General features: G+C 44.7%; 2 protein-coding genes across 2 annotated transcripts; both read left to right on the top strand.

The window, feature by feature from the left end:
* The first annotated feature begins 429 nt into the window (after positions 1–429).
* Positions 430–17,574, top strand: phax (phosphorylated adaptor for RNA export). The gene is made up of 5 exons (XM_085986445.1): positions 430–609; positions 9,291–9,976; positions 13,421–13,541; positions 15,140–15,223; positions 17,001–17,574. The coding sequence occupies exons 1-5, from the start codon at positions 499–501 to the stop codon at positions 17,271–17,273; spliced, it is 1,275 nt and encodes a 424-aa protein (XP_085842571.1). The 5' UTR covers positions 430–498; the 3' UTR covers positions 17,274–17,574.
* A 213-nt stretch (positions 17,575–17,787) lies between these two features.
* LOC147124396 (sperm-associated microtubule inner protein 10-like) lies at positions 17,788–33,760 on the top strand. Its single transcript, XM_085986460.1, has 3 exons — positions 17,788–21,290; positions 30,783–30,891; positions 33,382–33,760. Exons 1-3 carry the CDS (start codon positions 21,244–21,246, stop codon positions 33,592–33,594), a joined length of 369 nt encoding a protein of 122 aa, XP_085842586.1. The 5' UTR covers positions 17,788–21,243; the 3' UTR covers positions 33,595–33,760.
* Positions 33,761–60,948: the final 27,188 nt, after the last annotated feature.

The following is a 60,948-nucleotide window of genomic DNA, read 5'->3' as shown; positions in this document are numbered from 1 at the left end:
AGCGTACCGGCGGACACCGCGTGCTCCATCTCCAGGGCCACTCGGGTGCGAACATGGCCGCGGAAGAGAGGCAGCAGTCGGGTCGAACGACCCCCTCGACCGCCCGCTGCCTGGACTAGTTAATGGCCACTTTGGCTAGGCCCAGGAGCAGTCCTATGAGGAGGTCCTCCGATCGGCCCGCTCCACTCTGCACTGGGTGACCAAAGATCAGGAGCGTGGGACTGAAGTGCAGCCAAAAATCCCTAAAAATAATGGAAGAGGGGCTTCAACCTCTCACATTCGATGTAAACATGGAACGCAGACTCCTCCAGACTGCAGAAAAGGCTGGGAGTCCGTGAACCGGCTTAAAACTTTATTGCACGGGACTGCACCGTGCAACACCCTTCCCTTTGGGTTGAGGGCGGGTAAAGGCAGCAGGTCGCGCCTCCTGTACTCAGAGCAAACAAAGGCAAGGTCCGTGACCCGGAAGTAGAGGCTGTTCCCCTCCCCCTCCAGCCGATGTTTGTTTCGGGGTCAGGCGTTGTTCTAGAGATGGCGGCTCCGCTGGAAGATGGCGAGGTGCTGGACTCCGAGTCGGACGCGGAGATGACAACCGGCGCCGAGCCGCAGGTAGTGGGGCCGACGAGTGCCTGGGGCCACCAATGGTCGGTGGAGTGTTTGCGGGGCACGGGCCCGTAGTCGGAGCGCGGCCTGAGGCGAGGCGAGGCGAACCTCCCGGTAAAGCCGCCGCTGGGTTTTCACCTGGAGACGGGGAAACCCCGGGGTAAGCGGCCTTCAGGAGTCAGCACCGCGCGCGGCGGCTCTCGCCTTGATGTCACATTGCGGGTGTTTAATGTCGACACGTTTGTTGGACCAAATGTCGTCCTTCTCCTCACCCACAACAAATGTTAAAGGCGGCGATCATTTGTGCTTTATTGGATTTCAGCAGTGAAATTACTGAATGAAAACAAAGTCCAAACATGATAGATAAACTGATTTTTATATTCTCGCTCGTTAAGTGGATGACTTATAGTGGGATATGATTCCTTTCTCGAGTGCTGTTCTGTGAGCCCAGATGTAATGCAGTACTGAGGGAGTGCTGCATTGTTGGATGTACTATCTTTTGGCAATGACATTAAACTGAGGGCCTCGGCAGCTTCTATCCAAACTCGCACCAAGTCCCGCTCCCCCATCACCCCTTGTGCTCACTGACCTACATTGGCTCCCAGTCCAGCAATGTCTTGATTTTAAAATTTGCATCCTTGTTTTCAAATCCCTCCATAGCCTCATCCCTCCCTATCTCAGTAACCTTCTCCAACCTTACAACCCTCTGAGATTTTCTGCACTTCTCCGATTCTGACCTCTTGCACATCCCTGATTTTTGTCACTCACTTCATTGCTGGCCATGCTTTTAGCTGCCTGGGCCCTAAGCTCTGGAATTCCCCCGTTAGTGGATTTCCCATGGTTACGGTTGCAACAAAAGAGTTGTTAGTTCTGCAACAGTAACCTCCATGTTTCAGGCCCAAGAGGTTTTAAACAACGAGCTTTAATATACTGACTAATATTGTTTTTATACAACTGTTCTACAGTATTACATTAATTGGCAAGCAATTAATACAACCTGTTTCCTTCACGAAGTCTTGTTAAAGTTGATCAGACTTGTAACCTTCATGGGTCACTGTTAAGACAAATGGACTTCTGACTGTCCTGCGAGTGCTCTAACATAGAAACATAGAAGATAGGAGCAGGAGTAGGCCATTCGGCCCCTCGCGCCTGTTCCGCCATTTAATGAGATCATGGCTGATCATCCAAATTCAGTACCCTGTCCCTGCTTTTTCCCCATAGCCCTTGATCCCGTTAGCCTTAAGAAATATATCTAACTCCTTCTTGAATATATTTAATGAATTGGTCTCAACTGCCTTCTGTGGTAGAGAATTCCACAGGTTCACCACTCTCTGGCTGAAGAAATTCCTCCTCATCTCTGTCCTAAATGGCTTACCCCTTATTCTTAGACTGTGACCCCTGGTTCTGGACTCCCCTGTCATCGGGAACATCCTTTCTGCATCTAGTCTGTCTAGTCCTGTTAGAATTTTATAAGTTTCAATGAGATCCCCTCTCATTCTTCTAAACTCTAGCGAGTATAAGCCTAATCGACCCAATCACTCCTCATGCATCATTCCTGCCATCCCAGGTATCAGTCTGGTGAATCTTCGCTGCACTCCCTCCATGGCAAGAACATCCTTCCTCAGATAAGGCAACCAAAACTGCACACAATACTCAAGGTGGGGTCTCGCCAAGGCCCTGTACAACCAGCAAGACACCCTTGCTCCTGTACTCGAATCCTCTCGCTATGAAGGCCAACATACCATTTGCCGCCTTAACCGCCTGCTGCACCTGTATGCTTACCTTCAGCGACTGGTGCACAAGGACACCCAGGACTCGTTGCACTTCCCCTTTTCCCAATCTATTGCCGTTCAGATAATCTGTCTTCCTGTTTTTGCCACCAAAGTGGATAACCTCGCATTTATCCACATTATACTGTATCTGCCATGCATCTGCCCAATCACCCAACCTGTACAAATCATACTGGAGTTTCTCTGCATCCTCCTCACAGCACACACGCCCACCCAGCTTTGTGTCGTCTGCAAACATTACATCTAGTTCCCTCATCTAGATCATTAATATATATTGTGACTAGCTGAGGTCCTAGCACCGATCCCTGCGGTACCCCACTAGTCACTGCCTGCCACTCGGAAAAAGACCCGTTTCTTCCATCTCTTTGCTTCCTGTTTGCCAACCAGTTCTCTATCCAAGTCAGTACCTTGCCCCCAATCCCATGTGCTTTAACTTTGCATGCCAATCTCTTATGCGGGACCTTATCGAAAATCTTCTGAAAGCCCAAATACACCACATCCACTGGTTCTCCCTTATCTATTCTACCAGTTACATCCTCTCAAAATTCCAGTAGATTAGTCAATCATGATTTACCTTTTGTAAATCCATGTTGACTTTGTCCGATCCTGTCACTGTTTTCCAAGTGCTCTGCTATTACATCTTTTATAATGGACTCTAGCATTTTCCCCACTACCGATGTCAGGCTTATCGGTCTATAATTCCCCGTTTTCTCCCTGCCACCTTTTTTTAAATAGTGGGGTTACATTAGCTACCCTCCAATCCATGGGAACTATTCCAGAGTCTAAAGAATTTTGGAAGATGACCAGCAATGCATCTACTATTTCTAGGGCCACTTCCTTAAGTACCCTAGGATGTAGATTATCAGGCCCTGGGGATTTATCAGCCTTCAATGCCGTCAATTTCCCTAACGCCATTTCCCTACAAATACTGATTTCATTCAATTCCTTCTTCTCATTAGACCCTATGTTCCTCGACATCTCTGGGAGGTTATTTGTGTCCTCCTTTGTGAAGACAGAACCAAAGTATGTATTTAATTGGTCTGCCATTTCTTTGTTCCCCATTATAAATTCCCCTGATTCTGACTGCAAGGGACCTACGTTTGACTTTACCAATCTTTTTCTCTTCACATATCTATAGAAGCTTTTACAGTCAGTTTTTATGTTCCCTGCAAGCTTACTCTCATTCTATTTTCTCCCTCTTAATTAATCCCTTTGTCCTCCTTTGCTGAATCCTAAACTGCTCCCAATCCTCAGGTTTGCTGCTTTTTCTGCCCAATTTATATGTCCTCACCTTCGATCTTATGCTATCCCTAATTTCCCTTGTTAGCCACGATTGAGTCACCTTTTTTGTTTTATTTTTATGCCAAACGGGGATGAACAAATTCTGTAGTTCATCCATGCAATCTTTAAATGTTTGCCATTGCCTATCCACCGTCAACCCTTTGAGTGACATTCCCCAATCAATCCTACCCGACTCGCGCCTCAGACCATCGTAGTTTCCTTTATTTAAATTCAGGACCCGAGTCTCTGAGTCAACTACTTCACTCTCCATCTTAATGAAGAATTCTATCATCTTATGATCGCTCCGACCCAATATTCCTTCCTGAATATTGAATACCCCTGGATGTTGAATTCCCAGCCTTGGTCACCCTGGAGCCATGTCTCTGTAATTCCAATTACATCATATCCGTTTGCATCTATTTGTGCAGCTAATTCATCTACCTTATTACGAATGCTCCTCGCATTCAGACACAAAGCCTTCAGGCTTGTTTTTTTAACACTCTTAGTCCTTTTAGAAGTATTATTTACTGTAGCCCTGTTTGATTTACACCCTTGATTTCTCGGCATTCCACTTTTGCTTTTCTCCTTCCTGTCTTTTGTTTCTATCCTTGCTTCCCTTTCCTTTGTCTCCCTGCACAGGTTCCCAACCCCCCTGCCATTTTAGTATAAACCCTCCCCAACAGCACTAGTAATCACTCCCCCTAGGACACCGGTCCCAGTCCCGCCCAGGTGCAAACCGTCAAGTTTGTACTGGTCCCACCTCCCCAGAATTTGAATTCCTTCCCCTTGCACCATTCCTCTAGCCACGTACTCATCTGAAATATCCTTCTATTTCTACTCTGACTAGCACATGGCACTGGTAGCAATCCTGAGATTACTATCTTTTGAGGTCCTATTATTTAATTTACCTCCTAACTCCCTATATTCAGCTTTTAGGACCTCATCCCGTTTTTTACCTATATCGTTGGTACCTATATGCACCATGACAACTGGTTGTCCACCCTCCCCCTCCAGAATGCCCTGCAGCCGCCCTGAGACATCCCTGACCCTTGCACCAGAGAGGTAACATACCATCCTGGAGTCTCTTTTGCGGCCGCAGAAACGCCTATCTTTTCCCCTTACAATAGAATCCCCTATCACTATAGTTCTTCCACTCTTTTTCCTCCCGTCCTGTGCAGCAGAACCATCCATGGTGCCAGGAAGTTGGCTGCTGCTGCCTTCCCCCGATAAGCCATCTCCCTCAACAATATCCAAAGTGGTATATCTGTTTGAAAGGGGGATGGCCACAGGGGACCCCTGCACTACCTGCCTGCGCCTACTACTCTGCCTGGTGGTCACCCATTCCCTTCCTGCCTGTGCAGCCTTTACCTGCGGTGTGACCAGCTCACTAAACGTGCTATCCACGATGTCCTCAGCATCGCGAATGCTCCAGTATGTATCCATTCACAGCTCCAGCACCGCAATGCAGTCTGGCAGTAGCAGTAGCTGCAGCTGGATACACTTCCCGCACACATGGTCGTCAGAGACACAGGAAGTGACCCTGATTTCCCATATAGCGCAGGAGGTGTATGCCACGGGGCCAAGCTGTCTTGCCATGACTTACCCTTTTAATTAAATTAAATTAAATCAAATCAATACCACTAATTACACTACAATTAAATGATATACTCGGGGGCCCTTGGTTACTAGCACTCCCCGATACACAACAGGGACCTTAGAAACTATAACCACAAAAATTAAGACCTTCTAAAATTTATAAACTATTAATCTTAACTGTCAAACTATAGAGTAGTATAAATACTCACCTGGCCGTACTCGCCCAATCAGCTACTTCCTCTTGTCCGCATCACTTTTTTAATTGTGACGTGGCTCCAGAATGCCGCCGCCGGTCTGTGAGATTGGTAAGCCTCTAAAGAAGCCTGCGAAAGTGAGTTTAAGTACTCGCTGTAACGCCGCTCTCTGCTCTTCCGACGCTGGCCTTTGAAAGAAAGCCCGTGAAAGTGAGTTTAAGTACTCACTGTGCCGCCGCTCTCTACTCCTCCCGACACTGGCCTCTGTGAGGGGAGAGGTCCTATTATTATTCGTCTACCTTGGGCTCCACCTACACACAATAGCATGCATAGGTGCATGTTTGTTGAGGCCACGTATTGAGGTGTTTACCTTGCTTCTAATCTTTTGGCCTTCATCTCTGTTCTATAAGCTTTGTTTATTATACTTTAAATGCGTAGGCCAAGTGCCCTTGCAGGCTTTCATAGTTCTGACTGCCGTAGCAGTATCTCTTGCTGTTGTATGTGGTCTCTTACCAACTGTCCGCCTATCCCGGTGCCTGATTCTCATGGTTCAGCTCATTTTGTTCACACAGAACTGGAAAGCTTCCCCTTTTCTCCACATTTGCTCTCTGGCTAAAATTGTAAAGTAAAGGATGCTGGGAAACATTGATCTTGTAAACCACTTTAAAATATTCTAACACCTCCCTAAACCTCTCCGCCTCTCTAACCCTTTAAGAGGCTCCTTAAAACCTAACACTTTGACCAAGCCTTTGGCCACCTGTCCTAATATCTCCTTGTGGTTTGTGCCAAATTTTGTTTAATAACGCTCCTGTGAAGCGCCTTGGAATGTTTTACTTGTTAAAGGCACTATATAAATACAAGTTGTTGCTGAGACTGCACAACAACAACAACTTGCATTTAAATAGTGCCTTTAAAGTAGTAAAACATCCCAAGGCGCTTCACAGGAGTATTAAAAGACACAAAATTTGACACCAAGCCACATAAGGAGAAATTAGGGCAGTTGACCAAAAGCTTGGTCAAAGAGGTAGGTTTTAAGGAGTGGCTTAAAGGAGGAAAGAGAGGTAGTGAGCCAGAGAAGTTTAGGCAGGGAATTCCAGAACTTGAGGCCTAGGCATCAGAAGGCACGGCCACCAATGGTTGAGCGATTATAATCAGGGATGCTCGAGGGCAGAATTAGAGGAGCGCAGATATCTCGGTGGGGGGGGGGGGGGGTGGTATTATGGGGCTGAAGGAGATTACAGAGATGGGGAGGGGCGGAGGGATTTGAAAACAAGGATGAGAATTTTGAAATCAAGGCGTTGCTTAACCGGGAGCCAGTGTAGGTCAGCGAGCACAGGGGTGATGGGTGAACGGGACTTGGTGTGAGTTAGGACACGGGTAGCCTAGTTTTGGATGACCTCAAGTTTATGTAGGGTAGAATGTGGGAGGCCCGCCAGGAGTGTGTTGTAATAGTCAAGTCTAGAGGTAACAAAGGCATGGATGGAGGTTTCCGCAGCGGATGAGCTGAGGCAGAGGCAGAGCTGAGCGATGTTACGGAGGTGGAAATAGGCGTTCTTAATTATGCTGCAGATACAGGAAACTTTCGATTTACTGGCACCTAAATAACCGGAAATCTCAGTTAACCGGCAAAATTCAGGAGTAGGTTCAGGTAACTTTTATTACTTGCCTTCCTCCATTTGTTGCTGTGCAAGGGTGTGGCTGCAGCTGTTGCTAAGCTACAGAGACGCTTGCAACTTGTGGCCATTGTTCTGAAGCTAAGCAACAGGGTTTGTTGCTTTATACGGCGCTCTCGGCTCCGTATCTTTTACTATAGCTTTCGGTTATCCGGAATTTTTGATGAACCGGCACCACGTCGGTCCCATCTGTGCCAGATATAAAAAAGTTTCCTTTATGTGGTCGGAACACATTTCAAGATCAGATATGACACCAAGGTTGCGAACAGTGTGGTTCAGCCTCAGACAGATGTTAGGAGAGAGATGGAGTCAGTGGCTGGGGAATGGAGTTTGTGGCGGGGACTGAAATCAATGGCTTTGGTCTTCCCAATATTTAGTTGGAGAAAATTTCTGCTCCTCCAGAACTGGATGTCGGACAAGCAGTCTGACAATTTAGAGAATGTGGAGGGGTTGAAGGAAGAGGTAGAGCTGGGTGTCGTCAGCGTACATGTGGAAACTGACGCTGTGTTTTCGGATGATGTCGCCAAGTGGCAACAGATGAGAAGTAGGAGGGGGCCAAGGATAGATCCTTGGGGGCACCAGAAGTAATGATGCGGGAGTGGAAAGAGAAGCTATTGCAGGTGATTCTCTGGCTACTGTTAGATAGATAAGAATGGAACCAGGCGAGTGCAGTCCCACCCAGCTGGACGACGATGGAGAGGCATTGGAGAAGGATGGAGTGGTCAACAGTGTCAAAGGCTGCAGACAAGTCAAGAAGGACGAGAGGGGATAGTTTACCTTTGTCACAGTCACAAAGGATGTCATTTGTGACTTTGAGAGCAGTTTTGGTACTGTGACAAGGGCGGAAACCTGATTGGAGGGATTCAAACCTGGAATTGCGAGAAAGATGGGCACGGATTTGAGAGGCGACAACACGTTCAAGGACTTTGGAGAGGAAAGGGAGATTGGAGATGAGGTCGTAGTTTGCAAGGACGGAGGGGATCAAGGGTTGGTTTTCTGAGGAGAGGTGATGACGGCAGATTTGAGGGAGAGGGGGACAGTACCTGAGAGAGAACCATTAACAATGTCAACTAACATGGGAGCTAGAAAAGGAAGTTGGGTGGTCAGCAGTTTGGTGGGAATAGGGTTGAGGGAGCAAGAAGTGGGTCTCATGAACAAAATGAGCGCGGAGAGATCATGAGGGGAGATCATGGAGAAACTGGAGAAAGATGTGAGTTCAGGACTAAGGTGGGGGGATCCTAAGAGGAAGTTTGGCCCAGTGGGCTAAGGGAAGGAAGGGAAGTGGCAGAGGCAGCTGAACGGATGGTCTCAATCTCAGAGACAAAGAAGTCCATGAGCTCCTCACACTTGTTGTCGGAGGTGAGGGTGGAGGAGACGGGAGAGGGGTTTAAGAAGACTTAGAAGTAGAGAATAGGAGCCAGGGTTTATCTTTGCATTCCAGAATTATTCTAGAATAGTGAGCAGTTTTGGCAGACAAGAGCAGGACCCGATAATGCTTTATGTGGTCCAGCCAGATCTGGCGGTGAGTGGCTAAACCAGTTGTCCACCATATCCGTTCAAGTCTGCGTCCCTTGGACTTAAGGGAGCGAAGATGAGGGCCGTGCCAGGGTTGGAGAACTTGTTACCCATCCAAATTCAGCTCGGTTACAGCTTTGGGCAAAAATATCAAGTCCAAATCCAGGCTTTTGAGAGGCTGAGAACTTCATGTAAAAACTTTAATAGTGGCATTAAAAGCCGCAAAGACAATTTAAAGGATAAATGTAATCTTGTGAATTAATGTATTTTAAAAAATTATTTAAATCTTTACTTTGGACATACAGATTTCAGTTACTGAAGAAAAAACTGGTGGACAAAAAGAAATTCAGTAAGCATTTTGAGCAATTTGTGGGAAACCAGCAGCTAGATCGCGCAATAAGAGTGGCAAGTTCCATAGGCAAAATGCATAATGAATGTGGATGTAGGAATTTATAAGTGGGGGGAATAAAGTTGGCACACAGTGTGGGGGAACAAACAGGACAAAAGGAAGTCAATTTGTGCAGACCGGAAGTGATCACTCCCATGCCTTCATTTCTTTATTTTCCAAAGCACTAATTATTATCATTAAACTGATTGTGATGTCCATACTTACTAATTGTATTATATTTCATTCACAGAGCCAGCAACCTGCTATTCCCAACTACTCTGCAACACCATTTAGCACACAAAATGATATTCGGGCTCATCCGTCTTCATTTGATTTGAGCAGTCGCTACCGAACGACAGCATCTGACAACTCGAGTGAAGATAGTGATCATGACTCTGATGAAGAGGAAAGACTCTTGTGGCGAAAAAAACGCCAGAAGTGTTCACACAGTGGGAACAATCTACCTTTAAAACTTCCAGTCATACCTTTTGGCCCAGTTGGAGGTGGTTTTACAGGGACTGGAAATTCTGTCAAAGGAGGAGGTCGCAAAGTTAACAATATTTGGGGCTGTGTGTTGCAGGAGCAGAATCAAGATGCTGTGGCAACAGAGCTGGGGATTCTGGGAATGGAGGGCAACATTGACATGACTTCTCGGCAGTCTGAGACTTATAATTATGCACTGGCAAAGAAGATGATGGAAAAGCAGCGTCAGGAGGAGGAGGAAGAAGAAATGACTAAATTAGAAGCAGAATTGGATGAATATGTACAGGACGGAAAGAGCAGCAAAAACCAGGAAGAGCGTAACCAGTGCAACCTCAAACGAAAAAGGTCCATCAGAAAGAGGCTGGGGGAAAGGCTTGAAATGGACTTTAAGGGCAAAAATGAGATTAAAGAAGATGATAGTCCAAATATGATTTCAGATGAAATAGCTCACAGGTTAGTGTGTGCTGTTTATGGTTATACTAAGTGCGGATTATCTGAAATATCACAAGTGAACATTACGCTGCCGTGGTAGTGGTAATGTGCCATTTGCAGTTTGAATCCTCTTCATGTGTGGCCCTTAGCAAACTTGCCTCTGCTCAGTGTGACTCTGAGCCTTTGTGGTGTACCCAGCTGCAAAATGGTCATCAAACTGGGATTCAGTGCTGCTCATTCTCCTTTTTTGCTCTGACAAAAGTTAAAGCGATGCTAAAAAAGATAGGGTATCCCAGCCTCCAAGCAGCAAGTGAAGTAGCCTATTAAAATGTAATTGGTCTTACTGTTTTATTTTTTTCCTTATGGGGAAATAACTGGCCTCCACATGTCAACTGTGCCACGATTGAAATTACAAACTGCCATGCTTCAGCACCTGGGGTGGAGAAAGTTTGACATTGCTGCTCTCGAGCCAGCTGGTGGGGGGCATTTGATGGTCCAGAGATAACTTCTTTACATTTTTCCTCCTTCTGCCCCACATGAATTGGATCAGAAATGTGATTGCATGCCTCTTCTGCCATAGTGCCAACACTCCCAACATACTCTGCCCTTCCTACTGTTGGTGGACTGGGGTGGACAAATGTAAGAAATCACACAACACCTACTGTTATACATGTTTTTATGCCCTCAAATTCCAGGGAATGGAATTATATGACTTTGTCAGTACAAACTAAGTGGTTTGGGCTTGACATCAACATAGGCAGCCATGCTGTTCAGGAACCTTTTCAATCTCTTTTAACTGTCTCATGTTGTCAGAGATGACTAGCTCTTTGGTAGTAATAACAAATTTAACCAGTATTTGGACACTCTCCTGCGTTCTATACTTCTGTGACCAGGAGTATGAGGTGTTTTGTGTGCCCAGTGTGATGCAGAGCCATTGTTATAAGTAGGTACCATCTCAAGTCTGTATTACAGCAGCTCCATTATACTTGTAAGTCAATAACTATGAGTAACCAGTGGTTTGCGGGGCATTATGCAGATGTGGTTTGTGTACAGTAATCACAGAAATCACAGAAACCCCACAGTGCAGATAGAGGCCATTTCGGCCCATCGAGCCTGCACCGACACATATCCCACCCGATCCCCGTAACCCCTACACCAACACATATCCCACCCTATCCCCGTAACCCCACGTATTTAATCCCCCTAACACTAAGGGTCAATTTATCACAGCCAATCATCCTAACCCGCACAACTTTGGACTGTGGGAGGAAACCGGAGCACCCGGAGAAAACCCACGCAAACATGGGGAGAATGTGCAAACTCCACACAGACAGTCACCCGAGGCCGGATTCGAACCCGGGTCCCTGGCGCTGTGAGGCAACAGTGCTAACCACTATGCCACTGTGCTTCATTTGGTGTTGCAAGTAATTAGAGGTTATTTTTTTAAAAACTATGATCAATCTTTCAAGCGGGATCTGTTGAGATTGCCACGCATTTAACTGAAATCTGAAACAGCTCATTGTTCTTGTTGTGCTGATCCTTCTCTTCCTTCCCACTAGTTCAACTAAATGACTCAATTAATGATGAAAGCATGGAGGTCAGCACCATTTCTGAGCAGATTGTTTAATTTTAGTGTTTATCTATACATTTTTGTAGTGTATTGTAGCCTTCATGATCACAAGATCTGTATGTTGGGAGCCGGCAACAACTAAAATGGCAAGAAATCAATTTAAAAGCAACTTCTTGGACTGAACCAAGTGCAATGGGGTGGGAAGAGTTCAACGGGTAAGAATCAAATAAAACATTGCATGAAATAACACCGATTCCTTGTGAAAAGAAAAAAAGTTGGGTTAATGCTTCAGCTGTTGAGCCTTCACAGAGCTCGAAGATGAACGAATCACTTCATGGGGCTAAACACAACCAAACGGCAGGGGAAGGAACAGCAGGGCGGAAGTCAAGTCAGCCTGTCGCAGAGGAGCAGTTAATACATTAACCACCAAAACCGTTTTGTGTGAATGAGACAATAAAAAAGCAAAAGAACAAAAAGTTGCGAAAATAGTTGAGTAAGGCCTGGGGATGATGCACACAAAATGGAGGTGAAGCAAACAGAGTAGAAAATAGAGAAAATTACCTCAGACTCTGAGCTTTATATTCATATTCATGGCCATATGCTTCTCTGATGAACGGATAGGCCAAGTCTGGGCGCTTGTGTCCTTTTGAGATACCTCCGGCTATTTGTGAAAGGGCTGTGGAGGAGGAAAGAGGGGGGCTGTCTTTGTCACTAAAGGATTTATAGCGATGAGGTCAGGTGGGTAAAGTCGCTCTGGGCCCTGTTTATTTCTCCAAAATGAGCCTGTAGTGAGCACTGCACTTGTTGCTCCTGGCTCATTCCCTGTAAAGCGAATGGTGGATGGGGTGGAGCAGACCTTGGGCAACAAATGGGCACATAATGTAAATTTAGGTAAAAACAGAAAATGCTGAAAATACTCAGCAGTTCAGGCAGCATCCGTGGAGAAAGCAATAGAGTTAAGGTTTCAGGTCAATGACCTTTCATCAGACCTGAACCATTAACTATTTCTCTCTTCACAGACCTGACCTGCTGAGTGTTTCCAGCATTTTCTCTGTTTATTTCAGATTTCCAGCATACGCAGTATTTTGCTTATGTAAATTTAGGACTTAATGAATTCTTTACGTAAGGTGTAATAGAGCCATTAATAATTTAATGTTTACTCAGGAAAAAGTACTTGTGTTACAGGGGGTCTACGGAATTTTTATTACACGGGAGGGGGGCCTCGGAAGCAAAAAGATTGTGAACCCCTGCTCTAGAGTACTCTGGACCTGCCTGGTTTCAATATTGGATTAAAGTCTGCCATAGGGATTTGAATCTCTTCCAATTTGCTGTTGTTGGGTATGGCATCTTGGAACCAATTTGGCCCCAAAGAAAACCTGCTCACTTCTCCACCAGCAAGGATAGTCACTGAGCTGATTTAACTTCACTGAATTATATGTATGTAACATAATCAAAGTGCACCCAGGGCTGGAAAATTCTGGTTTAGGACATCTGTAACTCATTCTACCTTTCAATTCGGAGAGATATAGCACACACTTACAATCTGGGTCTGTGTAGATTATCCAGAACTGAGAAAATTCTACAAAGTTTAAGATATCTTTACTTAGCTATTCGTGTTGCTTTAACAGATCTGTTGGGCAGGTTAGCCTGATTATTCTCTTGGAGGGGAAAGAAGAGTGGTCTACTCAATATTGGGGCTCATTTTATGAAACTTCTAAATGTTGGCCATGGGTTTCATTTCTTTCATAGAAAATGATCTTTAAAAATATACCCCATGAAATCAAAATAATGCAGCTTGGGGAAACAATTAGCTGCTAATGGTGAAGCTGCATAACTCTGTTTATGAAATATGTGATGTAGAAAGCTTTACTAAAATTTGAATTACAATTTTTCAGGCTTCGAGAGCCAAAAACGGATCTGATTCATAGGGTTGTGAAAGCTGTCGGAAGGAAGAAAGCAATAGAACTCCTGATTCAAACGGCCGAGGTAGAACAGAATGGTGGACTCATGATTGTTGTAAGTAATACTTTTTCTATTTCTTTAAAAAAAAAATGAATCTATGCTCCCAACAAATGACATGACAACTTTATCCATTGAGTAACTGAACCATATGCATCAGGAAAGTCCCAGGCTCAATCCCCAGTCTTTGCTCAATTAGCCATGGCTGAGCTAATGATGGGAGTGTTATAATTGGCTTTTGCACCCCTGCGTTATAAAGAGGAAAGGTCGCCGGTGTTGGATTTGTGTGTGTCTATGTGAACACTAGGTGAGGAGAGGAATGGGCTTGGCTGTGATGCCTTCTGCAATCAAATAAATTGGCAACACTGTCAAACCTCATGAATAATGGCTGATTGGGCAAGTTACTGAAGGGGTTTGGTGCCCTAGGAAGCATATTTCAGCATGGAGTCCGCATGGTCACTGGGCAATTAGATTAGCTGAGCATGAGTGATAGGATTTCTCCCATCTTGCTGAAAACTATGATGCAATAGGTTAGGTTCAGCAATGAATATTGTAGTCATTATGATGATTCAAGCTCTAACTTAGCCTTTCTGAACATTCAAGTGCTATCCTCAAACATTACTAATCATTTAAAAAAAAATAAAAAAAATTAAACATCTCTTTTGAGTGAGCTGATAAGTGCATGAGATATGGGTGAAAATTGGCAAGTCGTGAGTTAAAACTGGTTTCATGTTTTACTGAGGGAGCTTTTCAACAATTCGATTCATGTCTGTTAGCACCAAGTTATATTACACATATTCATGATTGACTTCAAATTACACAGATATTCATGATTCATTATTAAGATGTTAATCATTAGGCAGGTTTTTTCAAGATAAAAATTATTTTCTCATACAAACCTTCATCAAATCATTTTTTTTAAAAGGCAATTATAACAGAAATTAGTCTTTATTGAGGCTTTTTTGCAAACTGATCTCCCAAGGTATTGCATGCAGTGAATTGTAGCTTACAGGGTGCTGGGTTATATTTTATATAGTTAGTTATATTGTTGGCTAGTTGATTTGTGGCATTGCACATGGTAAATTGGAGAGATTGAAGAAATAGACGTGCAAAAGACATTGGTATCCAGTTCAGGTCATGAGGCTTCCATTATTACAAGTAGATATATGGCAGAGTGTCAGCTCCCATACAAGTAAGGTGCCCGGACTGCTTATTGACGAGACTGATGCCACTGAACCCACAATGATATCTGCAGCCTCCAACCTTCTGAAGAAATTTTTAAAAGAAAAAAAATGGTGGTCAAAGTAGGATTGGGAGATTATACTTTGCATAGAGATGAGAGGGATCTCCTAGTTTATAATGCTTGAAGTGTTCTATAAAGGAAGTTTTAATGGTTACACTAATCCCAAGATATTTTATATATATAGATAGATATATCTATATATAATCATAAAGGAAAGGTTTGCAGAAAGAGTGCAAAAGTCTGAGACTGATGTACAGAGGCAACAAGAAAAGTATGAGTCTAACAACAGGAGCTGGTGGGACAATGAATTGGTGGTAAATAAGCAGAGACACAGTTACAGGAAGAAAGACTTATTTTTCTCCATGAGCAATGCCAGCAATCTTTTTTTAATATAATCTTTTGTTCTACATAGGATGGCAGTCGTAGAAGAACGCCTGGTGGAGTTTACCTGCAATTATTGAAGAATACACCAAGTATCACCCAAGACCAGCTAAAGGTTAGAGTTCAGGCTGTAACGGGTTGGCAGGTTGTAACTAGTGGGGTACCGCAAGGATCAGTGCTTGGGCCTCAACTATTCACAATCTACATCAATGATTTGGATGAAGGGGACCAAATGTAATATATCCAAGTTTGCCGATGATACAAAGCTGGGTGGGAATGTAAGTTGTGAGGAGGATGCAAGGAGGCTTCAAGGGGATATAGCCAGGCTAAGTGAGTGGGCAAGAACATGGCAAATGGAATATAATGTGTAGAAATGTGAAGTTATCCACTTTGGTAGGAAAAATAGAAAAGCAGAGTATTTTTTAAATCATGAGAGATTGGGAAATGTTGGTGTTCAGAGGGACCTGGGTATCCTTGTACACGAATCACTGAAAGTTAACATGCAGGTACAGCAAGCAATTAGGAAAGCAAATGGTATTTTGGCCTTTATTACAAGAGGATTTGAATATAAGAGTAAAGATGTCTTACTGCATTTATATAGGGCTCTGGTGAGACCACACCTGGAGTATTGTGTACAGTTTTGGTCTCCTTACCTAAAGAAGGATATACTTGCCATAGAGGGAGTGCAGCAAAGGTTCACCAGACTGATTCCTGGGATGGAGGGATTGTCCTATGAGGAGAGATTGAGTAGACTAGGCCTATATTCTCTAGAGTTTAGAAGAATGAGAGGTGATCTCATTGCAACAATCAAAATTCTTAGAGGGCTTGACAGGATAGATGCAGGGAGGATGTTTCCCCTGACTGGGGAGTCTAGAACCAGAGGTCACAGTCTCAAAATAAGGGGTCGGCCATTTAGGACTGAGATGAGAAATTTCTTCACTCAGAGGGTGGTGAATCTTTGGAATTCTCTACCCCAGAGCCTGTGGAGGCTCAGTTGTTAAGTATATTCAAGACCGAGATCAATAGATTTTTGAATATTATGGGAATCAAGGGATATGGGGATAGTACAGGAAAGTGGAGATGAGGTAGAAGATCAGCCATGATCTTGTTCAATGGCAGAGCAGGCTCGAAGGGCCAATGGCCTACTCCAGCTCCTATTTCTTATGTTCAAACATTTTTGAGTAATGAATTTAAGCATCAATACTACTATTTGGTAAGATCATTTTTTTAAAAAATTTACCAGACATTGGCATTAATAGAGGCGGTAGGACAGTTGTAGATGAAATGAGAATGTTCTTTGAGCCAGAGGGAGAGAAAGAGAAGCAATCATTTAAAACTGTCATCTTGTGACAGAGCTGTACTGATCTGAAATTTCCAAGCTTGATCTCTCATGTTAGCCAATCTCAGCTGGGGCTACAGTGGGAACACCTAAGCTAGGGAGAGAGAAAATCAGGGAGTTCCTGCTCCTGGTCATTATATGGGAATGCCTGCTGGAGGTGTGCATGTGTAGACAGGGTTGGGCTATACTGTGATAGTCCCCATGACAGTTCCTGTTCAAGCTTTGATGTGTAGAAAGGCCACTAGAGGGCCTCTTAAACCACAAGAATCATATTACAGCATGTATTCTTATCCTCTTGTTTAAAACTCTTCGTGGTCACACCCCTCCCTAACTCTTTAACCTCCTCAAGCCCTCCAAATCCCCCCCTTTCCCCCACCCCAGAACTTTCCGTTTCTCTGACTCTGGCCTCCTGTGCATTCCTGTGTTAATCTGTAGGTTAAACTCAAAACGTTGTCACGAAATGCATGATCTATCAATATTTTTGTTGTAGCTAAAAGACTGCAACCATATTGAGTATCTGAGTCAAGAAAAGTCTCTTGCTTTCGATCGACAGGAAATTTTTTATGATGAAAATCAGAAGGAATATCATTGCAAAAAAGCAGCCAAAAAAAGGAGGCGACACATCATTGGGAAAAAGATGAAACAGGCTATTAAGGAGCTCAACCTACAAGTGGATGATGATGCTTCACGAGAGACTTTCGCTAGCGACACAAATGATGCTTTGGCTTCTGTTGAGGATACAGAGGAAGTTCACATGGAGAAGCCAACGTTAGATCCAGACGATGCAATTGAACTTGATAATAGTAATGATCTGGAAATCTTTTGAAAAGCTTGCCTAATTAAAAACACTGAAATACTATAAAACAAATGTAATAAATATCCTTGTATTGACGATCTCAGATTGAAATACTTGTGCTACATTTAAAAAAACACCTCAGTTTCATTTTAAATAATTTTTTTGATTCTTTTGTGGTAGTGTTAGTTTGTTGACTTGTGAATGACTGCTTTCACTGTTTCAATCAAACAACTTACATTGTCAATGTTAACTTTGTTATGCTCATAAAACCGCATTGTTAAGGATATAGGGTAAAGTAATGCATTCATATCAGTAAAGGAAGATTACAACAGCTCATGTCTGTCTCTTCTATATGTAGATTTTACAACTTGTTTCAGTATCATAATTTTCCACCAATTTGGTCAATTTTTTTACTTAATTAAATGCAAATATCCTTTGTAGCTCATTTGATTCATTTCAGCATATGATTCTGATTTTAGCTACAATGGAAACTATTGGATGAACAGATACCTAGGTGTTCAAATACAGAATTCTTTGGAAGTGCTCTGGTGGGTAGATAAAGACAAAAATGGCCAATAGCAAATTGGATTTTATAAATGGGAGTATAGAGTACAAAAACAGAGATATAATAAATATATAGAAGACAATGGTTAGGCTGCATTTAGACTGGTGCACAGTTTTGGGTGGCCTGCTGCAAAATGAAAGTGAAGTCATAATGTGTACAACATCGATTCACCAAGATGATTGCAGAAACTATAGTTTGGTGGAGATAGTGGGACTTTTTCCACCACAGCAGAGTAGGCTAAGGGGGATGTTTAAGACGTTTTTTAAATTATGAAAGATTTTGATCAGGTGCATAAAATACTATTTCCTCTGGTTTGTGCATCAGTAATAAGGGGTCATCAATTTAAAGCCTTCACTGAGCGAGGATAAAGGTTAAAAGAAATTTCATTAGAGTTGGTGTATGCATACCAAGATCATTGCATCTTTTAAGGGAATAAATATTTCAATTTGGGGAGGTGCAAGACGATTGGGTGAGAGCAGGGCAGTAGGATCTGCTTTGGATTGTTTTAGGTTGGCCTAAACATGGGGCCAAATGACCTGTGCAGTAAACCTTTTTCCAGAATGTCTGAGAAATTGGTACAAGTACTATACTAATGTAATTAAATATATTGAATCTGTTTTGGGAATAGGAATCTGAAGGCCTGATACAGATTTTAAACCCATTGTAACCATGACATACAGTTCTGATTTCCACATGGATATGACCTTTTGAGGAAGTGGCATCCCAAGTCAACAGAAAAGCTCTACACCAAGGTGTACCTTGCCTTCTAGAAAGCATTTGACAAAGTTCTGCTTAAGCTTAGTATGTGATTCAAGATAAAATATGGGAATGGATACTAAATTGATTAAAGGTTAGGACACAACAGCTGCTGAGCTGCAAGAAACTGACGTGAGTCATGAACTGAGGTTTTGCTGAGGGGATAAGGGAGAGTGACCTAAATAGGAGTTGGTGGCTCTTTAAGTGTAGTAACTGGAGGCTATATGAGGAATATGCTGTTAACTGGATTGCGTTCTTTCAGTTGAGGGCTGTACTCTGCAGTATGCAAGGTTTTTGGAAGATGGTTGTTGAAGTAGTCACCTCACTGGAATAGAAAAACAGCATCAGAAGATGACCACCTATAGAAAGTGACAGGAGAAAACAGTACAAGGAAAACTTGTATTTGTCCAACACAGGCCGAGGACACGGGTGAAGGTGTAGAATAGGGTAATACATGGCACCATGAAGCAATTACATTAAAAGCTTTATCCATGAGAAGAGGCAAATGATAATTTGAATGAATCCCATATTTCAGCAAATAGGCAGTCTGTTTTGCAGCTAAGATTGGGAGTACTGAATGATGTGTTGCCTCCCAAGCCACAAGGTAAGGGATATACAATAGCAAAATACTGCGGATGCTGGAAATCAGGTAAGGGATATAACTGGGCAGCGAAACTTCTGAAGAGATGAAAACCAGCCAGAAGTTCTGGTTTATATAGGAACCAATAACAGGAAAGAATAGTATGGAGTCCTTGCAGAGGAGTTAAAGTCTTGAAGTGCAAGTCTGCTAAGATAGTTTTGGGATTACTCCTGGTACCATTTGCTAGCGAGGAATAGTAAGAAACAATGGTGTAGAAGGAAGTTAGTTTTTGGACGTTGGATATAGTAAAAGGGAAGAGCAGTCTAGAGCAACAAGCTTGGTAGGTGAAGGGTATAGAAAGTTGCATCTTAGGGTAGGTGAAAAAGGGAAAAGCAAATGTGAGTGAGAATTCGTGTTTATGTGAATGCAAAGCATTAGAAATAAAGTTGGGGCACTAATGTCACTAATTGGAATAGAAAGACATGATGGCATATCCCTCAAAAAGATTGAGAACGGAAAAAGGAGGGACTGGCCTTATTAAGGACACAATTATAGTTATGGAAAGGAAAGTTCTTGTTGCTTAGACAGGGCTTCTCAGTTGAATTAAGATATCTGAAACAACACAAACAAGGAAAGAAATTGAAGACAAGATTTGTAGGCCATTTAGAGAGGTTTGTAGTAGAAACAGTGTTATAATAATGGGGACTGTAACTATTCTAAGGCAGAATGGGATAAGACAAAGTTTGTGATCAAAGTGGGGAACTGAAGTGTCTCAAATGCTCAGGAATAGGACAAGTCAGAAAATTATCAGCCAATTGGTTTTACCTCGGTTTTGCGTAAATTTATGGAAGCCCATAATGTGGAATTAAATTAGTGCTTGAGAGAGAAGGCCTAATCGGGACAGTCAACAGATTTGTTAAAAAGATAGGTGGTGCATGATTAATTGAATTTTTAGAGGAAATTTGTGCATAGATAAAAGGAATGCAGTGGATGTGGATTTTAAGAAGCAGAACATAAGGTACCACGAGACTTGTTATGAAAATTAAGGCAAATAGTATTAAAAGAAATGTAGTCACACGGCTAGAGACAGCTGGGGAAAGAAAAGCAACAAGGTCAGAATCACATTTAGGGATGGAAAAAGTGTTCAGCAAAGCGGCCATCCAATCTATTTAGTCTCCCCAGTGTAGATATGATTGCACCAGATAGGAGAAAATAGCAGCAATTACTGTATACTAGATTGGAGGAATTGCTGTCGCAGATGGAATGAATGGAACTCTGGGCAAAAAGATGACTGAGCAGGTATTGCACCTACTACAGTTACACAGGAAAGTGCCCATTCCTCTCAAGCTGGTGGAAGAATTAATAAATGTCTTGCAGAGGAAAAGCCCCTCTGGAAAGCAAAGAGAAGGTGTGCTTGGTGGTATTGTAGGTGGTGGAAATGCCAGAAAATGATCTGACAAATGGAAAGCTTATTAGGTTGAAAAGATGAGGATGTTGTCGGAGGAGGGAGAGGAGATGAGAGTGGAGGCATAACAATTGAGACAGCCACGGCTGAGTTCAAAGGACATTTCAGAAGCTCTGGTGCCAAAGGTGGATTCATCAGAACAGATACACGGAGACAGAGAAACTGGGATAATGGGATTAGGTCTTTATGGATAATGGTGTGAAGAAGTATAATTCAGATAGTTGTGGGTGGTGGTGACAGACTGAGTATGACAACAGAGTTGTGAAATTTGCCAGCATGTTTGTGGTATTTGGTTGGATGCCTTCACAGAGGGTGAAAGACACCTCCTCATGGATGTGGTTTGCTTGTTTAAAGCAATGTGTACCCAAAGATGACAGCCATTGTTACATTGATTAGGTCACAGGCCATTCCTGTTGCTAATGTCATAAAGGTCTTTGAACTTACATCATAATAGTGTACTCTTCATATACATAGCAAGCTTATTCCTGCGGTGTTAAATCACATTGGACGTTCAGTGAATTGGGCAGTGTTGATATTAAGCTCACAAGAAAGCTTTAGCTTGTTAGTAAAATTGGAACTACTAGACCCCACCCTTTGTGTACAGCACAATATCCAGTCTCCACCAACAGCCAACATGAGCTGTTCAAAGGTCGACGCAGCAACCAACACCACATTCAAAACGTGAGGAAAGTTATTGAATTTCTAATACTGTAACTTGCGTTGAGCATATATGTTCATTTTGTCCTCCAATGTGAAAAACACAACATTGATTGATCTGTATTAATTTTCAGGATAAGTTATTTTTAATTTTGTCATCAAAATGTCAATATTGCCTTAATGAGTTGGTATGTTTTTTTAAATGACAATTTCCTTTGTACCCTGGCTGTTACTCTATAGAGTATGGTGTATGTACGTGTAGATGACACAGAAACAGAAGATGGTATTTGAACCTTTGGCTTTAATTCACTGAAAATAAACTGTTCTTGGTTTATTATTTTCCCTTCTTGTGACATATGTCTCTGACCCACCCACATGCTCCTATATTTGATTCCTTCTCCCCTCCTTGCTTCACAGCTCTGATTTCTTACTTCCCATTTAATGCGCTGCCCAAGGGCTTTTCTTCTGTCAAATTTATTAACTTAAAAAGTGATATATGCCTAATTTAATGACAATTATGCAAGGAACAAAACTAAAGTTCAAGAACAATTTGCTTATACTATTTGGGACATTGGGATTTTCTTATCAGAACTGTATAAGGACCGTTCCACTAAGTGTCATCTGTGGCTCAGTTGGTAGCACCCTTGCCTCTGCGTCAGCAGGTTGTGGGTTCAAGTCCCACTCCAGAGACTTGAGCACAAAAATCTAGGCTGACACTCCAGTGCAGTACTGAGGGAGTGCTGCACTGTTGGATGAGATGTTAAACCGAGGCCCCATGTGAAGAAGAGGAGGGAGTTATCCCTGGTGTCCTGGCCAATAGTGACTACACTTTAAAAAGTACTTCATTGGCTGTAAAGCACTTTGGGATGCCCAGTTGTCGTGAAAGGCGCTATATAAATGCAAGTCTTTCTTTAAGTGAGTCTTGCACGCATTTTTTCTATAAGCCAAGCTGACTTGTTAGGATACCCCTTGCATTCAGCGGGATTAATCTAATTGGGAAAAAAATTAAATAAACAAAGGTATTCGCTCGTTATTGGTTCAGCAGGTAAGATGGGTAAGTCAAATCTGTTGAGCAATTCCTCAAAAAAAGCTTGCTCCAGAAAATAAATAGTGAGCCCTGACAAATGTGAATAAAGTGGGAAGGCTCTTACTGACATCCTGGTGTAAAACAAATACCTTATTGCAGACCTGGCAGGACATCTGTAATGATTTTTAATGTAATTTTATATGGAATAATGAATACCTGAGACTGGGAAGTACCAATCTCATTAAAGAGTTCAGGTAACTTCATAGACTGTGAGAGCTAAGCTGCAGTGGTTTATAATAGTCAACAGGTTTGCCTTACCCATCTTACCCGCTGAACCAATAATAAGCAAATACCATTGTTTATTTAATTTTATTTCCCAATTAGATCAATTAGAGCAGAATGGAAAAGGAGGGGGAGTAGCTGTGATAATAAAGGATGACATATGGATAGCAGAGAGAAAGGATCTTGGCTCAGAAGATCAGGAAGTAGAATCAGTATGGGTGGAGATAAGAAATAACAAGGGGCAGAAAACACTGGTAGGAGTAGTATATAGGCCCCCTAACAGTAGCTATACCATTGGACAGAATATTAATCAAGAAATAGTAGGAGCTTGCAACAAACATAATGCAATAATCGTGGGGGACTTTAATCTTCATATAAACTGGACAAATCAAATTGGCAAAGGTAGTCTGGAGGACGATTTCATGGAATGCATTCGGGACAGTTTCCTAGAACAATACATCATGGAACTAACCAGAGAACAGGTTATTTTAGATCTTGTATTGTGTGATGAGACAGGGTTAATTAGCAATCTCATAGTAAAGGATCCTCTGGGGCAGAGTGATCATAATATGATAGAATTTCACATTAAGTTTGAGACTTGCCTAAGTCTGAAACTAGAGTCTCAAACTTAAATAAAGCCAATTACATAGGTATTAGGGTAGATTGGAAAAATAGATTAAAAGCTATGGCAGTAGATAAGTAGTGGCTAGCATTTAATATTTTTTTTCATAATTCTCAACAAAAATACATTCCATTGAGAAACAAAAACTCCACGGGAAAAATGATCCAACCGTGGCTAACTAAAAAAGTTAAGGATAGCAAGTAGAGAAAAAGTACTAGAGAAACTAATGGGAGTAAAACCCAACAAATCCCCATGACCCGACAGACTAAATCCTAGGGTTCTAAAAGAGGTGGCGGAAGAGATAATGGATGCATTGGTTTTGATCTTCCAAAATTCCCTAGATTCTAGAACGGTTCCAGCGGATTGGAAGGTCGTAAATGTAACCCTGCTATTCAAGAAAGGAGGGAGAGAGAAAACAGGGAACTACAGGCCAGTTAGCCTGACACCAGTCATCGGGAAAATGCTGGAATCCATTTTTAAGGAAGTGCTATCAGGGCACTTAGAAAATCATAACATGATTAGGCAGAGTCAACATGGTTTTATGAAAGGGAAATCGTGTTTGACAAATCTATTAGACTTTTTTGAGGATGTAACAAGCAGGGTAGATAAAGGGGAACCAGTGGATGTAGTATATTTGGATTTCCAGAAGGCATTCGATAAGGTGCCACATAAAAGGTTATTACACAAGATTAGGGCTCATGGGATTGGGGGTAATAGAGTAGCATGGATAGAGGATTGGTTAACGGACAGAAAACAGAGCGTAGTCAAAATTGGATCTTTTTCAGGTTGGCAGCCTGTAACTAGTGGGGTGCCACAAGAATCAGTGTTGGGGCCTCAGCTATTTACAATCTACATTAATGACCTAGATGAAGGGACTGAGTAATGTATCCAAGTTTGCTGATGATACAAAGCTAGGTGGGGCAGTAAGCTGTGAGGAGAACACAGAGGGCTCGATTTTAATAACTGAGGAGATGGGTTTGGAGGTGGGTCTATTGGGAAAATCGGGAAAAATGGCTTCAGACACCCAACCCGCCTCCATCCCACCCCCACCCGATTTTCCTGAGTGTCTGTTTAGCCACTCCCAAACTGACCCGTCCGGAACTGGTGGGACAGGTAGTTAAGGCAGTTAGCAGCCTGTTAACTGCCTTGCTAATCCTATTTTCATTGTGGTTTCCCATTTTCCTGCTACTGGCTCCTGTTTCCCGACTTGTCAGAAACAGGCCAGGTTCAAGGAGATGAGTTGCTGGAGGACATGATTTGTATGCATCAGTGGAGCACTTTAAAAGCGCCCCTGAAACATGGCTGACATTTAAATGCAACAACTTTGCTGTTGTAGGTACGGGATAACATTTTGCACATCTACTGACCTTCTGACTGTTCATGCTGACACCCATCTGCAGTGTGTCATGAATGGAAATATTTCAGGCCACTTCGACTATGCGCTTGCAAGATTGTTACCTCAATTGAAACCTATAGCAAGGGGATAGGAAACATTTATGCCCTTTCATCCTGTTCCTCACAATCAGGAGAGTAACAGCCATGTGGCTCACCACATATCTTCCTGGGAAGAGGAGTAGGAGGAGGACGAGGGGAGCCTTGCATGCCCTGTTGTGAGCAAAGCAGCATCCCTCCAGTTCACTGCTGCCCATCAACCAGGGTATGCACACTGCCATAACCTTACTCTTTGACCATAAGCCTTCATCTCTGCTACACCCTCTTATTTCCTATCTGTTACCATCAGCATTACAAATGTAAGTCGCCCTGAGCCCTCAATGCGCTTTTGCCATTTCCCAGAACACATAGACCACACAATCAACTGTTTGCCATAATTTATCTTTAACACATGACAAAATATACCAGCAAGTCAGAAAAAAAGGAAACATCACCCAAGTGACTCCCCTTGTGACTATAGGTGCTTACTTTTTCTCTTATGCATGCTTCTACGTGGTGCTTCCCCTGTGGCTTCAGCAGATGTAGAGGTACCTTGCTGACTAGGATGCTGCGCCTGCTTAGGCACCTTTGGCAGGCATCTTCTGGGTTTGGGAGCCTGGGAGGGCTCTTTAACAGTCTACTCTTCCTGCAGCTGTGCAGGGGCTGAAACGGCCATCTCAGTTGTCTCTGCAAGGTGGGTCTCTGACCAAGGGCTCCGTAGTGGCATGGTCGTGCGAGCACTTTGAGAGGAGCCCACACTTCCTTCTGTCCCTCTCATTGGTCAGCCGCACCTCAGTGCTGAGAAGTGGCAGGAGAGCACCTTGCTGCACTTCAGGGGGGCCATGAGGACCTGCATTGCCAGTCCTCCTCAAAAGGACATCCATGAAGCTCTGGTCTCTCTGCTCAGTAGCTGTCCATCGCTCCTCCAGATATGTCAGTCTATTCTGAACAGTCACCATGTTTTCCTGACTCTGGAGACTTATTTCCTCCATGGCCGTAGCCATCCTTTCCACTGAGGTAGCCAGCCTGTCCACGGAGGTTGCCATTCTATCCATGGTGGTGCATTCATGTGCCATTGCCTCCACCATGGCAGTGCTGATGTTAGAGATGGACTCCTCCATTCTCTCCACACTCGCACTAACCCTGGAGGCAAACCCTTCCAGAGACACCAGCACTTGTTCCTGTATTTCACAAACCACTTTTTTTCTGGATGGCCCCAGAGGCACAGCGTCTGCATGCAGCTCAGCAGAGCTAGGAGAGTCCTGTGACCTCCGCTGAGGACTCTCCACTGCTGTCGCTGTCTCCACCATCTGCTGATGCTCACTTGTGCGCTGTGATAGACCGAGTGGCAACACTACTCTAACTTGCGATGGCCCCACCGAGGTGTGCATTGCTGTGCTGGTGCTGGATGCGCTGAGTCCTGGTGATGCTGGTCCCTCAGAGGCTTTAGGTTCCTCTGAGGAGACGTCCGGCTCTTCATCCTGGATCATGGGAAGGGAGGCGCTCGGTGGTCCTGTGGGAGAGTAAAGGCTTGAATTAGACATCTGATATTGATATAGCAGACACATCCTTTTGAGCAGATGATACAAAGCGATTCTCTATGAACATCATATTCCATTGCTTTCTGAGAGGGATGAAACTCTATTATGTCACCAGCTTCCTCTAGTGTGCCTGTCTCTCCATCGGCCACTTCCAGGTCCTCGCCACCTCCAACAATCTCATTTGCTGCTTTCTCAGCACTGGTCAATGTTGCATGGGAAGCTGTTCCTCCTCCAGTCATTGCTGTCTCCCTCTTATTGTGGGCTATCTTATCCTGCAAGGAGGGACACAAGTGGTGTTTCAGCCACAGTGATAGAGTGAGTGTGATTAATCGCTACCATAGAAGCTTTGAGAGAGATGAAGATGGGGGTAAGGTGCCAAGGGGAAGGTAGCTCCCTGTGCGTTGTTAGTTGTTGTCACTGCATGACAGTGAGAGCAAGCCTAAGGGGTGCATAGGCAGGATGCTGAAATGATTCAGTGCAGAGACACAGATGGATAGGAAAGGGTGCAAGGGAAGTAAGAGTAAGGTAGGATGTGAAGGTGGAGGCTTCCAAAGCAGAGTGCAGGTGATGAGAAGAGAAGGGAAGCAGAGTGAAGGCAAGTGAGATGGGATACTCACTTTTGATGTTCGCACATGATCATTAAAACTTTTGCGGCACTGGATCCATGAGCGTGCATAAATGGACCTTGCGCTCACCTCCTGAGCAATGCACAGCCAGGCTGCCTTGTTCTGCTGAGGAGGCTTCCTCTGGCCATCAGGAGGGAAGAGAATCTCCCTGCGCCCTCTGACAGCATCGGGAAGAAGTCATAGCTTTGAAAAGAAGTGCAGGAAACCACATTGGAAAGGCTCAGGCTGGAAGGCAGCTTTAAAAGCAGCTGCTATTATGACATCATCAGAGGTGGTCAGCCGACCTGATCCCACTCCTTGGACCGGCCAGCGCGCTTCCATGAAATTAACAAGGTACGAATAAAAATTGCAACTCTGCAGCTGTTCCCACCGGAAGCGGCTCCAGAACCCACCCACCACGCAACCCGACTCCAACCCGCCTCAGGAATTAAAATCAAGCCCAAAGAGTCTGCAAAGAGATATAGATAGACTAAGTGAGTGGGCAGTAAGGTGACAGATGGAGTATAATGCAGGGAAATGTGAGGTTATTCACTTTGGTAGGAAGAATAGAAAAACAGGATATTTTTTAAATGGTGAGAAACTTTCAAATGTTGGTGTTCAGAGAGATTTGGGTGTCATTGTGCAAGAAACACAGAAAGCTAGCATGCAGGTACAGCAAGCAATAAGGAAGGCAAATGGCATGTTGGCCTTTATTGCAAGGGGTTTGGAGTATAAGAGTAAAGAAGTCTTGCTCCAATTGTACAGGGCCTTGGTGAGACCACACCTGGAGTACTGTGCACAGTTTTGGTCTCCTTATCTAAGGAAGGATATACTTGCCTTAGAAGGGATGCAACAAAGGTTCACTAGATTGATTCCTGGGATGAGAGGGCTGTCCTATGATGAGAGATTGTGTAGAATGGGCCTATATTCTGTGGAGTTTAGAAGATGAGAGGTGATCTCATTGAAACATACAAGATTCTGAAGGGGTTGACAGGGTAGATGCTGAGAGGTTGTTTCCCCTGGCTGGAGTGTCTAGAACTAGGGGTTATGGTCTCAGGATAAGGGGTAGGCCATTTAAGACTGAGATGAGGAGGAATTTCTTCACTCAGAGGGTTGTGAATCTGTGGAATTCTCTGCCCAGAGGGCTGTGAATGCTGAGTCTTTGAGTATAATCAAGACTGAGATAAATAGATTTTTGGACTCTAGGGGAATCAAGGAATGTGGAGATTGGGCAGGAAAGTGGATTTGAGGTCGATGATCAGCCATGGTCTTATTGAATGACGGAGCAGGCTCGAGGAGCCATATGGCCTACTCTTGCTCCTATTTCTTATGTTCTTATGTTCTTATAATCCTGCCATATCCAGTCATGAATGGTGGTGGAAAATTAATGGGAGGAGCAGGCTCCATAAATATCCCCATCCTCAATGATGGCGGAGCCCAGCACGCGAGTGCAATGTGACAAGGCTGAAGCGTTTGCAACCATCTTCAGATAGAAGTGCCGAGTAGATGATCAATATCGGCCTCCTCCTGAGGTCCCCACCATCACAGATGCCAGTCTTCAGCCAATTCAATTCACTCCATATAATATCAAGAAACGGCTGAGCACACTGGATACAGCAAAGGCTATGGGCCCCAACATCCCGGCTATTGTGCTGAAGACTTGTGCTCCAGGACTAGCCGTGCCTCTAGCCAAGCTGTTTCAGCACAGCTGCAACACTGGCATCTACCTGACAATGTGGAAAACTGCCATGGTATGTCGTGTCCACAAAAAGCAGGACAAATCCAATCCAGTCAATTACCGCCCATCAGTCTACTTTCAATCATCAGCAAATTGATGGAAGGTGTTGTCAACACTGTTATCAAGTGCCACTTACTCACCAATTAACCTGATCACCGATGCTTTGTTTGGGTTCTGCCAGGATCACAAGGTTCCAGACCTCATTATAGCCTTAGTCCAAACATGGACAAAAGAGCTGAATTCCAGAGGTGAGGTGAGAGTGACTGCCCTTAACATCAAGGCAGCATTTGACCAAGTGTGGCATCAAGGAGCCCTAGTAAAATTGATGTCAATGGGAATCAGGGGGAAAAATCTCCACTGGCTGGAGTCATACCTAGCACAAAGGAAGATGGTTGTGGTTGTTGGAGGTTAATCATCTCTGTCCCAGGACATCGCTGCACGAGTTCCTCAGGCAGTGTCCCAGGGCCAACCATCTTCAGCTGCTTCATCAATGACCTTCCCTCAATCGTAAGGTCAGGAGTGGGAATGTTTGCTGATGATTGCACAGTGTTCAGTTCCATTTGCAACTCCTCAGATAATGAAGCAGTCCATGCCCGCATGCAGCAAGACCTGGCTGACATTCAGGCTTGGGCAGATAAGTGGCAAATAACATTCGTGCCACACAAGTGCCAGGCAATGACTATCTCCAACAAGCAAGAGTCTAACCACCTCCCCGTGACATTCAACGGCATTACCATTGCTGAATTCCCCACCATCAACATCCTGGGGGTCATCATTGACCAGAAACTTAACGGGACCAACCACATAATACTGTGGCTACAAGAGCAGGTCAGAGGCTGAGTATTCTGCAGCGAAAGTCTCACCTCCTGACTCCCCAAAGCCTTTCCACCATCTACACGGCACAAGTTAGGGGTGTGATGGAATACTCTTCACTTGCCTGGATGAGTGCAGCTCCAACAACACTCAAGTAGCGCGACACCATCCAGGACAAAGCAGCCTGCTTGATTGGCACCCCATCCACCACCTTAAACATTCAACCCCTCCATCACCGGCGCACCGTGGTTGCAGTGTGTACCATCTACAAGATGCACTGCAGCAACTTGCCAAGGCTTCTTCGGCAGCACTTCCCAAACCCGCGATCTCTGCCATCTAGAAGGACAAGAGCAGCAGGCACATGGGAACACCATCATCTGCAAGTGCCCTCCAAGTCACACACCATCATGACTTGGAAACATCGCCTTTCCTTCATTGACACTGGGTCAAAATCCTGGAACTCCCTCCCTAACAGCACTGTGGAAGTACCTTCACCACAAGGACTGCAGTGGTTCAGACAGTGGCTCACCACCACCTTCTCAAGGGCAATTAGGGATGAGCAAAAAATGCTGGCCTTGCCAGTGACGCCCACATCGCAGGAACTAATAAAAAAAAATTTGAATCCAAAATGAGATTATAGCTTTGATATTACTCCAGGCTATCAATTTTATTTATTTATTTATTATATACAGGAAACTTTGTGCTATTCGGCACTGACGTGACCAAGCTGTTGCCGTCCCATCAAAACCGCCGGACAAACCAGCGCTAAAGTTGAAACATACGGAGATTTTGAGCTCTGTATCTGGCAACAAACCCTGTTGCTTAGCAACAGCTTCTAAACAGTTGTCCGTACCTTGCAAGCATCTCTGTAGCTTAGCAACAGCTTCAGCGAGACCTTGCAGAGCCTGACTGGTGAAAAAAAAGCAACGAAAAGAAAAAAAAACTAACAAAACGGCTCCTGATTTTTGCCGGTGGCAGTTAACCTCCGGATAAACCAAAGTTTCCTGTATTATGACATTTATGGCAGTGGTTTACTCAATTTTGAGTCCTCTTGCTTGTTAACAGTGCTGCTGGACAGTACAGGCTGTTGTTAAAGCATAATGACATCCTTACAGATTGATCATTGATTCCAGACCACTGATTTACAGTTTTCACAGAAAAACAGGTGGAATTAGGGAAAATTATCCCAGAAAACCCCATGACTCAATGTAAGAAAACTGAATTTGATTTATTCAGTCACTGTAAAATAATGGCTCTGATGATTGTGACATAATTATTGGTTAGTTATTGAGTGACAACAGTTAATTACCAGGGAATAATAATAACATTATTTGTCATATGTTGTCACAATGGTTGTGGGATTGCAATATTAGCTCTTTTAAATATTAATTTTCAGATAAAGCATATTTTAAGCAAAGCTAGAACTGAAAGTATTTTTTTATTTATCTTTTTTCCAGTTGTAATGATGTTCATACCCCAACTTTCTCAGGCCTCCACCCTTGCATTCCAAGGCGCTACGTAATGCCATGGAAACAGGACATGAAAAATAGGAGGCTCATTTTAATGGTATGGTTCAGCAACGTGAACAGCTTTTTTATGATTGAGGACTTGCATTTTTCCTATGGGGATGTTAATTTAATATAACATTGCAGCCTGAATAGCTTTAACTTGCAATCTCAATATTCCTGCTTCAGGAATTTAAATCTATCACAATTAGAATCAGTGTTTTCATGTCTACAGGGATTCTCAATTGCATGGGTTATGTAAAGTGAAACTCACTTGATACGGCCTCAACATTTCTATTTTCCACACCAGCCATCCCTTTGGCCTCTCTGAGAAAGATTACCAACTTTAGTGCCAATTAGTGCTGTTTGAGAGTTTTATACTATAGATTACTGCAGGGAGAAAGGACAAGGAGTTTATTGGGATGAATACAAGAAAATACAGAAAGGCAGCAAAAAAGTGATCAGAGGGCAAAGCGAGACCTACACAAAAGAACAGCAGGTGAAGATAAGCATAACAGTAAAACAGATTTCAGTAGCACAATAAGAGAAGAGCTACAAGATTGATCCCTACTATTAGGAGTCTGAGTTATGAGCAAAGAGTGGAGAAACTGGACTTTTCAGTCTAGAAAGGAGGTGTCTGAGAGGTGATCTCATAGAGGTATATAAGATTGTTAAGGGTATTGAAAAAGTTAACCTGGAATATTACTTTAAATTAAACTGCAGAAGTAGAACTAGGGGCCATAGGTTTGAACTAGTAAAAGATAATTTTATAATTGATATCAGGAAATTTTTCTTCACACGAACAGGGATCAATGTGTGGAATAAACCTCTAGAGAGAGTAGTGAAAATGAAAATCTTGGAATCATCTAAGAAACAGTTGGATGCTATAGGGGAGGGGCGGGGGATGTTATAATTTCTCTGGATGGAGGAATTAACCTGGGCCAAATGGCTTTACTTATCCATAATTATCTTGTGATCATGTGGTTCACAAGAACCAAAAATTGGGTTAATGCTGCTCTAACTCATTTCATGGCAAAACCCTGTACAGGAAACTTTGGTTTATCCGGAGGTTAACTGTCTGGAATGCTCGAGCCACCGGCAAAAATCAGGAGCCGTTTCATTAGGTTTTTTTTCTTTTCGTTGCTTTTTTTTCACCAGTCAGGCTCTGCAAGGTCTCGCTGAAGCTATTGCTAAGCTACAGAGACGCTTGCAAGGTACGGCCGACTGTTTAGAAGCTGTTGCAAACCAGATACGGAGCTCAAAATCTCCGTATGTTTCAACATTAGCGCTGGTTTGTCCAGCAGTTTTGATGGGACGGCAACAGCTCGGTCCCGTCGATGCCGGATAGCACAAAGATTCCTGTAGTTGTCAGAATAGGAGACTTTTACTCAGTATTTTTGGGCTGGATTTAAACCCAGTTTTTAGGGGTGAGAGGACACGACTATTACAGCACAAGTCAATTTTCAGCTGTTTGCTATGTAATCCTAAACATCCTATAATCTGGAAATTCTTGTTTCTGGACAAACTGGGTTACTAAAAGTTTTTGGGAGTGAGCTCTTGCTGGTTTACCCACAAATTTCCTCTTTTGATCAGGTTTGACAAATTTAAAAAGAAAAACTCTGACTGTTGATAATCTAAAATAAAAACCGAAAATGTTGGTCATACGCAATAGGTCAGTTAGCAACTGAAAGAGAAAGACAGATTTGAGTTTCTGATGAAAGTTCTCACCAAAAATATTATCTTTCCCTTTCATGAGCTGACTAACTTGCTGTAAATTTCCACATAGTCTACACTAACATTGTGTGGGCGAGTCCTTTCCCAGTTTTAGCCATAATTGTTGGAGGTGCCATCATTAAACTGGAAAGGCATCTGTCTATTCAAGTGGACATTAAATATGTCTTGACATTAAGAAAAGCAGGAAATTCTCCTAGTGGCCTTGACAACAATCCTCCTTCAACCAGCACCACTAAAAACAGATTAACTGGCCATTTCTCTCAGATGCTCTTTATGGGATGTGCAAAATGGTTGCTGTGTTTGCCTACGTAACAACACTTCAAATAAATTAATTGTATGTGTAACATTTTGAGATGTTCCTGCGAGAAATGATAAGATCCTAAATAAATGCAAGTCTTTCTTTTACCAGACTCTTCTATTTTTATTTCACAAATGTCACTATTGATTTATTGTGTGCTCCCACACAATGTTAGTGTAAAAGTATAAGATGGTTTAAAGAGGTTAAAGTATTCAGTGGAATTCATGCAGAAGAAAGCACCTTAGCAATATGTATTCTTGATTAGATTGTACAAATGGAAAGATCAATATTGCGATTACATGATCACCAGAATTAGTGAGTAATTAGAATAAATTAATCCTATCAAAACCAACGACTTCATACATTCCCATTCACAGTATAAATAGATTAACTTAAAGTCTCTGTTATACAAGTTTGTAAATGCTAAACATTGAAGTTAAAAGTATTTGGCAGTTAATCTTAATGAATTATTACAGAATTCAATCCTTTCTTGATGATTTCTTTACGTTCCCATCTCAGCATCAAAAATTAAGTGACATACCTAATGACGGTGTGGAGGAGAGCTTATTCTTGGAAAAACGTGAACGCCTTTGCCATGGAGAGAACAGGCTCTGCATCAATGATCAAATGAACCAACTGACCCCAGGCAATATGCTTCATATTCCTCAGTCCTCCCATCTCTCCAGGTACTGGACCACTCTGATACGTCGTTGGGCCAGATCTCGCATCTAAACACTTTCTGGTTGAGCCACATTTCTGTATTCTTTGGCCAATATATAAGAGGTAGTTGGTATTTCCAGGCCTGCTAACTGCTAGTCATTAGATGCTAATTGTTCCATTTTTGTAAAAGAATAAATAGCTGTATCGCTATTTCAATAAAATTGTAGCATTAACTCGATTGCTAAAGAGTTTATTTATGTGAATTTAATAAAAGTGATACATTACAAGCAAATCAACAGCAATTAAAAGAAAAAAGATGACCCAATTTAATTAGTCAACAAGTTGCAATTGGCAAAACTTCTGATGTTTCTTTTGAAATGTATTTTGGAGGCCAAATTTTAAAGAACTTTAAAGATTTTCTAACTTTATGCTCCTGGTGGGGGAGCCTTGCCCACTGGCAACATATGTTGAAAATTTGGATCTGTGCTGCACATGATTTTTTGACCATTTAAAATTATTAGCGGAAAAATTGTGAGTAACCCGTGCCTGAATTTCTGGTATCCACTGCTGGTGTGCAAAGCTCCCCACCAGGAGCACTAAGTCAGAAAAAGATCCCTCCAATGTCAGCCTTAGCATTAAATATAATTGTGTTTAGTTTTACGTGGCACAGCTTAGGTATGTTTTACTGGCCTTGGAGAAAGTCCAACAACAATTAGCTAGGGTGATACCTAGGATGAAGAGAGTTAACTATGATGAGAGACTGGGTAAACTTGGGTTGTATTCCCTAGGATAGTGGGTGTTCTGACTGAGGTGTTTAAAGTAATGAAGGATGTTTGCAGGATAGATACGGAGTGACTCCTCTCTAAAGCAAGGAAAGATAATCCTAAGATTAGCAATAAGATGGTTGAAAGCAAATCTATAAAAATGTCTTCAAACAAAAGTTTATGGGAATTTGGGATGCACTGCCCACAAGGCCATAGATGCGGAATCAAATGAGATGCTTAAAAGAGAGGTAGATACTAACTTGGAAAGTAAAAGTATGGAGCAAGGTGGAGAATTGTGCCTTAAAAGAAAAAGGTGGCACAGATAACAAAACTGTGGAACAGACATGTTGGCCCTAATGGCCTACTGTTGTTCCTATGTCCCTAAGTGCTTACACTGAAGTACTAAGCTACTGGGCCATCTAGTATTTTTATTGCACTTTTTTAAGAAAAAGGAACAAGCTTAACCCTCATCCTGGTCCCAAGTGTGGAACTCAGCGTCTACATAGTGCTATCCTTCTGCAAGACTACTTCGTTTCCATGGCAGTGAAAAAATGGACCCCAAAAACTGAGGCAAATTAGATCAAAATCTATTTTTATTTGGAACATCGCTAAAACTTACGAAAACAAGCAAGGGGCTAAAAAAAAGGCACAGTTAAGCTAAATGACAACCCATCATTATATACACATTCACAAGCAAAGTATGAGGGCATTATCATTTCACTTGAAATAAAATAATGCAGTCTGGATTACACATTTAATTCAAGAAAAATGGCAATGAGGAACATAGAACTTTTTATGTTGCTGTTGTTGTTTCTTTTACTCTTCATTGGCAATTGCACAGAGTACTCTCACAGCTGAATCTATAGAAAAAATGACAAAGAGAAAATATTTTAAGAGAGAAAGACTTGCAGCTACATACCGCCTTTCACGTCCCCAGAATGTCATAAGGCGCTTCATCAATTAATTACTTTTGAATGTAATCATTGTTGTTATGTAAACAAATGTAGTAGCCAGTTTGCATGCAACAAGGTCCCACAAAAAAATGAGATAAGTCTAGATAATCTCTTTTAGCAATAGTGGTTAAGGAATAAACATTGGCCAGGACACTGGGAGAACGTCATTACTCTTCTTCTAATAGTGCCTTGGCATCTTTTACATCCACGTGAGAGGGAAGATGGGGTCTCGATTTAATGTCTCATCTGAAAGACAGCACCTTTGATAGTGCAGCACACTTGAGCCTAGAAATTCGGGTGTGCAGAGGGCGCAGGGCACAATCCCTGCACCTGAATGGTGAGGCCCAAGACATCGCCGATATTGGGCCTTGGGCCCATTTCCATCAAGCTGGCGAGCTGCTGAGAGCAACAGGCACCTTGCCGGCGAAGCACAATGGAAGATCGGGCCACTGCTGGTGTCACAGTGGCCCTCAGGTAAGTGAGGAAGATAGGGAGGGGGACAATCAGGTCGGGAGGTAGTGGTAGTCAGGGAGAGGTGGCGATCGGGGGGTGGGGGGGTGGGGTGGGAAGTGGTGGCGAATCTGGCAATATATATTTTTTCTCTTTGTACCCATGTTGTAAGCAGAGAACATAGAAGAGACCTGCTTATTATGAAATTTATTCAACAGGCAGACTTTTTTTATTTATTCTATCTCCACCCATTTTCCTTTTATCTCGCTCTTCCTCTCCTGAAAGCATTAACTCCTTTGCTGGGTACAATTCCATGGCAACCAGATATTTGATATTGTGCTCCCCATTCGCAAGTCCAAATTTTCTTTTATACCAAGAACAAAAGTGGATCGAGCTCTGATCTCTGGGGTATACCCATTCCAACCCTTCTCTAATCCAATCAACAGCCATTAACCCTAACGCTTTGTTTCCTGTCCACCAACTAACTCTCTATCCACACTGTTACATTTCCTCTTATACCATGGCCCAAATATTTAACGAGAGGCAGGAGGGTGTGGGTGAGGCCAAAATCGGGAAGGCTGGGCGGAGGAGGCCCATGATTGGGAAGGCTGGGGGGAGGAGGCCCGCGATCGGGAACGTTGGGAGGATAGAAGCCCATGATCGGGAAGGCTGGGGGTGGGGTGGGGGGGGCGGTGAAGGTTAGCGATCAGGGCTGGGGGAGTCTGTACGCTTCCTTGAGGGGCTTGGGAAGCACTCCTGCTTCTCCTGGCCCACAGGGAATGCTAAAAGAGTCACTTACCTTGGGAAGCCGGCAGCTCCCACCTATATTTCACAGCCGAGTTCCCCGACCCCTGGGAAACCCGCACAGCACCAGTTAATTTCAAATCGGGCTCCCAATTGCACTGTAGGAGCAAGATTTAAATATGTTAATAAGCATCCCCACCTCTCCATGGTGGGACACGCGGATGCCCTGATATTTGCCACCGTAGAAATTACGGCTGGCGCATGCACTGCATGTTTGGGTTGGGTTCTGCAGATTTCACATTTTAACCCTTGTGCCTTTCCGGCCCATCGTGGGAAGGTTAATATCAAGGCCCATATGTCTGAACTTTTTAACAAGTCCCTTGTGATCCATCTTATTGGCATTTTATCAAAAACACCACCTCTACTGTATTTCTTTTATCTCTCGATCCACTTCTTCAAAACAAATTCTGTTAAACTTGTTAAACACAACTTGCCTTGAACAAATCCCTGCTATCTAGCCTTGATTAACCCATGCATTTCTAAATGCTCAATTTAAATTTGATTTTGATATTTAGAACATAAGAAATAGGAGCAGGAGTAGGTCATTTGGCCCTTTGAGCCAGCTCCGCCATTCAATAAGATCATGGCTGATCTTCTACCTCAACTCCACCTTCCCGCACTATCCCCATATCCCTTGGTCTCTTAGTATCCAAAAATCTATCGATCTCTTTCTTGAATATACTCAATGACTGAGCATGCACAGCTCTCTGGGGCAGAGAATTCCAAAGATTCACAATCTTTTGAGTGAAGAAAATTCTTCTTATCTCAGTCCTAAATGGCCAACTCCTTATTCTGTGACTGTGGCCCCTCTAGTTCTAAACTCCCCAGCCAGGGGAAACATCCTCTCAGCATTTACCCTGTCAAGAACCTTAAGAATTTTATATGTTTCAATGAAATCACCTCTCATTCTTCTAAACTCAAGGGAATATAGGCCTAGTCTACTCAATCTCTCCTCATAGGAAAATCCCCCATCTCAGGAATTAGTCCAGTGAACATTTGTTGTGCTCCCTCTAAGGCAAGTATATTCTTCCTTAGGTAAGGCGATCAAAACGGTACACAGTACTCCAGGTGTGGTCTCACCAAGGACCTATATAATTGCGGCAAGATTTATTTACTCTTATACTCCAATTCTTTTGTAATAAAGGCTAACATACCATTTGCTTTCCTAATTGTTTGCTGTACCTACATGTTAACTTTCAGTGATACATGTACAAGGACACCCAGGTCCCTCTGAATATCAACATTTCCTAGTCTCTCACCATTTTAAAACTATTCTGCTTTTCTATTCTTCCTACCAAAGTGGATAACTTCACATTTGTTCACATTATATTCTATCTGCCATGTTCTTGCCCACTCAGTAAACCTGTCTATGTCTCTTTGCAGCCTCTTTGCGTCCTCCTCACAACTTACTTTCCCGCCCAGCTTTGTATCGTTAGCAAACTTGGATACATTACATTCGGTCTGTTCATCGAAGTCATTGAAATAGATTGTAATTAGCTGAGATCCAAGCATTGATCCTTGCGGCACCTCACTAGTCACAGCCTGCCAACCCGAAATTGATCCATTTATTCCCACTCTCAGTTTTCTGTCCGTTAACCAATCCTCAATCCATGCTAATATAGTACCCCTAACCCCATGAGTCCTAATTTTGTGTAATAACCTCTAGTGTGGCACCTTATCGAATGCTTTCTGAAAATTCAACTGCACTACATCCACTGGTTCCCCCTTAATCTACCCTGCTAGTTACAACCTCAAAAAACCGATTTGTCAAACACGATTTCCTTTTCATAAATCTGTGTTGACTCTGCCCAATCATGTTATGATTTTCTAAGTGCCCTATTACCATGTCCCTAATAATAGATTCTAACATTTTCTCTACTACTGATGTCAGGCTAACTGGTCTGTAGTTCCCTGTTTTCTCGCTCCTTCCTTTCTTGAATAATGGGGTTACATTTGCTACCTTCGAATCTGTGGGGACCGTTTAAGAATCTAGGGAATTTTGGAAAATCACAACCATTGTATCCATTATCTCTGTAGCCACTTCTTTTAAAACCCTACGATGTGGGCCATCAGGTCCAGGGATTTGTTGGCTTTTAGTCCCTTTAATTTTTCCAATACTATTTCTTTACCATTACTATTTTCTTTAAGTTCCTTATTCTCACTAGGCCCTTGGTTTCCCACTATTTCCAGAATATTTTTTGTGTCTTCTTACATCAAGACAGATACAAAGTATTTGATTAATATCTCTGCCATATCCTTATTCCCCATTATAATTTCTCCTGTCTCTGCTGTAAGAGATCCACGTTGTAGGGGGTTTGGTGTCATGTGGGCGCCCAGTCAGCTTCGCCTCTGATTGTCCCTTGAGCGGTTTGAATCGCTCCCACACCCCCTGGGTTCTAGACACCGGACTTAGATACAGGCGGTGATTCAGAAAATCGAGTAGACAAGTGGTTTGGTGTAAGAAAACCAAGATTTTATTAAAGCAGAATAAAACACAATCTTATGAGAATTACTGGTATGAAAGTTACAGGCATAAACAATTACACTCATACGGGAATGGGGAACACACGGCACATCGAGGGAAGACAAGTACATTAACAATCCCCTTATCCTTAATCCCACCCCCTATTACCTAACTAGATTAAGCTATGAGGGGCCAGGAATTCATGCTCACCAATACAAAACCTGTCGCCTTAACGGTTGTGAGTTTTGAGGTCTGGTCTCTCTGTCCTTTGGGGTACCCCGTCGCCACGTGGTCTCATGGCGCAGCGCTGAAGTTGTTGATGCGAAGCACCCTCCTTTTTCTCAGCTACCATCGTCGTCTCGTCGCGATGGGTTTTCTTCTTCTTCTCCCTCGGGCGGTCGTCGGCGGTAATGTTGCGGTTGGGGGTTAGTTGGCGGTTTTCACCGCTTAGATGATTTTACTACCCAGGCTTCGAACGCCGGTTTATTCGTCACGGGTGCCGCCACCCGCATTTAATGCCAGCTTATTCGCAGTGTTCAAATGCCAACTTATTCTCACTGTTCATACATACACTGCCAATTTCTTCCCCAAACGTCAGCTTATAACTAGGCGTTTGGTTTTTACCAATGCGTCTTTCGCTGCCCTTCTCTGCTCTTATCGGTTTACTTTCTTCTTCATCTCATCTCGTCTCGTCTTGTCTCGTCTGCCTCTTTTGTGGCCTGTGTGTCCTGGGTGGCTTTAAACTCGGGTCTCGTTCTTCTCCCGTGTTTGGCCCCAGTGTACTGGGCGTCCTTGGTTGTTGAGCGGTGCGGGGAGCGAGAAGAGAACCCGCCACGAGGCCAGGGCGCGAGTACGAGCGGCAGCCGGCCAAGGCCACAGGCAAGAGGTCAGAGTCAAGAGTGATAAGAGAGTGATTGCTACCGATGGGCCTACAATTATACCCGTTCTTCAACTCCTTATCTGCACGCCAAATCAGGTCAGTCCATTGTTTAACTTTTGGCGGGCTTGTTTGAATGATTACAACCATTTACTTTAATGACTTTTGGAGTGGTTGTCTCCGGGTTTAATGGCCCCGATGTCCTGGTTGTTTGTCATGGATAAGACCTAATTGTCCCCATCCTGACTTGATGGCTACCGTGAGCTGTTACTGATTAACATGCAAAAACCTAATGGCCACGATTATGGGCCCATTCTAGCTTGATTGGATTCAAGTCGAATGAATGCGTATTCTGTGTTTACTTTGTCTGGCTGGCTTCCAGAGAGTCCTGTTCTCACAGATTCCTGCATTTTAAGTTTCATCTCCAGGCCCGTTTGCCTGCAGAACCTTGCTTTAAAAATCCTGTCAGTTTTGGTCATGCGGTAACAGAAGATATTTTGGGTACCCTGGTTTTAATAACTTGTCCAAAACAGGGTCCCTTGATCCATAACTTGGGGAGTGCGGGAATTTTGAGAACCCTGCAACTTACAGCGTTTACTTTCGCTAATCTCTTTCATTTCACATACCTATAGAAGCTTTTACAATCTGTTTTTATGTGCCTTGCTAGTTTACTCTCATATTCTATTTTCTCTCTGTTTATCAATTTCTTGATCATCCTTTGCTGAATTCTATAATCCTCCCAATCCTCAGGCTTACTACTCTTTTTGGCAACATTATAAGCCACTTCCTTTAATCTAATACTATCTTTAACTTCTCTTGTGAGCCACGGTTGGACCACTTTTTCCGTGGGGTTTTTATTCCTTAAGAGAATGTATATTCGTTGCGAATTATGAATTATTTGTTTAAATATTTGCTACATTTAGATTTTACAGGGGAGTTCTTTCATTCCAATTTATAAAGGATATATATTGCTTTTATGTCTTTGGTTACCAATGACTGGTTTAAGGCTTTCTATGCGTAGGAGCACCAAATCCTTATTAAAGCATACTTTGCTCCCACTGGAATGTTCAGCAATGAGTGGCTCACTTCCTGACCTATCAAAGCCTATCCACCATCTACAAATCTCAAGTTAGCCATGTGATAGAATACTCATCACTCACCTGGATGGATGAAGCTGCAGCAACACTAACAGATCAACACCATCCAGAACAAAACAATTCGCTTGATTGGCATTCTTGTTAATAAGCTGCATACTGTGGCTGCTCTGCAGCAACTCATAAAGGTTACTTCAAAACACCTCCCTCCCCTGTGACCTCTACCACCAAGAAGAGCAACAGTGTTTTGGAAGCAAAAGACAGGAAGGAGAAAAGCAAAAGTGGCAGGCAGAGAAGTCAAGGGTTTAAATCAAACATGACCACAGTAAATAATAGTTCTAAAAGGTCTTAGAGTGTTATAAAAACAAGCCTGAAGGTTTTGTGTCTTAATGCGAGGAGCATTCGTAATAAGGTGGATAAATTAGCTGCGCAAATAGATGTAAATGGATATGATATGATTGGGACTACGGAAACATGGCTCCAGGGTGACCAAGGCTGGGGACTCAACATCCAGGGGTATTCAATATTCAGGAAAGACAAGCAAAAAGGAAAAGGAGTTGGGGTAGCATTGCTGGTTAAAGAGGAGATTAACACAATAGTAAGGAAGGATATTAGCTCTGATGATGTGGAATCTGTATGGATAGAGCTGAGAAATACCATGGGGCAGAAAACGTTAGCGGGAGTTGTATACAGACCCCCAAAGAGTAATGCCGAGGTTGGGGATGGCATTAAATGGGAAATTAGAGACGCATGCAATAAGGGCACAGCAGTTATCATGGGTGACTTTAATCTACATATAGATTGGGCTAACCAAATTAGTAACAATACTGTGGAGGAGGAATTCCTGGAGTGTATAGGGATGGTTTCCTGGACCAATATGTCGAGGAACCAACTAGAGATCAGGCCATCTTAGACTGGGTATTATGTAATGAGAAAGGATTAATTAGCAATCTTGTTGTGCGAGGCCCCTTGGGGCAGAGCGATCATAATATGATCGAATTCTTCATTAAGATGGAGAGTGAAGTATTTGACTCAGAGACTAGGGTCCTGAATTTAAATAAAGGAAACTACAATGGTATGAGGCTCGAGTTGGGTAGGATGGATTGGGGAATGTTACTTAAAGGGTTGACAGTGGATATGCAATGGCAAACATTTAAAGATCGCATGGATGAAGTACAGAATTTGTTCATCCCTGCTTGGCATAAAATGAAACAAAAAAGGTGACTCAACCGTGGTGAAAAAGGGAAATTAGGGATAGCATAAGATCCAAGGAGAGGACATATAAATTGGCCAGAATAAGCAGCAAACCTGAGGATTGGGAGCAGTTTAGGATTCAGCAAAGGAGGACAAAGGGATTAATTAAGAGGGGGGAAATAGAGTATGAGAGTAAGCTTGCAGGGAACATAAAAACTGACTGTAAAAGCTTCTATAGATATGTGAAGTGAAAAAGATTGGTGAAGTCAAGCGTAGGTCCCTTGCAGTCAGAATCAGGGGAATTTATAATTGTTGTGTCGGTACCTTTCTACCTAGACACAATTTAGGACTCAGAACTCAGAGATTCAAACATGAAGTGCTTTATTGGAAGGAAAGGAAGTTCTGGAAAGTTCTGAACAAAGAGAGCTAAACTTAACAGAGAACACCCAACCATTATCTCCTGTGACAGCGCCACCACAGGTGGGAGGAGAACACACAATAGCACACAATACATAACATTTCCTCCCCTCTTAAATGGAAGGTCCACATTATTCCTCAACAGGTAAGTTACTTTCAATGCACTCAACGAACCTAGGGTAGAGGTAGACTGCCTCAACCCCTGACTTTACCCTAGGGTTTATTCTGCCCCAATCTTGTGGGTAAGTCACTAAGCCTACAGATCCAAGCGTCTTGGAGGCCGCCGCTCTCTGACAGGATACCGGCGGTCATCGCTGGCTTCCACAGCAGTAGGCATTGACACAGGCCTGGATGGAGAAGGTGCCTGTGTCAGTTGAAAGTCAGGAGTTTGCACAGGTGGAACAGTCTCTTTGACTTCCTGTGTTGGAGAAGAGCACTGTGGCAAAGGATGCTGGTTTGCGGTATCATCCGGAAACAGTTCAGGTCAACCAGCCGTTGGAGCCTCTGTGGCTGTCTCTGCTCCTAGCAACAGTTGATCTGTGTGTCTTCTCCAGACGACGTCCTCAGCAGTCTCAACCGTGTAAGACACAGGGCCCATCTGCGCGATCACCATAGCAGGAACCCATTTCGGTCCAGTGTTGTAGTTTCGAGCTAGGACGTGCTCTCCAGGGTGAAACCGTCTCTCCTTGGCTCTTTTCTCTCTCTTTTCAACTTTAGCTTGTTGTTGACAATGGACAACCTGTTCTGCCCTTGGAGGTTTGAGTAAGTCAAAACTTGTCCGCAACTGCCTCTTCATCATGAGCGAAGCGGGGGAAGTTTTGGTTGTGGCATGCGGCTCGTTCCTGTAGGACAACAGGAAGCTGTTCAGATGTTGGTGGATTGAGCCCTGACCTTGCGATGCCTTCAAGGCGTGCTTCAAAGTTTGCACAAACCTTTCTGCCTGGCCATTAGTAGAGGGATGATAGGGCGCAGACCTGATGTGTTGGACACCATTCACATGCAGGAAGGTTGCAAACTCCTGTGATACAAATTGTGGACCGTTGTCACTTACGAGTTGTTCCGGTGAGCCATAACGGCTGAACATCTCACCAAGTTTCTCAATTGTTTTCTCTGCCGTGGTAGACCTCATCACAGCGACCTCCGGCCACTTGCTATGAGCGTCCACAACCACCATAAACATCTTCTCTTCGGAAGGACCGGCGAAGTCCACATGTACTCGCTGCCACACTTCTGCAGGCCAATCCCAGAGGTGTAGGGTTGCCAGCTGTGGAACATTCCGGACCCTTTGACATGGGGAACATGTTTTGGCTTTCTCCTCAATATTCCCATCGAGACCTGGCCACCAGAAGTAGCTTCTTGCCATTTTCTTCATCCGAACCATCCCACTGTGGCCTGTATGAAGTTGTTGCAGTATAGGTTCCCTCAGAGGTGGCGGAATGATGACACGGCGTCCCCAAAGAAGACAACCTGCCTGGACGGAGAGCTCATTTCTTTTTGAAACGTAAGGTTTCAAACTAGGAGAATCTCCTATAGCTCTCCCTCGAATGACATCGTCCATTACCTCAGACAGGACTGGATCGTTGCGGGTGTACCTTTGCACCTGAACTGCAGTGACAGGTGCTCCCTCCACTTGTCTAAAGTAGAAGATGTCTATCTGACGAGGCTCTGGGGGAGTAACAGGCAAGGGTAGCCTTGAGAGACCGTCTGCGTTGCCGTGCAAGTCTGATTTGCGATATTTGATGTCGTATGTGTGTCCTGACAACAGTAAAGCCCACCTTTGCATCCTGCTTGCAGCAAGAGACAGAATTCCGGTGTGGGGCCCGAAGATTGAAGTCAATGGACGGTGGTCCGTCAGGAGTGTGAACCTTCTCCCAAACAGGTACTGATGAAATTTTCGAATTCCAAAAACAATTCCCAAGGCCTCGCGCTCCATCAGCGCATAGTTACTCTCGGCCTTGTTCAAGGTGCGTGATGCGAAGGCGATAGGTTTCTCTTCACCCGAAGGCATGATGTGGGATATGACTGCTCCCACACCATATGGTGATGCATCACATGCTAGCTGCATGGGTAGCTTTGAGTCAAAGTGTGTCAGGACCTCCGATTTCAGCAATGCTTTCTTTGCTTGGGCGAAAGCTTCGTTGCACAGTTCAGTCCATTTCCATGTTTTGCCTTGACATAGCAACTGATGTAATGGCTTCAGCAATGTTGCTAAGTCTGGAATAAACTTCCCATAGTAGTTAAGTAGCCCCAGAAATGAACGTAACTGGCTCACATTCTGGGGTGCTGGGGCCTCCACGATCACCTTGAACTTTGGCGGCGCCTTATGCAGGCCAGTAGCATCAATCACATGCCCCAGGTACTCAACTGAAGACTGAAAGAATTCACATTTGTCTTTACGAACTCTGAGTCCGTACTCTTTCAGTCGTTGTAGTGTCGCATCCAAGTTCAGAAGATGATCCTCCTCATTTGTCCCAGTGACAAGGATGTCGTCCAAGTAGCACTGGACTCCTGGCAGTCCACTCAAAATCTGATCCATTGCCCTTTGGAATAGAGCAGGGGCCGACGTAATTCCAAACGGAAGGCGGCAGTACCTGTATAGCCCCTTGTGTGTCACAATTGTCAGCAGCTCCTTTGATTTGTCATCGACATGCATTTGTAGATAAGCCTGGCATAAGTCTATTTTGCTGAACTTTTGCCCTCCGGCCAGGCCCGTAAAAAGATCATCGATGAGGGGAAGAGGGTACTGTTCCACAGACAGCACCGGGTTAATAGTCACTTTAAAATCCCTGCAGATTCGAACAGATCCATCCTTTTTCAGGACAGGAACAATGGGTGTGGCCCATTTGCTCACGCTCACAGGCTCCAGGACTCCATTCTCGACTAAGGCCTCCAAGTTAGCCTCAACTTTTGGCCTAATTGCATAGGGTACAGGTCGGGCTTTGTGAAACTTCGGCTTGCTGTCAGGTTTAATGTCCAGTCTCACGCTGATCTTTTTCATGCTCCCAAGTTCCCCATTGAAGAGTTCTGCATGTTTGTTTAACACTGCAGTCAGACCTGACTCCCCTTTTGACATCATGCGGACTGCAGGCCAGTCCAGCGTGATTTTCTCTAGCCACACACGTCCCAGTAGTGATGGGTAATTTCCCTTTACCACATATAGTGGCAGTTTTGCAGTCTGTCCGTTCAATTTAACTGTCACCTCAATGATGCCTCTCATGGCCACAGGTTTGCCGGTATACATCTTTAGCACAACGTTTGTTGGCTGAAGGGTAAGATGCTTTAGCATTTTGTTGTAGACAGTGTCTGAAACAAGGGACACAGCTGCGCCTGTGTCCACCTCCATCCGCACTGATTGTCCCTCCACCAGTGGTGACACCCAGTAGCCATTTGAACCACCTGCAACCGTCATTATATGCACCTCTTCCTCCTCAGAGGTGTCGCTCCCCTCTGTTTTGCTTGTTCCATCATACTGCACTGAATGAACACTCTTTTTCCTCTCTTGTCCAAATACAGACATTTTGCTTCCATGCTTCCCAGCTCTGTCTGTTCTTTTTTTACCTCTATAGGCGCGTTCAATGTGACCCTTTTTGCCACAATTTCGGCATTCCAGCTCCGTACACCAGCAGTCATTAGCGTGATGGCCCGTTTTCCCACAATGGTCACATGTGCCGTTCCGCGCACCTTTAGGCTCAGACGACACCTTGTGAACTCTCCCTGTTGAACTCAACTGGTTAGCCTCCTTTTCCGCCATCTCCATGGAGACACTAACTTCAATGGCCTTTTCAAGAGTAAGGTTGTCCTCAGTAAGAAGGCGCTTCTGTGTGGCTGCATTTTGCAGACCACACACAAGTCTGTCTCTAATGGTGTCATTCAGCACCTCCTTGAACTGGCAGTGTTCCGACAACCTTTTTAAAGCAGCAATAAACATCGTCACTGATTCCCCCTCCTCTTGATTCCGTTTGTGAAATCTAAATCTCTCAGCAATAACCAGAGGTTTTGGTGAAACATGTGCTCCAAGAATTTCCACTAGTTGCTTATATGTTTTAGTTCCTGGCTTATCTGGCTGCACGAGGCTGCGAAGTAAATTGAACGTCTTCGGCCCGATTACACTCAAAAAGGTAGACACGACCTTTTCATTTGCCACCGCATTCGCCAATACAAAATAGTCAAAACGTTCTGTATATGCGCTCCATTGCTCCACATTTTCATCAAAATCACCGATGTTTCCTAATATAGTAGCCATCTCACGTTTCAAATTAAATTTTCTGTTTACTCACTGCACCCGTAACGTACGCAGATTCATCCGCTCCTCGTTGCCACTTGTTGTGTCGGTACCTTTCTACCTAGACACAATTTAGGACTCAGAACTCAGAGATTCAAACATGAAGTGCTTTATTGGAAGGAAAGGAAGTTCTGGAAAGTTCCGAACAAAGAGAGCTAAACTTAACAGAGAACACCCAACCATTTATCTCCTGTGACAGCGCCACCACAGGTGGGAGGAGAACACACAATAGAACACACAATACATAAAAATAATGGGGAACAAAGAAATGGCAGACCAATTAAATACATACTTTGGTTCTGTCTTCACAAAGGAGTGCACTAATAACCTCCCAGAGATGGCGGGGAACATAGGGTTTAATGAGAGGAGGAATTGAATGAAATCAGTATTTGTAGGGAAATGGTGTTAAGGAAATTGACGGGATTGAAGGCCGATAAATCCCCAGGGCCTGATCATCTACATCCTAGGGTACTTAAGGAAGTGGCCCTAGAAATAGTAGATGCATTGCTGGTCATCTTCCAAAATTCTATAGATTCTGGAACAGTTCCCATGGATTGGATGGTAGCTAATGTTACCCCACTATTCAAAAAAGGTGGTAGAGAGAAAACGGGGAATTATAGATCGGTAAGCCTGACATCGGTAGTGGGGAAAATGCTAGAGTCCATTATAAAAGATGGTAATAGCAGAGCACTTGGAAAACAGTGACAGGATCGGACAAAGTCAACATGGATTTACAAAAGGTAAATCGTGCTTGACTAATCTACTGGAATTTTTTGAGGATGTAGAACAGATAAGAGAGAACCAGTGGATGTGGTGTATTTGGACTTTCAGAAGGCTTTCGATAAGGTCCCGCATAAGAGATTAGCGTGTAAAGTTAAAGCACATGGGATTGGGGGCAAGGTACTGACTTGGATAGAGAACTGGCTGGCAGACAGGAAGCAAAGAGTTGGAATAAACGGCTCTTTTTCCAAGTGGCAGGCAGTGACTAGTGGGGTGCTGCAGGGATCGGTGCTAGGACCCCAGCTAATCACAATATATATTAATGATCTAGACGAGGGAACTAGATGTAATATCTCCAAGTTTGCAGACGACACAAAGCTGGGTGGGCGTGTGTGCTGTGAGGAGGATGCCAAGAAACTCCAGTCTGATTTGGACAGGTTGGGTGATTATACTGCATCTGCCATGCATCTGCCCAATGTGGATAAATGCGAGGTTATCCACTTTGGTGGCAAAAACAGGAAGGCAGATTATTATCTGAACGGCAATAGATTGGGAGAAGGGGAAGTGCAACGAGACCTGGGTGTCCTTGTGCACCAGTCGCTGAATGTAAACATGCAGGTGCAGCGGGCGGTTAAGAAGGCAAATGGTATGTTGGCCTTCGTAGCGACAGGATTCGAGTACAGGAACAAGGATGTCTTGCTGCAGTTGTACAGGGCCTTGGTGAGACCACACCTTGAGTATTGTGTGCAGTTTTGGTCACCTTATCTGAGGAAGGATGTTCTTGCCATGGAGGGAGTGCAGCGAAGATTCACCAGACTGATACCTGGGATGGCAGGAATGACGTATGAGGAGAGATTTGGTCGATTGGGCTTATATTCGCTGGAGTTTAGAAGAATGAGAGGGGATCGCATTGAAACTTATAAAATTCTAATAGGACTAGACAGACTAGATGCAGGAAGGATGTTCCCGATGGCGGGGGAGTCCAGAACCAGGGGTCACAGTCTAAAGATAAGGGGTAAGCCATTTAGGACCGAGATGAGGAGGAATTTCTTCACCCAGAGAGTGGTGAACCTGTGGAATTCTGTACCACAGAAGGCAGTTGAGGCCAATTCATTAAATATATTCAAGAAGGAGTTAGATATATTTCTTAAGGCTAAAGGGATCAAGGGATATGGGGAGAAATCAGGGACCGGGTACTGAATTTGGATGATCAGCCATGATCTCATTAAATGGCGGAGCAGGCTCGAGGGGCCGAATGGCCTACTCCTGCTCCTATCTTCTATGTTTCTATGTTTCTAATACCACCACCTCCAAATTCCCCTCTAAGTCACACACCATCCTGACCTGGACCTACAACACCATTCTTTCATTGTTGAGTCAATATCAGGGAATTCTCTACCGAACACCATTGTAAAAGCAGCATCAGTGCAAGGACTGCAGTAGTTCAAGGAAAAAGCCTGTCACCAACTTCTCTCGAGATGGGAAATAAATTCTGCCTTACCAGTGATGCCCACACCCTGAGAATAAATAAATAGAGTTCCAGATTTCTACTACCCTTTGTGAAAAAGTGTTTCCTGATTTCACTCCTGAATGACCTAGGTCTAATTTTAAGATTACGTCCCCTTGTCCTTGATTCCCCCACCAGAGGAAATAGTTCCTTTGTATCTACCCTATCAAATCCTTTTAACTTTTTAAACACTTCGATCAGATCACCCTTCAATCTTCTATACTCAAGGGAATGCAAGCCAAGTTTATGCAACCTGTTTTCATAATTTAACCTTCTAAGCCCCAGTATCATTTATAATTGGAGATAAAGTTTAGAAGGTGCAATTAAGCTTTTCAAAATGGATTCTAATTACTCAGGGTCACTGATGGTGTCAAATGTAATTTGTTGAGCTTCAGCTATTCCATTTTAATATAAAATAATCTTGATTTGAAGTAGTTTGTGTTTTTCTATGACCACTGAAAATCAAATACTTAAACCTAACAGAAAAATACTACTTTAAAATCTGAACAAAAACAACTTACATATATGTAGCACCTTTACATTGAAAAAGGGCCCAAAAGGAGGCACTTCACAGAAGCGTGAGGAGAAAACTTTTGCTGGACCAAAGGAGCGATTAGGAGCAGTGACCAAAACCTTCATTAAAGAGGTGGAGTTTAAGGAGGGTCTTAAAGGAGGAGAGGGAGGTGGAGGTTTGAAGGGTTTAGAGAGGGTATTACAGAAGACACGGGTGCCAATGTGCCAATGGGGGATTGAGTCAGAGTTGGAGGGAGATGGGTTCTAGACTAGAGGTTACAGAGATTGGATGGGGTGAAGACATAGAAGGATTTAAACATAAGCACAATTCAAATTTGAGGCACTGAGAGACCTGGAGCAAGCCTAGGTTCACGTGGATGGCGTAAGGTGTGAGTGGGATAGGATATGGGCAACAAAGTTTTGGATGAGCTAAACTTTATGGAGGATAGGAGGTCAGCCAGAACAGCATTAGTAGAAATCATGTCTGGAGGTGATGAAGGCAAGTATGAGGGTTTCAAAAGAAGATGGGCTGAGGTGGAGTTGGAAATAGGCAATATTACAGAGATGGAACTGGACAGATCACTTTGGAGAGGATATGAGGTCGGAAACTCAGCTTGGAGTCAGATAGGATGCCGAGGTTGAATATAGACTTGTTGAAAACAGTTAGTGAATTATCCGCTCTCAAGCACCGTAGAACTAGGAGCATAATTGACATCAGCACTGCTGGATAAGCGAGGGATCATTATCTGGAAAGTGTGCATGTGTGACCATTGGGTGAGGACAGCACTTGCTTTCATTATAATCTGCTGACAGTCACTGTTGAGGCTCGCAGAGTAAAGCAGCCACATTTTTTTTTCGTTCATGGAATCTGGGCGTCGCTGGCATGTCCAGCATTTATTGCCCAGCCCTAGTTGCCCTTGAGAAGGTGGTGGTGAGCTGCCTTCTTGAACCGCTGCAGTCCGTGTGGTGAAGGTAGTCCCACAGTGCTGTTAGTGAGAGAGTTCCTGGATTTTGACCCAGTGACGATGAAGGGTCAGCGATATACTTCTAAGTCAGGATGGTGTGTGATTTGATGGGGAACTTGAAGGTGGTGGTGTTCCCATGCGCCTGCTGCCCTTGTCCTTCTAGGTGGCAGAGGTCGCGGGTTTGGGAGGTGCTGCCGAAGAAGCCTTGCTGAGTTGCTGCAGTGCATCTTGTAAATGGTACACACTGCAGCCACGGTACACTGGTGATGAAGGGAGTGAATGTTTAAGGTGGTGGATGGGGTGCCAATCAAGCGGGCTGCTTTGTCCTGGATGGTGTTGATCTTCATGAGTGTTGTTGGAGCTGCACTCATCCCGGAAAGTTGAGAGTATTCCATCACACTCCTTACTTGTGCCTTGTAGATGGTGGAAAGGCTTTGGGGAGTCAGAAGGTGAGATACTCATCACAGAATACCTAGCCTCTGACCTGCTCTTGTTGCCACAGTACTTATGTGTCTGGTCCAGTTAAGTTTCTTGTCAATGGTGACCCCTCAGGATGTTGATAGTGCAGGATTCGGCTATGGCAATGCCGTTGAATGTCAAGGGGCGGTGGTTCAACTGTCGCTTGTTGGAGATAGTCATTGCCTGGCACTTGAGTGGCACAAATGTTACCTGCCACTTATCAGCCCAAGCCTGAATGTCGTCCAGGACTTGTTGCATGCGGGCATGGACTGCTTCATTATCTGAGGAGTTGTAAATGGCACTGAACACTGTGCAGTCATCAGCGAACATCCCCATTTCTGACCTTATGTTGGAGGGAAGGTCATTGATGAAGCAGCTGAAAATGGTTGGGCGTAGGACAGTGCCCTGAGGGACTCCTGCAGCAATGTCCTGGGGCTGTGATAATTGACCTTCAACAACCACAACCACCTTCCTTTGTGCTAGGTATGACTCCAACCAGTGGAGAGTTTTCCCCCGGTTCCCATTGACTTCAATTTTACTAGGGCTCCTTGATGCCACACTCAGTCAAATGCTGCCATGATGTCAAGGGCAGTCACTCTCACCTCGCCTCTGGAATTTAGCTCCTTTGTCCATGTTTGGACCAAGGCTGTAATGAGGTCTGGAGCCAAGTGGTCCTGACGGAACCCAAACTGGGCATCAGTGAGCAGGTTATTGCAGTAAGTGCCACTTGATCACACTGTCGATGACACCTTCCATCACTTTGCTGATGATTGAGAGTAGACTGATGGGCCGGTAATTGGTCGGATTGGATTTGTCCTGCTTTTTGTGGACAGGACATACCTGGGCAGTTTTTCACATTGTTGAATAGATGCCAGTGTTGTAGCTGTACTGGAACAGCTTGGCTAGAGGCACGGCTAGTTCTGGAGCACAAGTCTTCATCGCGACAGCCGGGATGTTGTAGGGGCACATAGCCTTTGCTGTATCTAGTGTACTCAGCCGTTTCTTGATATCACGTGGAGTGAATTGAATTGGCTGAAGACTGACTTCTGTGATGCAGGGGACCTCAGGAGGAGGACGATATGGATTATCTACTCGGCACTTCTGGCTGAAGATGGTTGCAAACGCTTCAGCCTTGTCTTTTGCACTCACGTGCTCCACCGTCATTAAGGATGGGGGGAATTCATGGAGCCTCCTCCTTCCGTTAGTTGTTTAATTGTCCACCACTATTGATGACTGGCTGTGGCAGGATTGCAGAGCTTTGATCTGATCCGTTGATTGTAGGTTTGCGTGGTGCTGCTCCTGGCATGCTCTTCTACACTCCTTATTGAAGCAGGGTTGGTCCCCTGGTTTGATGGTAATGGTAGAGTGAGGGATATGCCGAGCCATGAGGTTACAGATTGTGGTGGAATATAATTCTGCTGCTGCTGATAGCCCACAGCGCCTCATGGATGCCCAGCTTTGAGCTGCTACATCTGTTCTGAATCTATCCCATTTAGCACGGTGTTAGTGCCACACAACACAATGAAGGGTGTCCTCAGCGTGAAGACGGAACGTCCTCTCCACAATGACTGTGCGGTGGTCACTGCTACCAATGCTGTCATGAACAGCTGCATCTACGACAGGTAGATTGGTAAGGGCGAGGTCAAGTAGGTTTTTCCCTCATGTTGGTTCTCTCACCACCTGTCGCAGGCCCAGACTGGCAGCTATGTCCTTCAGGACTCGGCCAGCTCGGTCAGTAGTGGTGCTACTGAGCCACTCTTTTTGATGGACATTGAAGTCCCCCACCCAGAGTACATTCTGCGCCTTTGCTACTCTCAGTGCTTCTTCCAAGTGGTGATCAACATGGAGGAGTACTGATTCATCAGCTGAGGGAGGGCAGTAGGTGGTAATCAGCAGGAGGTTCCCTTGCCCATGCTTGACCTGAAGCCAAAAGCTTAATGGGGTCCGGAGTCAATGTTGAGGACTCCCAGGGCTACTCCTTCCCGACTGTATTGTACTGTGCCGCCACCCCTGGTTGGTCTGTCCTGCCGGTGGGACAGAACATACCCAGGGATGGTGATGGAGGAGTTTGGGACATTGGCTGAAAGCTATGATTCTGTGAGTATGACTAAGTCAGGTGTTGCTTGATTATTCTGTGGGACAGCTCTCCCAATTTTGGTACAAGTCCCCAGATATTGGTGAGGACTTTGCAGGGTCGACTGGGCTAGGCATAAGAACGTAAGACGTAGAAGCTTGTGTAGGTCATTTGGCCCCTCGAGCCTGCTCCGCCATTCAATAAGATCATGGCTGATCTGATCCTAACTGCCAATCTACTATCACAGAACCATCTCCTGAATCTAACAGAATTAGACACACGAAATAGGAGCAGGATCAGGCTACACAGCCCCTGGGCCCACTCCGCTACCCACAGGGCCATGTCCGATCCGAACCTAGACTCATGTCCAAATTCCTGCCCGCTCCCCGTAACCCTTAATTCCCTTTACTTCTAGGAAACTGTCTATTTCTGTTTTAAATTTATGTAATGATGTAGCTTCTACAGCTTTTTGGGGCAGCATATTCCATGGACCTACCACCCTCTGAGTGAAGTAGTTCCTCCTCATCTCAGTTTTGAAAGAGCAGCCCCTTATTCTAAGACTATGCCCCGTAGTTCTAGTTTCACCCATCATCGGGAACATCCTCCCCGCATCCACCCGATCCAACCCCTTCACAATCTTATATGTTTCAATAAGATCGCCTCTCATTCTTCTGAACTCCAATGAGTAGAGTCCCAATCTACTCAACCTCTCCTCATATGTCCATCCCCTCATCCCCGGGATTAACTGAGTGAACCTTCTTTGTACTGACTCGAGAGCAAGTATGTCTTTTCTTAAGTATGGACACCAAAACTGTATGCAGTATTCCAGGTGTGGTCTCACCAATACCTTGTACAACTGAAGCAATGCCTCCCTATTTTTATATTCTATCCCCCTAGCAATGAAAGCCAACATTCCATTGGCCTTCTTAATCACTTGCTGCACCTGCATACTAACCTTTTGAGTTTCGTGCACCAGGACCCCCAGATCCCTTTGTACTTCAGTACTTTCCAGTTTCTTGCCATTAAGATAATAACTTGCTCTACGATTTTTCCTGCCAAAGTGCATAACCTCACACTTTCCAGTATTGTATTCCATCTGCCAAATCTCTGCCCACTTACTTAGCCTGTCGATGTCCCCTTGCAGGTTTTTTATGTCCTCCTCACTCACTACTTTCCCTCCCATCTTAGTATCATCTGCAAACTTTGATATGTTACACTCGGTCCCCTCCTCCAAATCGTTAATATAGATTGTAAAGAGTTGGGGACCCAGCACTGACCCCTGTGGAACACCACTAGTTACTGATTGCCAGTCCGAGAATGAACCATTTATCCCAACTCTCTGCCTTCTGTTAGATAGCCAATCCTCTATCCATGCCAGAATATTACCCCCAATCCCGTGATTTTTTATCTTAAGCAATAATCGTTTGTGTGGCACCTTGTCAAATGTCTTTTGGAAGTCTAAATACACTACGTCCACTGGTTCCCCTTTATCCACCCTATATGTTACTTCCTCAAAGAACTCCAGCAAATTTGTCAAACATGACTTCCCCTTCATAAAACCATGTTGACTTTGTCCTATTAAATTATGATTATCCAAATGTCCTGTTACTGTCTCCTTAATAATGGACTCCAATATTTTACCTACCACAGATGTTAGGCTAACCGGTCTATAGTTTCCAGCCTTCTGCCTACTGCCCTTTTTAAATAAGGGCGTTACATTAGCAGTTTCCCAGTCTGCCGGGACCTTTGCTGAGTCCAGGGAGTTTTGGAAAATTATTACCAATGCATCCACAATCCCTACCGCCACTTCCCTCAAGACCCTAGGATGTAAGCCATCAGGTCCAGGTGATTTATCCGCCTTGAGTCCCATTATTTTACCAAGTACCACTTCCTTAGTGATTTTGATCGTGTTTAGCTCCTCCCCCCCTATAGCCCCCTGTTTGTCCAGTGTTGGGATATTCTTAGTGTCTTCTACTGTAAAGACTGATACAAAATATTCATTCAGTGTTTTTGCCATCTCCATATTTCCTACCATTAATTTCCCGGTCTCATCCTCTAAGGGACCAACATTTACTTTAGCCACCCTTTTTCTTTTTATATAAGTATAAAAACTCTTACTATCTGTTTTTATATTTTTTGCTAATTTACTTTCATAATCTATCTTCCCTTTCTTAATCAATCTTTTTGTTATTTTTTGCTGTCTTTTAAAGTTTTCCCAATCCTCTATCCTCCCGCTAGATTTGGCTACCTTATATGCCCTTGTTTTTAGTCGAATACTATCCTTAATTTCTTTACTTAGCCACGGATGGCTGTCTTTTCTTTTACACCCTTTTCTTCTCAGTGGAATATATATTTTTTGGAAGTTGTAAAATAACTCCTTAAAGGTACACCACTGATCATGTATCGTCTTACCCTTTAATCTATTTTCCCAATCCACTCTACTCAATTCCGCTCTCATACCTTCATAGTCTCCTTTATTCAAGCTTAGCACGCTTGTTTGAGATCCAACCTTCTCACCCTCTAATTGAATATGGAATTCAACCATGTTATGGTCACTCATTCCAAGGGGATCCTTTACTAGGACATTTTTAATTAATCCTGTCTCGTTACACAGGACCAGATCTAAGGTTGCTTGCCCCCTGGTCGGTTCAGTTACATACTGCTCAAGAAACCCATCCCTAATACACTCAATGAACTCATCCTCAAGGCAGCCCTGCCCAATTTGATTTGTCCAATTAATATGATAGTTAAAATCCCCCATAATTATAGATGCTCCCTTATTACAAGCCTCAACTATTTCCTGATTGATACTCCATCCAACAGAGTTGCAACTGTTCGGAGGCCTATAGACTACGCCCACTCGTGTTTTTTTCCCCTTATTATTCCTTACCTCCACCCAAACTGTTTCATTATCCTGACCTTTTGACACAATATCATTTCTCTGTATTACAGTGATTCCTTCCTTTATTAACATAGCCACCCCACCTCCCCTTCCTTCCTGCCTGTCCTTCCTGATGGTTAAATAACCTGGTATGTTTAATTCCCAGGCATTGTCACCCTGCAGCCATGTTTCTGTAATGGCCACAAGATCATACCCATATGTAGTTATTTGTGCCATTAACTCGTCTATTTTGTTACGAATGCTACGTGCATTCAGATAGAGAACTTTCAAAGATGTTTTGTGACACTTAGTTCCTGCTTTTGCCCTTTTTATTACTTTTCCTTTTACTCCATACCTTCTGCCCCTTCCTGACACGCTCTGGTTTTTAATTTCCCCACTGCTACCTAAGTCTATGACCTTCTCCGTTGTCATTTTTATTATTTGCTCTCTAGGAACCTCCCCCCCACTAGTTAGTTTAAAGCCCTCTCTACAGCCCTAGTTATATGATCCGCCAGGACTCTAGTCCCAGCACTGGCCAGGTGAAGCCCGTCCCAATGGAACAGCTCCCTCCTGCCCCAGTACTGGTGCCAGTGTCCCAGGAAGCAAAACCCATTTCTCCCACACCAGTCTTTGAGCCATGCATTTAACTCTCTAATTTTATTTGTCCTAGTCAAATTCGCTCATGGCTCAGGTAATAATCCAGAGATTATTACCCTTGAGGTTCTGTTTTTTAATTTGACCCCTAGCTGCTCATACTCCTTTAACAGAACCGGCTTCCTAGTCCTATCTACATCGTTTGTACCAACATGGACCACGACAACTGGATCCACCCCCTCCCACTGCAAGTTTCTTTCCAGCCCAGAGGAGATGTCCTTAACCCTGGCACCGGGTAGGCAACACAGCCTTCGGGACTCTCGCTCTCGGCTGCAGAGAACTCTATCTATCCCCCTAATAATACTATCCCCTACCACTACAACATTTCTATTTACTCCCCCCTCTTGAATGGCCCCCCGTTCCACGGTGCTGTGGCCAGGTTGCTCATCCTCCCTGCAGTCCCTGCTCCTGTCCCCACAGGGAGTAAGAACCTCGAACCTGTTGGTCAAGAGCAAGGGCTGCGGCTCCTCCAGCTCTCCCTCCTGGATCCCCATACCTGCCTCACTCGTAGTCACACTGTCCTGTCCCTGACCATGGGCTACATCTGAATTACTTAACTTCATAGGTGTGACCACCTCCTGATACACAGAGTCCAGGTACTTCTCCCCCTCCCTGATGTGTCGCAGTGTCTGAAGCTCAGACTCCAGCTCATCAACACGGAGCTGGAGTTCCTGTTGCAGCAGACACTTGTCACAGACGTAATCACCGTGAGCCTCAATGGGGTTCACCGGCTCCCACGTCTCGCAACAGTAACACATCACCTGCTCCATTCTATGTAATTAATTAAATTTTTTATTGTTAGTTATGGACACCCTCTGCCCGATTTTAGATGCTAGTATTGATATACCTATCAATTCATCCAATGAAAAGCGACGAGTTAAGAAAGTAACTATAGGTTTTTATTGGCTAAATAACAGAGCCCACCCTCGTGGGTGATCGGATCCAACAAGGAGGAATACCAGCCAGTCGACCACCTTTATACCTGGGCAAGTAGGCGGAGCTATGGGCGGAGTCAGCAGTGGTCAGCCCAGGTATAACAGCGTGGCAAGAGGCGACCTCGTGTAGTGATACAACAGTGTAAACAGTGATAACCATAGTGTAACGATATAACAGTGATAACCATAGTGTAACGGTAGTGAACGATAAAAGTGGTTTACCACATTCACCCCTTGTTTAGATTTGAGTCCGGCGGGGTGAAGTGTACTACCAGTTCGGGTATGTCAGTCTGTCCGGAGGCCTCGTAAGTCTTTCTGATCGGCGCAGCAGCGGCGGCGGTGTTGCAGTCTCCGGTGTTAATGCTGGTGTCTGCGTGGTTGACGAAGGCTCGTGGGGTTCCGGCATGCCGTCTACCTGGGCTGGATTTGGGGGGGTGGTGGGGGGTAACGGTGGTGTCTCAGGGGTGCCCGAGGGTGCAAGGTCTCGTAAGGAGACTGTGTCCTCCCGCCCGTCTGGGTATGCCACGTAGGCGTACTGGGGGTTGGCGTGCAGGAGGACCACCCTCTCGACCAGGGGGTCCGTTTTATGGGCCCTCACATGCTTTCGCAGTAAGACGGGCCCCGGAGAAGTCAGCCAAGTTGGCAGCGTGGTTCCCGTAGTCGATTTCCTGGGGAAAACAAACATTCGTTCATGGGGGGTGGCGTTGATGGCAGTGCAAAGCAGTGACCGGATGGAATGCAGCGCTGCCGGGAGGACTTCCTGCCAGCGAGAGGTTGGGAGGCCCTTAGACTTTAAGGCTAAGAGAACGGCCTTCCAGACAGTCGCGTTCTCTCTTTCCACCTGGCCGTTCCCTCGGGGGTTGTAGCTGGTGGTCCTGCTTGCAGCGATACCTCTCGCTAATAGGAACTGGCGAAGTTCCTCGCTCATGAAGGAGGAGCCCCGGTCGCTATGTATATAGTTCGGGAACCCGAACAAGGCGAAGAGGTCGTTCAGGCATTTGATGACCGTGGTGCTGGTCATGTCTGGGCAGGGGAAGGCAAAGGGGAAACGGGAGTACTCATCAATGATGTTGAGGAAGTACACATTACGGTCAGAGGACGGGAGGGGCCCCTTAAAATCGATGCTCAAGCGCTCGAAGGGGCGGGTGGCCTTGATCAGGCTTGCTCTGTCCGGCCTAAAGAAATGCGGTTTGCATTCGGCACAGGTTTGGCAGTTCCTGGTCATGGTCCTGACCTCCTCGATGGAGTATGGCAGGTTGTGGGCCTTAATGAAGTGGTAAAGTCTGGTGACCCCGGGGTGGCAGAGGTCGTTGTGGAGGGTCTGCAGTCTATCAGTTTGCACGTTGGCGCATGTACTTCGTGATAGAGCATCTGGGGGTTCGTTCAGTTTACCAGGCCGGTACAAGATATCATAATCATAGCTGGAGAGCTCGATTCTCAACCTCAAGATCTTGTCGTTCTTGATTTTGCCCCTCAGCTTGTTATTAAACATAAAAGCGACCGAACGCTGGTCGGTGAGGAGGGTAAATCGTTTGCCTGCCAGGTAATGCCTCCAGCGTCGTACAGCCTCCACGATCGCCTGGGCCTCCTTCTCGACCGAAGAGTGTCGGATCTCAGGGCCCTGGAGGGTCCTTGAGAAGAAGGCCACCGGTCTCCCCTCCTGGTTGAGGGTTGCGGCTAGGGCAAAGTCGGATGCATCGCTCTCCACTTGGAAAGGGATTGACTCATCCACCGCGTGCATTGTGGCCTTAGCAATGTCTCCCTTAATGAGGGAGAAGGCTGCGCACGCTTCTGCCGGCAGGGGGAAGGAGGTGGACTTCATGAGGGGTCTGGCTTTGTCCGCATAATTTGGCACCCATTGGGCATAGTAGGCGAAGAGCCCCAGGGTTCTCTTCAGCGCCTTTGGACAGTGGGGGAGGGGAAGCTCCATGAGGGGGTGCATTCTTTCGGGGTCGGGGCCGATGACTCCGTTCTCTACTACGCAGCCGAGGATGGCAAGGCGCGAGGTGTTAAACACACATTTCTCCTTATTGTAGGTGAGGTTCAGCCATTGGGCTGTACGGAGGAAACTTTCCAGATTAACATCGTGGTCCTGCCGGTCGCGGCCGCAGATGGTGACGTTATCTAGATAGGGGAACGTGGCGTGCAGCCCGTTCTGGTCAACCATCCGGTCCATCTCCCTTTGGAAGACCGAAACCCCGTTGGTGACGCCGAAGGGAACCCTAAGGAAGTGGTAGAGGCGGCCGTTCGCCTCGAAGGCTGTATACTGGCGGTCCTCAGGGCGGATAGGGAGTTGGTGATAGGCTGACTTAAGGTCGATGGTGGAGAATACCCGGTACTGCGCAATCTGAATGACCATATCAGATATGCGGGGAAGGGGGTATGCGTCCAGCTGGGTGTACCGGTTTATGGTTTGGCTGTAGTCGATGACTAGGCGGTTTTTATCGCCGGTCTTAACGACTACGACCTGGGCACGCCAGGGGCTGTTGCTCCTCTCGATGATGCCCTCCTTCAGGAGACGCTGCATCTCACAGCTAATAAAAGCTCTGTCCCCGGCGCTGTACCGCCTGCTCTTGGTGGCGACGGGTTTACAGTCGCGGGTGAGGTTAGCAAACAGGGAGGGGGACGGGACCTTGAGGGTGGATAGGCCGCAGGTGGTATGCGGTGGGTGGTTTAAAGGCTGCTGGTTGTCGACTGTGAGTGGGGGGAGGGGTCCACCGTATGCCAAAGTGACACTTTGCAGGTGGGATTGGAAGTCCAGCCCTAGTAGGACGGCAGCGCAGAGCTGGGGCAGGACGAGGAGTTTAAAATTTTTATACACTGTGCCCCTAACCGACAGGGTCACAATACAGTAGCCGCTGATGTCTGTAGAATGGGACCTCGATGCCATCGAGATCCGGTTGCGCGTTGGCCGGACAGTGAGGGAGTAGTGGCTCACCGTGTCTGGATGTGTGAAACTCTCCGTGCTTCCGCTGTCGAACAGGCAGGTCGTGGCGTGGCCGTTTACTTTGATGTCCATCATGGACTTGGACAGGTGATGTGGGCGAGCTTGGTCCAGTGTGACGGAGGCTAGTGTATGGCTGAGCGAGCTGCTGTAGTCTGCGGGTGAGGCGGTGGTCGGGTCTGGCGACAAGGTGGCGGTCGACTGTGGTGGACAAAATGGCGGCGCCCACGAGGTTGAATAAGATGGCTGCCCCCACAACTCACATGAGGCATTGCTGGTGTCGGTTGCCTTGATCAAAGATGGCCGCCCCCACGACTCACACGAGGGGATACTGGCATCTGTGGCCTGGATGAAAGATGGCCGCCCCCACAATTCGCATGAGGCACTGCTGGCATCTGTGGCTCTCCCCCTGCAGGCCTTAGCGAAGTGGCCTTTCTTCTGGCAATGGGAGCAAGTCGCGTTTCTCGCAGGGCAA

This window comes from Somniosus microcephalus, chromosome 1 (assembly GCF_052327205.1).
Source record: "Somniosus microcephalus isolate GS21.2 chromosome 1, FLI_Smic_1.0, whole genome shotgun sequence".
NCBI classification, from domain to species: domain Eukaryota; kingdom Metazoa; phylum Chordata; class Chondrichthyes; order Squaliformes; family Somniosidae; genus Somniosus; species Somniosus microcephalus.
The sequence above is the reverse complement of the archived record's forward strand: the minus strand, read 5'-3'. Positions and strand labels throughout refer to the sequence as shown.

Excerpts from the sequence above, each read along its gene's own strand:
- phax (XM_085986445.1), top strand. The coding sequence starts at position 499 with ATGTTTGTTTCGGGGTCAGGCGTTGTTCTAGAGATGGCGGCTCCGCTG. Across the intron at positions 610-9,290 it reads CAACCGGCGCCGAGCCGCAG|AGCCAGCAACCTGCTATTCC; the intron begins GTAGTGGGGCCG and ends TTTCATTCACAG. Across the intron at positions 9,977-13,420 it reads TCAGATGAAATAGCTCACAG|GCTTCGAGAGCCAAAAACGG; the intron begins GTTAGTGTGTGC and ends ACAATTTTTCAG.
- LOC147124396 (XM_085986460.1), top strand. The coding sequence starts at position 21,244 with ATGAGCTGTTCAAAGGTCGACGCAGCAACCAACACCACATTCAAAAC. Across the intron at positions 21,291-30,782 it reads ACCAACACCACATTCAAAAC|TTGTAATGATGTTCATACCC; the intron begins GTGAGGAAAGTT and ends TCTTTTTTCCAG. Across the intron at positions 30,892-33,381 it reads ATAGGAGGCTCATTTTAATG|CATCAAAAATTAAGTGACAT; the intron begins GTATGGTTCAGC and ends TTCCCATCTCAG.